The 72,089-nt window shown below is 39.0% G+C and overlaps 1 protein-coding gene and 4 long non-coding RNA genes across 8 annotated transcripts; 4 read left to right on the top strand and 1 right to left on the bottom strand.

Annotated features, from left to right (window-relative positions):
- The first annotated feature begins 574 nt into the window (after positions 1-574).
- Positions 575-17,070, top strand: LOC134296034 (nucleolin-like). The gene is made up of 4 exons (XM_062969817.1): positions 575-690; positions 14,865-14,961; positions 15,893-15,981; positions 16,633-17,070. Exons 2-4 carry the CDS (start codon positions 14,904-14,906, stop codon positions 16,921-16,923), a joined length of 438 nt encoding a protein of 145 aa, XP_062825887.1. The 5' UTR covers positions 575-690; positions 14,865-14,903; the 3' UTR covers positions 16,924-17,070.
- A 7,688-nt stretch (positions 17,071-24,758) lies between these two features.
- On the top strand, positions 24,759-36,604 carry LOC134296020 (uncharacterized). The gene is made up of 4 exons (XR_010002579.1): positions 24,759-24,901; positions 29,332-29,444; positions 32,398-32,527; positions 36,483-36,604. It is a non-coding gene; the product is annotated as an uncharacterized LOC134296020 (long non-coding RNA).
- Positions 33,150-61,793, bottom strand: LOC134296030 (uncharacterized). 2 transcript variants are annotated; one of them, XR_010002593.1, is made up of 3 exons: positions 61,698-61,790; positions 54,138-54,352; positions 33,150-33,413 (listed from the first exon to the last, which is right to left on the bottom strand). It is a non-coding gene; the product is annotated as an uncharacterized LOC134296030 (long non-coding RNA). The 2 variants fall into 2 exon arrangements; XR_010002589.1 differs by lacking the exon at positions 33,150-33,413 and having other exon boundaries at positions 53,893-54,352; positions 61,698-61,793.
- LOC134296026 (uncharacterized) lies at positions 43,305-55,925 on the top strand. Of its 2 annotated transcripts, none has more exons than XR_010002585.1 (6): positions 43,305-43,486; positions 45,139-45,215; positions 51,436-51,534; positions 52,198-52,271; positions 54,064-54,142; positions 55,729-55,925. It is a non-coding gene; the product is annotated as an uncharacterized LOC134296026 (long non-coding RNA). The 2 variants fall into 2 exon arrangements; XR_010002582.1 differs by having other exon boundaries at positions 45,139-45,219.
- On the top strand, positions 59,527-71,721 carry LOC100562103 (uncharacterized). Of its 2 annotated transcripts, none has more exons than XR_507154.2 (4): positions 59,527-59,687; positions 62,549-62,643; positions 66,779-66,935; positions 71,399-71,721. It is a non-coding gene; the product is annotated as an uncharacterized LOC100562103 (long non-coding RNA). The 2 variants fall into 2 exon arrangements; XR_010002572.1 differs by lacking the exon at positions 59,527-59,687 and adding an exon at positions 61,820-61,969.
- The last annotated feature ends 368 nt before the right edge of the window (positions 71,722-72,089 follow it).

Genomic DNA, 72,089 nt, shown 5'->3' with positions numbered 1-72,089 from the left:
CAACGTGAGGTAATGTCTTTTAACGTATATGATGAATGGTAATGACTTTCCCTCAGGCTTAGAGTGAGGCAAGGAGACTGATCTTTATGAACAACAAAATTCAAAGTTTATTTGTACATAAGCGTGTGGTTGCAATAAATAAACGGTTCAGGATCTTAAGTTACAGCGCAGTCTTGTTTGAATGGATATTTCTTAAATAACTTCTCTTCAAAGAACAGTAAATAAAACTCCCGGTCAACTTATATTCTCAGCCTTTCCCCTGAGTGACCATAAGCTGCTGTCTGCATGTGTGTCCAAGCCTCTAATTCCTAACTACCTAAAACTGTCCAAGAGCAGCGTCTCTTTTGCTGATTCCCCACAGCTCCTAACTTCCTCAGAAGTCTAACAGCAACTGTTTTTTCAAAAGGCACAGGCTTCAACTGCCAACTAAGCCACGCCCCCTTCTCCTCCAGAGAGAGAGGTTACGTTGCCATGGCAACCTGTTGAATATTGTTGGCTTCCATGTGAGGCTTGCCTTTGCTAATATAATTCCTTCTTTTTCCTATAACAAACAAATAAAATCATATCAATAATTTGTGTCAACTCATAACATCCTTACACACAGTTAAAGAAGGATATTGGCAAGCTGGAACATGTTTGGAGAAGGGCGTCCATACCAATAAAAAGTTTGATAGCCAAGCCCCATGTAGAGTGAGTATGACAAAATAGCCATTTGCAAATTTTGAAGAGATGTCCTAGTGAAGATGGAGCCTGCATGTTGTCTGCTGCTCCAAGGATTTAAACTACTGGAAAAAAATTCCACCTAAGCTTTAGGAAAATCTTCCTAATCGTAAGAGTTTTTCGATAGTGGAATTTGCTGCTTCCCGAGAGTGTGTGGTGGAGTCTCCTTCTCTGGAGGTTTATAAACAGAGACTGTTGGGAGTTCTTGGATTGTTTCTTCTGTATGGCAGAATGCAAGTGGACCAGATGGCCCTTGTTCTCTCTTTCAACTCTATGATTCAATGAATCTCTCTCAGTAATAAACTGAATTACTTCTGGCCTGTAGTCTGTACTTGGAAGGAATTATCCAAGATGCTGAGCTGATTTCATTAGGGTCATATAGAGTAGAGTCTCGCTTATCCAACGTAAACGGGCTGACAGAATGTTGGATAAGCGAATGTGTTGGATAATAAGGAGAGATTAAGGAAAAGCCTACTTAACATCAAATTAGATTATGATTTTACAAATTAAGCACCAAAACATCATGTTATACAACAAATTTTACAGAAAAAGTAGTTCAATATGCAGTAATGCTATGTAGTAATTACTGTATTTACGAATTTAGCACCAAAATATCATGATGTATTGAAAACATTGACTAAAAAAATGTGTTGAATAATCCAGAACGTTGGATAAGCGAGTGTTGGATAAGCGAGACTCTACTGTAGTTCCTTTATAAAAGGTAAAGGTTTTCCCCTGACATTAATTCTAGTCATGTCTGACTCTGGGGTTTGGTGCTCATCTCCATTTCTAAGTCAGAGAGCCAACATAGTCCATATAATAATAATAATAATAATAATAATAATAATAATAATAATAATAATAATAATAAAACTTTATTTATACCCCGCCACCATCTCCCCAACGGGGACTCGGGGCGGCTAACATGGGGCCATGCCCAGAGAAATACAATATAATAAAATATAAAAACAACATATCATAGCACCATTCAAAATACAATAAATAATAATATACATATTATTATGTATATATACACCTCCAAGGTCATGTTGCCACTGGCATGACTGCACTGGAGCAGTACCTATTGATCTACTCACATTTGCATGTTTTTGAACTGCTAGGTTGGCAGAAGCTGAGGCTAACGGTGGGAGCTCACCCTGATCCCAGAATTAGAACTGGCGACCTTTCACTCAGCAAGCTTAACCTGTTGCACCACCAGGAGCTCCCAGTTCCTTTATAGTTCATTCTAAAACATAAAGTAGGTTTGCAAGTTGTACAAACAACTGAAATTATCAGTAACCTTTCCTGTGGCCTTCTGCCATCACTGGCACCTTTTCATTTTCATGACAAAAATTGACAATACCCAACTGCAGTCACTTCATTGGGGCACATGTTTTGCTATCCCATAATCTGTCTGTTCCCCATACATTGATGATATTCTAGCTTCTCTAGGGGAATCCTTCCTTCATTCCCTACCTACATTGTTGAACATATCTACTGGGTGATATGTACTCATGATCCTTCACATGTGGACCATTGAGTGAAAGCATAGCAGCAGCCCTTCCGGCTTCATCCTACATCCATTGTGTTCTTCTTCTGCCCATCTCCACTCCTCTCTTTCACTTTACCTCCATTCCCCAAGTGCCCTCACTTTCCCTCATAAATATTTCTGAACTCGACATGATGGATCTCTGCTTCTTCTAAATAGGTAAGCTGATAAATTGGGTTACTGTATGTTTTTCGGGCTGTATGGCCATGTTCCAGAAGTAATCTTTCCTGACGTTTCGCCCACATCTATGGCAGGCATCCTCAGAAGTTGTGAGGTATGGAGAAAACTAAGCAAAGAGGTTAATATATACCTGTGAAAAGTCCAGGGAGAGAGAGGCCAGTGTTAATGTTGTTAATCACCTTAATTAGCATTGAAAAGCTTATCTGCTGTCTTCTTCCTGCCTCCAGGACATCCTTTGTTTAGAGTTCTTCACTGCCCTTGGTTGATTCATGTATGGAAATCCTCTGTTTTCAGAGTGTTGCTCTTTATTTACTGTTCTGATTTTTGAGTTTTTTAATACTGTTAGCCAGATTTTGTTCATTTTCATGGTTTCCTCCTTTCTGTTGGGAGTTGTCCACATGCTTGTGAATTTCAATGGCTTCTCTATGTAGTCTGACATGATAGTTGTTGGAGTGGTCCAGCATTTCTGTGTTCTCAAATAATATACTGTGTCCAGGTTGGTTCATCAAGTGCCCTGCTATGGCTGATTTCTCTGGTTGAGTTAGTCTGCAGTGCCTTTCATGTTCTTTGACTCGTGTTTGGGCAATGCTGCGTTTGGTGGTCCCTATGTAGACTTGTCCACAGTTGCATGGTATCCGGTAGACTCCTGCAGAGGGGAGAGGATCCCTCTTGTCTTTCGCAGACCATAGCATTTGTTGAATTTTATTTGTGGGTCTTTTCACAGATATATATTAACCTGTTTGCTTAGTTTTCTCCATACCTCACAACCTCTGAGGATGCCTGCCACAGATGTGGGTGAAACGTCAGGAGAGATTACTTCTGGAACATGGCCATACAGGCCAAAAAACATACAACAACCCTGTGATCCCGGCCATGAAAACCTTCGACAACACAGCTGATAAATTGTATGTGAGATTATTTGGCCTGGTGGGAGTATTTTCACTTTCCCCTGAATAGAAAGGACAGAGAAGGACGTGAGAACTGCAAATAAGGGAGGATGCATGTCCACTTATCATCTTTTTCCATGTAAGAAACAGAAATGAATAAGATGAAGAAAACCATCGTTTCCCTATCCTCTCACTGGGAGAAAGTGCACCCTGTGTATGCAAGAACTCAACGTATCAATACATTTAGGAAGAAATTATTTTTTAAATCATAAACTTGCCTCCAACTAATAAGGCATCATAGCTGATGATGGTGATTTTCTTTATTTATACACTACTTTTTTCTCTTACAGATTCAAAGTGGTAACAATGCTAAAAACAATACAATTTTAAACCTAAATTCTATAAAATATTAAAATAGAATTAAGCTTAGAATTGGAGCCCATGGTGGTGCAGCAAATTAAACCACTGAGCTGCTAAACTTGCTGACCAAAAGGTTGGGGAGTGGGGTGAGCTCCCGCTGTTAGTTCCAGCTTCTGCCAACCCAGCAGTTTGAAAACATGCAAATGGGAGTAGATCAATAGGTACTGCTCCAGCAGGAAAGTAATGGCACTTCATGCAGTCATGCCAGTCACATGACCTTGGAGGTGTCTATGGACAAAGCCAGCTCTTCTGCTTAGACATGGAGATGAGTACCAACCCCCAGAGTCGGACATACTAGACTTAACGTCAGAGGAAAACCTTTATCTTTACTAAACCTAGGATTATCTAGAAATGAATAACCAATTTAAAATACAACACCCCTAACTTGGTCTTAAAAGCTCTTTTCTTTATTTCTGCCTGAATAAAAAGGAAAGGAAGAAAGTAGAGAAGGGGCAATTCTGGATGCTTGGATGCCATGATCTGCTAATGGAGCAATGCCATGTATGGCACATTCACAGGATTCTTTGTCCTTTGCCCTTTACTTTGTTGAAAGATCTGAAACAATTGAGAAATCAGGACAAAGATCACATGTCAAATGAACAAAGAGAACACTTCCAATAATGGAGGAGTACCACAGTCTATTATGAATCACATATTGCTTATAAAGAAATAGAACACTTGCAGTCGAGAGAAACAAATGTATCTGTGGGTGGATTCTCTTAGTGTTCCATTAAGGTGAATGCTTTGGAACATTTGTATGCTTTAGCCCTTGTGCGGGGAGATATCAAAGAAATGAGGGGGGAATTCTTTAAAGACTGAAGAATTTGAATGGGAAAGAAATTGACAGAAGCAAAGAAGGAGGCTGAAGATGGAGAGTAAGACAAATAAAGCAACCAGTATATTCAGATGGGATAGATTAAGAAAAGGGGAGAAATAGAAGAGAAGGGTGGAGAAGCTGGCTACCAGAGAAGACTAGTGTTATGAAACTGGGAGTGTTAATGTCAGTGTTCCTCTCTGTGCTAATATTACCGTATATACTCGAGTATAAGCCAACCCGAATATAAGCCGAGGTACCTAATTTTATCACCCAAAAACTGGGAAAACATTGACTCCAGTATAAGCTGAGGGTGGTAAATTTCAGAAATCAAAATAGATACCAATAAAATCACATTAATTGAGGAATCAGTAGGTTAAATGTTTTTGAATATTTACATAAAGCTCAAATTTAAGATAAGACTGTCCAACTCTGATCAAATCATTATTCTCATCTTCTTCAATGTAAATGTGCTTATGTATCCTTTTAATAATAATAGAGTAAAATAATACATGTAATAATAATAATAATAATAATAATAATAATAATAATAATAACAGGAAAATAATCCAGTAGAGCCTCGCTTATCCAACGTAAACGGGCCGACAGAACGTTGGATAAGCAAATATGTTGGATAATAAGGAAACCCATGAAACCATTGATCATATCCTCAGCTGCTGTAAGAAAATTGCACAGACAGACTACAAACAGAGGCACAACTATGTGGCCCAAATGATTCATTGGAACCTATGCCTCAAGTACCACCTGCCAGCAGCAAAGAACTGGTGGGATCACAAACCTGCAAAAGTATTGGAAAATGAGCATGCAAAGATACTGTGGGACTTCCGAATCCAGACTGACAAAGTTCTGGAACACAATACACCAGACATCACAGTTGTGGACAAGAACAAGGTTTGGATCATTGATGTTGCCATCCTAGGTGACAGTCGCATTGACGAAAAACAACAGGAAAAACTCAGCCGTTATCAGGACCTCAAGATTGAACTGCAAAGACTCTGACAGAAACCAGTGCAGGTGGTCCCGGTGGTGATGGGCACACTGGGTGCCGTGCCGAAAGATCTCAGCCGGCATTTGGAAACAATAGACATTGACAAAATCACAATCTCCCAACTGCAAAAGGCCACCCTGCTGGGATCTGCGCGCATCATCCGAAAATACATCACACAATCCTAGACACTTGGGAAGTGTTCGACTTGTGATTTTGTGAAACGAAACCCAGCATATCTATCTTGTTTGCTGTGTCATACAACGTCGTTGTGTCAATAATAATAATAATAATAATAATAATAATAATAATAATAATAATAATAATAATTGAATAGGAGTGTTTTTCTCCTCATAAAGTTTTTTCCTGCCCACCCTATATTGTTCCAGCGGATCTGCCAATTGGCATACTGTAGTAAATTGGACTTCCTAGCTAATGGTGGAGGAGATATGAGTTTGTGCAGCCTGATGACATGGACAGGATCCTCGGAGTGGTGAGAGCGACCATGTGCGCTCTGGATCCTTGCCCTTCCTGGCTAATTAAATTAGCCAGTGGAGGACTTGGAGATTGGTTTGCGAAGATAATAAACTTATTGTTGGTACAGGGGACATTTCCATCTAGCCTTAAATAGGTGATAGTGAAGCCAATACTGAAAATGGAGTCCATGGATCCCTCAATATTAAACAACTACAGACCGATCTCCAACCTCCCCTTCTTGGGCAAGGTCGAGTGGTTGCATCCCAGCTCCAGGGATTCCTGCATGACACCAATTCTCTAGACCAATCACAGTCCAGTTTCAGGCCTGGGTTCAGTACCAAGACAGCTTTGGTCACCTTGGTCGATGACCTCCACAGAGAGCTAGACAGGGAGAGTGTGACCCTGCTGGTTCTCTTGGATATCTCAGCGGCTTTTGATACCATCGACCATGGTATCCTTCTGGGTCGGATTTCCAAGTTGGGTCTTGGGGTCATGGCATTGATGTGGCTCCGGTCCTTCCTGGAGGACTGTTCCCTGTCAGTGAAGCAGGGAGACACCTGCTCGGACCCCTGGCCATTTACCTGTGGGGTCCCATAAGGTTCCATTCTGTCCCCCATGCTATTCAATATCTACATGAAACTGCTGGGAGAGGTCATCCTGTGTTTTGGAGTTCAGTGCTACCGCTATGCAGATGGCACTCAACTCTACTACTCTTTTCCACCAAACTCCAAGGAAGCCTCCCGGATACTGGACTGGTGCCTGGCTGCTGTGATGTGCTGGATGAGAGCGAACAAACTGAAGTTTACTTCTGACAAGACAGAGGTCCTCCAGGTCAGTTGCATGTCAGATCTTGATATAGAGTGGAAACCTGCACTCCCCCTGAAGACACAGGTCCGCAGTCTGGGGGTCCTTCTGGATTCAGCGCTAACACTTGATGCTCAGGTGTCGGCAGTGGCCAGGAGAGCCTTTGCGCAATTAAAACTTGTGCGCCAGCTGCGACTGTATATCATGAAGTCTGACTTGTCCAGGGTGGTCCACCCCTGGACTTGTCCACCCCTTAGTTACCTCCAGATTGGACTATTGCAACGCGCTCTATGTGGAGCTGCCCTTGAAGATGGCCCGGAAACTACAACTGGTCCAACAATCGGCTGCCAGGCGACTAACTGGAAGAAATTACAGAGAGCGGTCAACCCTCCTGTTTAAGGAACTCTATTGGCTACCGATCATTTTCCGGTCCCAATTCAAAGTGCAGGTTATCTATCACCTACAAATCCCTGAATGGTTTGGGACCCACCTACCTTCGTGATCACGTTTCTCCCTATGAACCCACGTGATCTCTTCAATGGTTGGGGAGGCCCTCCTCTCGCTCCCACCCCCATCACAAGCGTGGCTTGTGGGGACGAGGGAGAAGGCCTTCTCCGTGGTGGCCCCTTGGCTCTGGAACTCCCTCCCTAGGGAGATCAGGTAGGCACCCACCCTGACAGCTTTTAAGAAAGATTTAAAAACCTGGCTCTTCCAGTGTACCTTCAATAACCGATTACAAGTATTGATTATTACAGTATTGATTATTACCGGGCCTGATGTATTATTTTTCTTGACCTTATTTGGTAATTATTCTCCTTGGTTACCCCACCTGAATTCTCCTTTTATACTACAGCACTTTTATCTACCGCATCAGACTTTAATTATGCACTCCTTGCACCACTGCCCAGCCTTTTACTATTTTAATCACTTATTTGGCGGTTTTATTTACCATTACATTATTGTTTAAAATGGTGGTTTAATCTGTCTAATTTTAAATGTCGATGATGTTTGATTTGTTGTGAATGTATTTTATCTTGTTTATTGTGGAAATTTGGGCGTGGCCCCATGTTAGCCGCCCCAAGTTCCTGCAGGGAGATGGAGTCAGGGTACAAAAATAAAGTTGTAGTTGTTGTTATTATTATTATAAAATCATAGAATCATGGAGTTGGAAGTGTCACGATGCCAGGGCTCTGCCGGTACACAGGCAGAGGTGAACCAAAACCAACGCCCAGCTTGTGTCAAACAGTTTAATTAAAGCAGCACTTTCTGTCTGACTGTTGTCATAGTCCAAATATAAAACAAAGATAACACTCAGCCACAAAATATAAAACAAAGACTGATAGCAAATGCCGGTGCAGGTTCAGATGAACACCATAGTCAAATGTCCAGTCTAGTAGTCAAACTCCGAGAGTTCAGCGATTAAAGTCCAAGGATCAAGAGTCTATACTATAGTCAATAGCCAGTACATTATTATTACTCTTTATTACTATCATTATTACTTATCTCTGACACCTAAATAGAACTTTCATTTTCAGAGGCAGTATATCTTTGAATACTGGATAAAAGGAATGAAGAACATGGAGGTGGACTAATGTTTTCATGCCCTACTTTTGTGCATTCCAAATACATCTGATTGGCTACTACTACCCTAAAATGATATTTTATCTCCACATTCTTCAGGTCTCCTGCCACCTCCCACTACTTCTGCACCAATTGCAGATGGAACTGAACTATGTCTTCTTGTCAAAGTAAAAAAAATAACATTAAAAAGGTGAAGGGAGAGGGCAGAGATGGGTGAGAGTCCAAACCGAGTCAGAATTGCTTTTGGCTGAGGAATTTGGGGGAGCTGCAGTCTAAAAAGTAATGTCCCTTGCATGATGTTTACACTAAAACTGCTGAAGTTGCTTACCTAAATTTGAAATTAGCATCAAGGTAACAAAAATGTACAAAATATTACAGGTCTTTGTTACTATAAGTTGATCCTCCCCTTCCTTCAAGAAAATACAAGTATACTATCAAGAGATGGCATTCCAAATTTATGTGCACTGTCTGTTTAAGCACTAGGATACGTACATTCTGCTAACAATGTTATCTCTTCAAGCCCCAGAAATGCACATTTGGTTATAAAATGTATTCTTAAAAAAAACCCAACACCTGGGCAATATGCCATGTATTGTTTAGAAGAAGCTTGTGTTCACTTTAATAGGAACAGCTTGGCACACACGAAGTTCACTATGAACTAGCATGGTGGGACAGTTTTTGGATTGAAGAACGAAAGTGAAAAGGAAGCAACAAGAAAAAGGCATGGTGCAAAATGAAATGGGGCGTTAGTTTGGTTCTCATTGTCATTCTAGTCTTTGCATCTTAATTATATACAGTGTTCCCTCGCTACTTCGCGGTTCGCTTTTCGCGGTTCGCTTTTCGCGGTTCGCTTTTCGCGGACTCGCTGTTTTGCGGGAAAACTGAGGTATATTTAAACATTATTTTAATTGTGGGTAGGGCTCCCCTTTTAAGGCTGGGTGCAGGCAGCCTATTTGTTCCTCGTAGTCTAAAGATGCTGTCCCACCTTAATTGGGTCACTTTCCCCCCTCTTTTGTGGGAGGGGGTTGTCTACCCTACACTGTCAAAAAATGGAGAATTAACTCAGAGGTGGATTTAAATAAGTTGTCAGCAGAAAGCTGGACTGGAAATCTTTCCTGTTGTGAGCCTATGGTACCATGTTTTGGCAAAGGCTAGGAATAAGAAACTCGACCTGTGAGCTTGGACAGCAGAAGTGGGGGAGAATGGGAATGGCCTTGGAGCTGCAGGGGATTTCTGTCTCCAATGAAACTTCACAGTTTGGGCATGGAATACTTTATGCAGCTTCCCTAAAGGTTTGCCCTGAAAAATCCTGGTGGGCATTCAGGGGAATCAGGTATTTCACCCAAACTGGCTGAGAAGATGATTGGAGAGGGCCATTGTCTCAGCCTATCCCTTAATAAATAAAGTTGTCCATAGTTATCCCATAATGTTGTGTTGTCTTGTTATTGCATTGATGAGTGAGCAACTGATGTTATTCCAGTTGGAACGGAAGTCCAGAAAGTGCTGTGTTGGTCCATTTCTTACTCAGGGCAACTGTAAAGCCCCTATCACTGAGTTTCCTTGGCAGGATTTGTTCAGAAGAAGGTTGCTCATACTCTGAGGCTGAGAAAGTGGATTTTGCCCAAAGACACACAGTAGATTTTCATGACCCTGAAAAATTCAAACCCTAGTTCCCCGGTGTTGTAGTTCAGCACTCCAACAACCACATTACAATGATACTTTAAATTAATTAAATGTACTCATATGTTGATGTCATTGTGGTAGTAGTGTACTTTCACACCATTTCTGATTTATGGTGTCCCTAATACAAACTCATCACTGGGTTTTCAGGGATTCATGGTGTGTGACTTGCTCTAGGTCACTCAGTGGAGTTTCCATGTCTAACTGGAATCTAACCCTGGGATGCATCCAAATCAGGCATGGGCAAACTAAGGCGGATTGGATACAGCCCTCTGATCACTTATGCCAAGCCCTCCAAATTTTCCCCATCCTAAGGGCATAAGGATGTGGTAGTTCACCACGTTCTGATGCCGAAAGTATGAGAGAGGAAGGCATGCAGTGTCTGGGAGCCCTCTGGAGTACTCTCAGCCCGCTTTGTACCTTCTTCGAGCCCACCTCCCACCATTAGGATGCCCTGATGCTGGGAGAAGCACAGCCCGGAAACGGAGGCAGGCAGGGGCCAAGGAAGCTCCAAAGCCCCCTCCCCCCCACCTGCCTCTGCTTTTTCCCCAGCATCAGGAGAAGCATGGCCCCATCTTGATGCCAGGAGAAACCTGGCCCGGGGGGAGGAGGCTGGTGGGGATCAAGGGAGCTCCAAAGCCCCCTCATCCACCGCCTGCCTCTACCTTCTCCCACAATATGCTTCTACCACAGTCAACAGAATATAACTAGTGTGTCTTAATAGCATGACTTATGCATGCATGTATTAGGACGTCAGCCTAATGTGAACATCTTGTACCTTTGAGTCAAAGAAGATGTACAAAAAGTTGTATTATACAGAAGATTAAATTTCCCTGTACTGGAATCCCCAAATGAAATTTTATCTCATTTGTCCACACATTTTTAGACAAAATAGAGGTGTCTGCCAATATGGGTTCTAACTGAGAGATGGAGGTGTGCCAATCAGTTCTGGATGGGGCACTTCCAGACAGCACAAAATCGTTGGTTTTCCATGAGGGGCAAAAAACCCTGGACCTGAGAGCAGGTCCACATACAGACCCGTTGGTCCCGGGATTTCTGCCTGTGGCAACCAGACTTCCTGCTTTGTTACAGGATTTCAAATGTATTTGAAATGTATTTCAAAGTATTTGTCGTGCAATGCTTTTGACACGAAATAAATAACGGGATTTCAAAACTGGTACTATTCTGTTTCACCCTATATGTTGGAGAGAAATATTTTCATATTTCAAGCAAGTCGCATTCTGTTGAATTCTAACCATCTGGAAGTCACATGTCCCTGGAAGGAAGTGGAATGAGACCAAGGAAAGCTCCAAGAGAAGCTAAGTCTAGATATGAGACAAGCTTACCTCAACCCCTAGATAGTCATGAGTAAGCACTAAGCAGTCAAACACATGTCAAACCATTCTGAACAGATGGTCATAAGGCCTCTGCTTAAAAACTTTGAGTTTTTTGCTCTTACTTAAAAATAAAAGTCCATCCAAGTAGTACTATTTAAATTTAATAATGACAACAGAATGACCGAATGGAAGAAATTCAGTTTAACGTGCTTGGAAGAAACAGAAAACATCCCACAATACCAGTTGCGTAGAATAGTCTTCTTTCCCTTGATTGAGGGGGTATTACAAACAACAAAAACACATCGTGTTGCTGTGGGTCTTTCAGGCTGTATGGTCATGTTCCAGAAACATTCTCTCCTGACATTTTGCCCACATCTATGGTAGGGATGCCTACCATAGATGTGGGATGCCTGCCATAGATGTGGGCAAAACGTCAGGAGAGAAAGCTTCTGAAACATGGCCATACAGCCCGAAAGATCCACAGCAACCCAGTGATTCCAGCTATGAAAGCCTTCGACAATACATCAACTTGATTTTGCTCTCAGGTGATTTAAATGAAAACGGAATTATGATGGGCACATTATTCTAAAACAAGAAGTACAGTACATAGAAAATGAATGACCCAGGTTACACAATTCATTAAAAGTAAGTCAGCATTGTGCTCAGCTGTTCTGCTCTATTAGAATGATTTCCACACTAGTTAACACAAAAAGCCATTCCATGAAGACCTTTTGGCATGAGACTACTATAGAGTAGTTTGGAGGACAAAGAAAATGCCAGAAGATGACATATTTCATCAGGCATGGATAATTAAAAGTGGGGATATTGGTCCTACAGGTACTGTATCCTAGAAACCACCCTGAGTCCCCATGGGGAGATAGGGCAGGATAGAAATAAAGTATTATTATTGACACAACGACGTTGTATGACACAGCAAACAAGATAGATATACTGGATTTCGTATCACAAAATCACAAGTCGAACGCTTCCAAAGTGTTTAGGACTGTGTGATGTATTTTCGGATGATGCGTACAGATCCCAGTAGGGTGGCCTTTTACAGCTAGCAGATTGTAATTTTGTCAATGTCTATTATTTCCAAATGCCAGCTGAGATCTTTTTGCATGGCACCCAGTGTGCCGATCACCACTGGGACCACCTGTACTGGTTTCTGCCAGAATCTTTGAAGTTCAATCATGAGATCCTGATAGCAGCTGAGTTTTTCCTGTTGTTTTTCGTCAATGCGACTGTCACCTGGGAGGGCAACATCAATGATCCAAACCTTTCTCTTTTCCACAACTGTGATGTCTGGTGTGTTGTGTTCCAGAACTTTGTCAGTCTGGATTCGGAAGTCCCACAGTATCTTTGCGTGCTCATTTTCCAATTCTTTTGCAGGTTTCTGATCCCACCAGTTCTTTACTGCTGGGAGGTGGTACTTGAGGCATAAGTTCCAATGAATCATTTGGGCCACATAGTTGTGCCTCTGTTTGTAATCTGTCTGTGTGATTTTCTTACAGCAATTAAGGATATGGTCAATGGTTTCATCAGCTTCCTTGCACAGTCTGCATTTTGGGTCATCAGCTGATTTTTCAATCTTGGCCTTGATTGCCTTTGTTCTGATGGCTTGCTCCTGGTCTGCAAGGATCAGGCTTTCTGTCTCCTTCTTCAGTGTCCCATTTGTGAGCCATAGCCAGGTCTTCTCCTTGTCAGCTTTTCCTTCAATTTTGTCAAGGAATTTTCCATGCAATGTTTTGTTGTGCCAGCTGTCAGCTCTAGTTTGTAGTGTGGTTTTCTTGTACTGATTTTTTGTCTGCTGTGCTTTGAGGAGTTTCTGATTTTTGATTTCAATCAAAGCAGGTTCTTCATTTTGCTTTACATATTCTGCCAGGGCATGTTCTTCTTCTTTGACTGCTTGTTTTACTTGTAAGAGTCCTCTGCTTCCTGATCTTCTAGGCAGATATAGCCGGTCAACATCACTGCAGGGGTGCAGGGAATGATGAATGGTCATGAGTTTTCTTGTTTTTCTGTCCAAATTGTCCAGCTCAGCCTGTGTCCAATTTATAATGCCAGCAGTATATCTTATGACAGGTATGGCCCAGGTATTTATGGCCTTGATGGTGTTGCCTCCATTGAGCTTGCTTTTGAGAATTTTTCTGACCCTTTGTGTGTATTCTTTGCTGACCACAGTTTTCATATGTTCATGCTTGATGTTGTCCAGCTGTAATATGCCCAGATATTTATAGACCTCTAGATGAAGGACGATACTTTGAGAAGAGATTATCTTTCAGAATGCTTGGGATATATCCATATAAAGCTTTAGAGATTATACCCAACTGTTTGGCTTAATGGGCTGATTGTAACAACTAATATCCTATAACGGCCAAATGACTCAATCTACATCAAAGATTATTGGACAGAGTGAAAACCATGGCAGCAGGAAATGCCACGAGTTGCTTATAAAGAGAACCCATCTAAGATTTCACTGTAACTTGAGAACAGCTAAGCTGATTCCCTCAGCTTGAGCCAAAGAGGTGAGTATTAACATACATTAGTTGTATGTGTTGAATCACCATTCAACACTTCATTAGATTTGGTCTACTGTATTTGGAATATGGAACGAGGATTCTGTATGTCTAAGGTTTAAAGGTCTAGAAAGCATGCCCTGTGAGGAGTCATTTTAAAAGCTGTGTATGTTAAGCCTGCAGAAGAGAAGGTTGAGATGAGACATTGATGGGAAAAAAACCATCCATGAATCCAACATCATTGGACCCCATCACTCACCCTGGTGCCGCAATGTCCTTCCACTGCAGTCTTAATATTGCAAAGTGGAGGAAGGTCTCACAAGAACACAGAAAATATGCAACTGCAAAATCAGGGAAGAAAAGGAAATAGGACAATTTATTTATTATTTATTTTACCAAATTAATATCCCGCCTTCCTCTACCCCGAGGGGACTCAGGGTGGCTTACAAACGGCACTTGTGCAGTGCCTTGGACATAAACAAACCCAGCAAGTTTAGGCTGCGTAGGGGGAAAACATGTATGAAGCAAGACTGTGTAGATGTCTAAATCTGGGAATGTGCACCTTCCAAGTGCTAAGGTTCTATCATTTTATAATCACACTAGAGCTTAAAGCGTAGGCAAAGAGTATGCATCCCATCTGAAATCCTGAGACTGCCTCCTGCAGAGTTATGGTGGTTGTAGCTTAGTTGAAGGGCTTTCCTTTGGATCTCACAAAAATTAAAGATCCAAAATTCTGCAAAAGGCAACCACAGGATTTCAGATGGATTCAAAGGATTACATACTCTCCGCCTATTCTTCAAATTCTAGTGAAATAGCTGTGGGGCAGACATAAGTGCAAAGGACATCAGATATACAGTTTCCTCTATTACTTTTGCTTTTTATCATCTTAGGAGTACGGAAATCCCTCTCAAATATTTAAACACACAACAATGAAGACTTGTTACCTTCTTGTTCTTCTATCTGCTTTGACTCTTCTTCCTGAGGAAGGTAAGTACATGCCCAGGTGAAACAAAAATGACAATTGTCTGCTTCTACATAAAATCGTGCATGGCACTATTTTCCCTCTTCCGTTCTCAAGTCTGGAGTGGAATGCACATATATAAGCAAAAAAATTCCTAGATAGCTGTCCATTGCTCTAAACTTCATGTCATTCCTATAAATGCCATGAATTCTTTTTGAACCTTAAAAAGGTTCTTTAATCGATTCTCAGTGGGACAGAGGGCATCAGGCACTTTCAGAGAAGGAAGTAAACACACAGACTCCAGGTACTGGTTTTAGAATATCTACAGTGTATTGGTTACACAGACCAAAGGGGAAACATAACATGTTTCCAGGATTCATCCAGCATTCGTACTCAGCATCCCTCCTCCATTCAGGCGTGCTGCTGGGAGAAAAGAGGTAGAATCATAGAATCCTAGAGTTGGAAGAGACCTGGTGGGCCATCCAGTCCAACCCCATTCTGCCAAGAAGCAGGAAAATCGCATTCAAAGAACCCCTGACAGATGTCCATCCAGCCTCTGTTTAAAAACCTCCAAAGAAGGAGACTCCACCACACTCCAGGCAGAGAGTGGATGAACAGAGCTTCATCCTTGCAGATCTTGCAAACATTTGAGAATGAAGGCAGTCTTTTATGCAGAAATATTGTTATCCATTATTTAGTAGTTTAGATAACTTCTGTCATTCAGCCCAGACCTGCTGGAGTCTCATCAATTCCAGAACAGATGGGTTCTTTAACTTCAAGACTATGTAAACATGGGTTGTTTGCACCCAAAATCCTCAGGTCGTTTCACTAGTTTTCTCTTATGCATTTTTCCTGCAAGAACTTTGACTTATTGTCCCAAATGGTAATACCAGTGTATAAAGTTCTGTTTTTTTGGCCAGTTTCAGTTAATGGGATCTCTTATATTTCCTCTTCTAGCAATGAGTGACGGTCCATGTATTAGCTTGGGTATACCTCTCTTCAATCTTGATTTAAACTTTGGAAACTCAAACTGTGGACGTGGAAGGGTAATGTATCAAAATTCTAGATTTATACTGGTGGAATCAACATGCTTTGCTGGCCCATATTAATCTGTTACTATGCCTCTCTTTAGGAGTTTAAGCACATATCCTTCCTGTTGTCATTGGAGTCTCATTTTTACTGACCTGACCTTACCTTTTCCTCTTACTTGGTTCTCCATGAATTTTTGGAGCCATTAATTTAGTTTGGCAATTCTATAAGTACTGAAAATGTTAGATTATAGTGGGTTTGAGGTTTTTAATGGTGTTTTGTGCAATCTCATCTCATATTACCATTTTTTCACAAAATGTAAAATGCAAAAAATGTTAGCGCTGTAGACATCAACTGGCCTACTATGGGTGAAAAAATGGAGCATTAGCACGAACCACTGGAGTATCCAAATAATATCCTATGGTTGTTTGGAAAAAAAAAACATTCCTGTCATTGCAGTGCATTTTTATGTTCCTTAGTGCAATAGAATTTCAATTGGATAAGTGAATATCCTGAAAATTACTCAGTACAGATGCTTTTTATCTGCCTTGATGAAGTTCTATATTGTTATCTACAATCTTAACCTCTACATAAGATTGTTGCACTAGAACTGTTATCATTCAATTTGTAATTAATTAAATGCTATTCTTCTTCCTTCACAAATGTAGAACATGAAATATGATGATGATGATGATGATGATGATGATGATGAAGATGAAAAGGAAGACGAAGACGAAGATGAAAACGAAGACGAAGATGAAGAGGAAGAGAACAAGAACAGGAACAGGAACAGGAACAGCAACAAGAACAAGAACAAGAACAAGAACAAGAACAAGGGCAAGAAAAAGGGCAAGAAAAAGGGCAAGAAAAAGGAAGAGGCAGCTGAAGATGAAGTGGAATATGAAAAGGAAGATGAAAAGAAAAAGGGAGATGAAAAGGAAGAGAACGAGGATGAGTAGATTCAAAATGAAACTGAAAGTGAGTCCATAGAATAGAACAGCTTTCAGAAGAACCCATGATACACAGATAAACATGTGCCTCTGCTACTCAAAAATATAAATAAAATAAGAGAATGTAAGGCAATAAAATATTGTTATTGTTTTATACATATTTGTTATTATCTCTTCTAAAATTGGGAATCAAGGCAGTTCACAATTGAAAACCTTTTAAAAAAATGAACATTAAAATAGTGTAAAACTATTGTAGTTGTGGTATTAAAACAGTTCAATTCTACACTTCAAAGAGTAAAATACAAGTTAAAAAACAGAAAGCTATTAAAAACAGTTGAGTTTAAAACAACCCAGTACTTTTCTTTGAAGACATTCTTTGAAAACATTCTGTATGATCAATCTGTTGAAATATAAAGTGTTTGTCTGCTGAAGGAAAGACAATGAAGGGTGAGACATTCGGACTTCCTTTTGAAAGGAATTTCACAGTCCAGCGGTAGCCACTGAAAAGGCCGTCTCTCATGGTATCACCAACTGTAGTCATGATTATGATGGGACTGAAACAAGGGCCGCTCCTGATGATTTAAGTGCCCAGACCAGCTCATATGGAAAGATGAAGTCTGCCAGATAGCCTGGATACCTAAAAACACACCATCATAAAAACATTCACCAAAATACATATATTAAGATATACTTCTAGGTAAAGGTAAAGGTTTCTCCTGATGTTAAGTCCAGTCATGTCTGACTCTGGGGGTTGGTGCTCATCTCCATTTCTAAGCCGAAGAGCTGGCGTTGTCCCTAGACACCTCCAAGGTCATGTGGCTGGCATGACTCCATGGAACGGCGTTACCTTCCCGCTGGAGCGGTACCTATTGATCTACTCACATTTGCATGTTTTCAAACTGCTAGGTTGGCAGAAGCTGGAGCTAACAGCGGGTGCTCACTCCGCTCCCTGGGTTTGAACCTGGGACCTTTCGGTCTGCAAGTTCAGCAGCTCAGCGCTTTAACACATTGAGCCACCGGAGGCTCCTAAGATGTACTTCTATAAGTATAAAAATACACAGAACAAACATTAAAATACCATAGACACAGGACATCAATTTAGAATTCATAGTTCAGAATTGACTGTGTAGGTCTGCCATAAGAGATCAGTCTCCAGTTCTGACAGCTGATGTAGTGACAAATTTCTTCCCGAGCATCATTTCATAGTCATGAAAATGAAAACAACCTTTGAGTGACATTGCCAATTGAGTTCTGGGTGGCTGGAGTAGGCACACCCAGAGGACCTAATTGTCGGGGTAGATTGTATGGGAGAAGGTGATCCTGTATATGACCTGGACTCAAACCATTTAGGATTTTAAAGTTCAAAGCCAACATTGGTTTTACAAGCCTGAGAGAAACTGGAATTAAGAGAAGAAAAGAAGTTCAAAAAGTAAGAGCAATGTGGTACTTGCTTTAAGCCACACACAGAGTCTGTTTTGGAAGCAGTTCTGGGGAGCTGTAATGTGCAGACAGAATGATTCCTGAAAGATTGTTGGACTTTGAGAAACATAATAAGTTAGTACATTTCTCTGACCAACATTTGAGATTCTGGTTGTGACAAAGAGTGATTGTAGTACAGCAGAGTAAAGCTGAGATTATGGAATGATTTCAGAAGATCAGGACCTAGACTAGTTCTGTGGTTTTTAGTAGGTGACCTCCAGAAGGAGGAGGTTACTAGCTTACTTTCCTCAATCAAGAACAGCCCACTCATCCCAAACCTTTCATTCTGGATTTTTAAAGCACCTCTAGAAAGGAGAGTGACATAATACTTGCTCTAAGCCTTCCAGACAGAAATTCTGATTTGGAAGGTGTTCTGGGAAATTACTTCCTGAAAAATAGATTGAAGAGGTGTTGGATGTTACTCCACTTGGTCCTGTTGGACCGAGGCCCCATCTACACTACCATCTAATGCAATTTCAGAATTCAGATTAACTGCATTGAAGTGTATTGTATGGCAGTGTAGACTCATATAATCAAACTCAGTGCAGTCTTATTGTTGTGACTCAGCAGCAGCAGAGCCAGACTGAAGATGAGGAAGGGGATTCTGGGTTTCAGATGCAGGAGTCAGATGATGGGATGCAGGATGAATTTCAGGATGATGGCATGGGGATGGGAATTATACAGGCTGGTTCAGAAAAGCAAGAAACACAGCTTGTGGATGAACTCTTGAACCAGCCTGTCATAGATAACAACCAGGGAGACATTCCCATGGGAACTAATGAGCTGGATTCATCTCAGGCCCCTGTTCAGGTTCAAGATAATGATTTACTTGGCCTTGAGGAAGTGCCATTGCTATCTAGAGCAGATAGTTTGCAATGGAAAAGATTGCCTCAGCCTCGCTGCAGCCTGAGATTAGCAGGAAAGTGGGAGGCCTCTGAAGGAAAGAGAAATGCATTTTTGGGTTGCTTTTAAAACTGTGTTTGCCAAAGCAAATTCTCGCTTCATCAGAGTGGATGTCTATGTTTTCCTGCCTTAGAGATTTTCCTGTTCCTGGATCTTTGTAACCTATGGACCTTTGTTCTTTTGGGAAATGACTCTTGTTCTGCCTATGGACTATTGGATTTACTGACTCTTTTTACAGCTACTTTGGGAACTTATTTCTGCCTGCTTTGATATATATTTGCTTTCGCTCAATAAAATTACAAAAGACTATCTTCTGTGTGTGATTTGGTGTCAACAGCAAGGTGAATTATTCTGAGATGCGACACTTATCTGTGTTGTATGAGTCTATGCTGGCCATTATAATGCAGTTCAAACCATATTATATGGCAGTGTGGATTAAGCCGAAACGGTGCGTTGTCAAAGAGGACAAGTTAACTAAGGTTCTGAGGCTCTCCGGGATGGGGCTCGGGGGCACGGTTCTGCTGTGGCTCCAGTCCTTCCTGGAGGGTCGTTCCCAGATGGTGAAGCTGGGGGACACCGGCTCAGACCCCTGGCCATTGACCTGTGGGGTTCCGCAGGGGTCTATTTTATTCCCCATGCTATTTAACATCTACATGAAACCGCTGGGAGAGGTCATCCGGAGTTTTGGAGGGCGTTGCCATCTCTACGCAGATGACACGCAAATCCACTACTCCTTTCCATCTGACTCCAAGGAAGCCCCTCGGGTGCTGAACCAGTGCCTGGCTGCTGTGGCAGACTGGATGAGGAGGAACAAGCTGAGGATCAATCCTGACAAGACAGAGGCCCTCCTGGTTAATCGTGCGTCGGATCGGGGTATTGGGTGGCAACCTGTGCTGGACGGGGTTGCACTCCCCCTGAAATCACAGGTCCGCAGTTTGGGGGTCCTCCTGGATTCAGCGTTGACTCTTGAAGCACAGGTGTCGGCGGTGGCCGGAAGGGCCTTTGTACAACTCAAGCTTGTGCGCCAACTGCGACCATACCTCGTGAAGTCTGATTTGACCACGGTGGTCCATGCCTTAGTTGCCTCTAGACTGGACTACTGTAATGCGCTCTACGTGGGGCTTCCCTTGAAGACGGCCCGAAAATTACAATTGGTCCAACGCTCGGCTGCCAGATTAATAACGGGGGCAAGTTGCAGGGAGAGATCCACTCCCCTGTTTAAGGAGCTCCACTGGCTGCCGTTCATCTTCCGGTCCCAATTCAAGGTGCAGACTATCATCTATAAAGCCCTAAACGGTTTGGGACCCACCTACCTCCGTGACCGTATCTCCTTCCATAAACCTACCCGATCTTTACGATCATCCGGGGAGGCCATTTAATCACCACTGTCTTTATCCCAGGCCCGCCTTGTGAGTACAAGGGAGAGGGCCTTTTCTGCTGTGGCCCCCCGATTGTGGAACTCACTACCTACTGAAATTAGGCAAGCTCCCACGCTGTTAGCTTTTAGGAAAGACTTGAAAACATGGCTCTTCCGCTGTGCCTTTGGTGAGTAATTTCTGCTATTTCTGTGTTACTCCCACCCCGAACATCTATCCTCTAGATTACCCCACTTCCATATGTCCCTGCCCGCAGTGGAGTACCCCTATGTCCCTCTCACTCCAGGTTTTATCTTTGTGTTCACGTGGCCTGCCCTTGTTTTACTGTTTTTTGATTTTTTGATGTAATGCCTATTATCATTTATTGTATTTTTAATGGTGCTATGATATGTTGTTTTATATTTTGTTATATTGTATTGCTCTGGGCATGGCCCCATGTTAGCCGCCCCGAGTCCCCGTTGGGGAGATGGTGGCAGGGTATAAATAAAGTTTTATTATTATTATTATTATTATTATTATTATTATTATTATTATTATTATTATTTGTAAGGTATAGGCAAGACTTTTGAAGGCATAATGAATTATTGTTTTTCTGGGTTCTGGTTGTGACAAAGAGTGACTGCAATGCAACAGAGTGAAGTGGAGATTATGCAGTGATTTTAGATGGTGAGAACCTGGTTTAGTTATGAGATTTTCAATAAGTGGCCTCCAGAAGGAGGAGGTAAGTAGTAACTTATACTCCTCATTCAATTATAGCCCATCTAACCCAAACCTTTCCATCTGGATTTCTTTTTGAAGTATCTGGAAAGGAAGTTGACATAAACAAGGTCCCTAAAACAAAAGGATTTCTCTTTAGATGGCAACTGTTTTATTGTTGTAACCATGGAAGAACTAGAAAGGCTCCACGAGTAAACATTTTGGAATTGTGGCATAATCATCTTACCCTCAATAGCGGGGGCATTACAAACAAAGAAAAAAACCCCACAGGCTTGATTTTGCTCTCTTGAATGATTTCAAGGGAAATTGACTTTTAAAGAGCACATTGTTCTATAATAAAAAGTACATTGTATAAAACCCAATGAACCTGTTGACGTGCTTCATGAAGTGTAAGACAGTAATGTGTTCTGCTGTTCTGCTCTATTAGAATGTTCTTCACACTATTGAACACAAAAAACCATTCCATTATTGTATCCAAAAACCAGTTGGTAATATAATCCAAGCGGGAACTCTCAGTTTTGGGATGTCTCATGTCTAACACTGTACATATCATGACATTTGCTTTAAATTGTTACGAAGAACTTAAGAAATGTTGACACTGGTATATTATGACTCTTGGAGTCTCTTATTTTAGGAATACAGAGATACCTGTTGAACATGTTCAAACTTGCCTTTGCCAAATTCCCCACCCAAAGTTCCAAAGGTGAAGTCTGAAACAAGCGAGGGAATTTGCACCCTCACTTGAATAGAGACAGTATGAGCTAATAGAGAAAGGTTGCCTTGAAGCCTCTTTCCTTTGTCACGTGACAAGGGGCAGCAATGCTCTATATAAGCATTGCTGTTCCCTGTGCTTGCCTCTTTCTGTTTGTGAAAGAGGCCTTTTGTGGACCTCCATAAGCCTCATTTAGTCCTTGCTTTAAAAAAGTAGCAGACCAAGCTTTAATCCTTTGCCCCAATATACTTGCCTCCATTTGGTTTCAGGTCACATGATCAGACTTTAAGCCTTCACCAACATATTTAGAGGGCTTCCCTTTGGTTTCAGGCCTCATGATCAGGCTTTAAGCTCATGCTTGGATTTTTGAGGGCAGTGACGCCAGAAATTTGTAGTTTTTCAAGGACCTGCAGATATTGAGGGATGCCTGGCAAGCTTTGCTAACTGCAAATGTTTCGAGTCAGGAATCAGGAATCTCATCAAGTTGAAGGCAAACAACAGAAGCATTTTTTGAATCTGCACAGAAGCAACACTTGTACAGCAAAGGGTGCTCAAAGGGTACAAGTGCAAAAAATAAGCAAAAGGCACACATCTTTATACATAAGAGTTTTTATGCATTAACATTGCTATGGTTCAAAATTCCCTCCCATCTCTCTGAATGGCCAGTGCCAAGAAGCTGGCCTGCATTAATTCATGAAATTGAATTGAATAGGCCACATTCGCTCTGGTTTCTTCGAAATAATAATAATAATAATAATAATAATAATAATAATAATAATAATAACAACAACAACAACAACAACAACAACAACAACCTTTTTTTGGTAGCCACGCTTCAGAGGTTCTATTTGTAATAGCATTTCATAACTGTGCGGTTTTCTGTCATTGTATATTTCTGCCGCTTCTGTGTCTGTTCATTTGTATTTTGATTCTGTAGCCCACTTGTCAATGGATGTCCAGAATCACTAGCATCCACCGCAGTTCTTTTTATTCTGGGTGACAACCGAGCCAGTATAGACTTCATTTTGGTTTGTTTCTCCATAATGCAAATGGGTTGAGTGTTCTTAGTTCCACTCCTCATCTGAGACCTCTCTGGCTTGGTGGGACTTTCCGGTAGTTACACTACCACCAGCACAGCTCTCAGCATACTTGGAGCAGTTAAACCCCCCTACCACAACAAGGGGACACCCATTGAGGGGCTAAAACAAGCAAAACAAGTAAAACAAGCAGTCAAAGAAGAAGAACACGCCCTGGCAGAATATGTAAAGTAAAGTGAAGAACCTGCTTTGATTGAAATCAAAAATCAGAAACTCCTCAAAGCACAGCAGACAAAAAACCAGTACAAGAAAACCGCACTACAAACTAGAGCTGACAGCTAGCACAACATTGCATGGAATGTTCCTTGACAAAAATGAAGGAAAAGTTGATAAGGAGAAGACCTGGCTATGGTTCACCAATGGAAGAAGGAGACAGAAGGCCTGATTCTTGCAGCCCAGGAGCAAGCCATCAGAACAAATGCAATCAAAGCCAAGATCGAAAAATCAGTCAGTGACCCAAAATGCAGACTGTGCAAGGAAGCTGACGAAACTATTGATCATATCCTCAGCTTCTGTAAGAAAATCGCACAGACAGACTACAAACAGAGGCACAACTATGTGGCCCAAATGATTCATTGGAATTTATGTCACAAGTACTACCTCCCAGCAGCAAAGTCCTGGTGAGATCACAAACCTGCAAAGGTAGTGGAAAATGAGCATGCAAATATACTTTGGGACTTCCGAATCCAGACTGACAAAGTTTTGGAACACAACACACAACACACAGAAACCAGTACGGGTGGTCCCGGTGGTAATTGGTGGAAATCAGCACACTGGGTACCGTGCCAAAAGATCTCAGCCAGCATTTGGAAACAATACACATTGACAAAATCACAACTGAAAAAGGCCACCTTACTGGGATCTGCACGCATCATCTGAAAATACATCACACAGTCCTAAACACTTGGGAATTGTTCGACTTGTGATTTTGTGATATGAAATCCAGCATATAAATCTCGCTTGCTGTGTTTTACTCTGTCTTTGTGTCAGTAATAATAATAACTTTATTCTTTTAACCTCGAACTCGGGAGGCTTACATGGGGACCAGGCCCAGCATAAACATAGCATTCAAAGTACAAAATTAAAACACATAACAAAAAACAATATAATTAAAATATTTAAAACCAAGAGAATAAAAGCATCATAAAATATATCAGTCCATATGATAAAACCAAAATGTGAACATTTGCGAGGGAAGGGCAAGGCATGTGCAAACTGCAGAACAATAGAACAACGGCTGGGAATATAGTGCTGGGAAACTGGATTGTTTCCAAACTAGGGTTGGGCAGGGATGGTTGCAAACTAATGTGAAGGTTATAGATATGGTTATCATGGTTTTCCATGGGTCAAATATACACAGTAACAGAATTAACAGCTGAGGCACCAAAATGTGTGTTGGCCAGCATTATCTTTCTTAATATAGGTTTTCAGGTTGTGAATTGCACTCTGGAGGAAAATCTGAATTTTAGTAAAGCAGTCTAAATTTAGCATATTACTTCCAGGTCTTGTGCTGACGCAGTAATCAAATTTTCCTGAAAGATGGTTGGGTGGAACTAAAATATTCAAAGAGGGATGGAACTAATATGAAATGTTTATAAATAGCAAGTGTATGTACAATGGTTATTTGGCCGTATATAGAAAAAAAAATCTTTGTCCATTCACTGAAACCAGACAAGAACCAATTTATCTTCTCTACAAAACTGGTGAGTAAACTGAATTCCAAAAATTGTGCCCTCTCTGTTTTTTTTCTAAATGCTTCACATTAATACTTTCACCAAAGAGCAATATTATGGTTTAACTATGTTAATCCAGTTTTCAGCTGCTTGTACTTTTCACTGATGGTATGGTGAAGCAAAGATTCAAAGATCAAAAAATAAAAATCTCTTTATGGAAAGTTTAATGTAAATGGACACGGTTTTTATGAGAATATGGATTACAGTTTTATGAGAATATACATTTACATTGTTTCTATACGTTTATGTGCATAACCCAGGCTGAGAATTTTTTATACTGAGAGTAAAAATACTCAAAAATTAAAAAAATTGTCCCCATAGTTAGTTGACATAGTGACACTTTTGCTTTCTGGTAGATTAATGTACATAGACTTTGTTGTATGCACAAATATATTAAAATACAGTATATTAAATTACCTTCAGGATAAGTGTATAAGGTACACATGCTTCAAGTGACTTACACTATTTTGGATTTTTTAAGATTTTGGAATACCTACATTAGCATTTATATCCATAAAGAGCAGGCTTGAGCATAATTTTGGATTACATCAGAACTCGGATCTGATTTGTTAAATTTTGGCATAAGAAAGTGGGTTATGAGGCATGCAGGAAATGTGTGTGGGGTTTTAGAATTTGGAAAACATACCCATTTTTTCGGAAATGTTCTGTAACATTTGGATGTCTTCCAAGTTTGATTTTCACTATAACCATTAAGCAACTTTAGTAAAGCCAAGGGAACTGAAAGTGCTTTTAAAATCTCATTCTTTTGGCCTCCTTTTTGCTGGCATCGTCAGATGAGAGACGGTAGTCATGGTTAATCACATCTACCTTAACTGTAGTTTGGAAAGGCCAGGCCCCCAATGGTAGAGATTGCAAAAGGCCCAGCTGTAAACTACATTTCCCAGAATGCAAACCTGCTCAGTAGCCTAATGATGGCTGAAGGACCCAAATCACTGGCTGTAGAAGTCGTAATTTATAGTTAGTTTAAATATAAAATAAATAATCTGATTGAATCTTCAAAGAGGTCTAAAGTAAGCAAGCATTAAGCAAATTTTGCAAGCCAAGAGAACATAAACTGTGTGAAAAAAACAGTACCTTTACTTTGGCCCGATTGCCATGAGGAAGGCATTTTGGGAACCAGCTTTTTTTTTGGGGGGGGGGGGGATAATTGATTGATTTCCTCTATGCCAATCTCTGTGCTGGGCTATAAAAAAAGGAATGATTAGGCATGTGTGATCCAGGAAAAAAATGGCTCTAAACTCTGTTCGAAAGTAGAAGGAGCTGGTGCTTCATTTCTAAAGTCATTTCCGAATTTTGAAGCAAAAAATTTGAAACTTTCCGAAACTTCCAAATATTTGTAATTAATTCATTAATGGCGGACACACATGTGCAATAGCAAAAAACAGCACGGGGGGGGGGACATTTGGGGGACTCTCCCACCCTCAATTTTGAGGTATCTTGATATAACTTGCTACACTGGTAGAACACATTTACTACTGCTAATTCATCAAATTTCAGAACATTTCCCTTATCCCCTGATTTTTGGCGTATTTTCATTTTTATATAAAACATTTTTAATAATTGCAGAAAACTGTTCCTGGTTTGAAAGTCTTATTTCCTGTTTCATTCGGTTGTCTTTCCTTTGAAAGTCATTGTTCTACTTCAGAAACTTTGTTTTTGTGGCTGAAACTCTGTTAAATTGGTGGACACCCAGCAAACCATTTTTTTTTCCGTGTCAGGAGCAACTGGAGTTGCCCAGCAAACCATAATGTGCTATCATAACACAATGTCCCTTGCGCAAAGACAAAGTTCTGGCAGTGTAATAAAGTTCCGAAACTTTGATCCCAAAAATTTGGAAAGAACTTTAGAAACAAAGAGGCAACACCACCTACTTTTGAACACAGTTTATAAGCATTTTAATGGCCCACACATACCTAATTAAGAGATATTTTGGAGATGGAGCTCAAATCTACAAAACATGGAATTCATTTATATTTAATGTATACTTTAAATCCCTGGTTCCCAGAGTTGGGCACATGCCCCAAAGGGGTCAATTTGATTTTTAATACCTCATTTGGACTCATGCTTGACATGCTTTAGATAAATTAAAATTATGTTTTGATTATTGTTATTATATTTATTTGCATGCCATATCCCAAAACTGGAACTTATGATAGAGAAGGACAGTACATCTATTTTATTGTTTTTACTTGATAGGATTAATTGTATCTGTAATCCATTATGAGGCTTTTTTGCTGATTGGTATAATAAAAATATCTAAACAAATAATAAAAGTTCAAATAAAAAAATTAAAAAAACAAGTCATGCTTTTGGATGCTCTGACTTAAAGAATAGTTTATCCAAATTGTATTTTTTTTAAAAAATGGACATAGAATGATGGAATGGAAGAAACCAATCTGTCCTACCTGGAAGATGTAGAAGACACCCATCTGTAACAGTTTTGCTATTATGGGATAGTCTTCTTCCCTTGATTATGGAGGTTTTAAAAACAAAGAAAAATCACAAACTTAATTTTGCTGTCTTGAGTGATTTCAGTGGAAATGAAATTAAGATGGGCACAATATTGTTGGGGCTTTGTGAGTTCCTACTCCCTAGTATCTTTTCTTACACACTAGAGACACAAGATTCAAACTATAGCTTTATTACTGCGGCACAAAATTGAGGGTGACCAGCAAAGAAAAATTAGTGCCACGAGACTGAGACAGAACTTATTGAGCATTTGAACTTTTTCTTTCTTTTTGTTCTCTCTTATCAGCAGGCACAAGGGTTTATTAGCAACTTGTATTCATTTTCAGTAACTCACATTCCCTCCCCCTCTCCCCCTTCCTGCTGAGCTCTCAGTTTCCAGCTGGTATTTTTCCCTTCAAGACGCTCATCCTTGCAAGTCATCAAGCCCTCCTCTTGAACCTTTTCCTCACTTTCATCTCCGCAATTGCCTTTCCAAAACTCATACTGTGCTCTGTTTTGGCTAGCAGACTGGCAGAGTGAACTTAAAATCTTCTTTCAAATCCTCCAATGTTCCCCCTCACTACTGTCTCAATCTTCCTTTTTCAAATTTCTTAAAACTTCATTCTTATAAAATTCACTCTTATAAACTGTCATTCTCTTCAGTATTCTAAAACAAGAAGTTTACATGCTCAGTAAGAGTAAGCCAGTAGTGTTCTCTGCTGTTCTTCACACTGTTTAACACAAAAAGCCCATTATTATGTCCAAAGACCAGCTGGTATTAGGCATTTCAGGTGAATCGCTATCCATTTCTGCTTGCCGGAAACTGGAAGCCCCTCATATCCTTTTTTCCATTGCCTCCTGAAAACGTGCATGCTGCCAAATGGGCATTTTTGTTCCACATCTGAAGAAGGTGGCTCTTTTCTCCCCATTGGTGACAATGGGGAACTTACGAGACTCTACTTTCCCCTGGGAGCCTTTCTTTTCTTCCCTTCAAAGGAACCTGGGTATCAGGAAGGTTAAGAAAGCACCCTATATATCAAGCTTATTATTGGGGGGGGGGGGGGGAAGACTTCCCACAGACTCCCTTTCCATATCCTTCATTAAGACCTGGATTTAAAAAAGCATCAGAGTTACCACTCTTAAGTTTTTGGTATGGGTTTAATGTTTCTTAAAGCTATTCTATTCTAGAGAAGAGACAGGAGCACACACTTTCTTCCCTCCCAACACCAGCAGCATGCTACCCAGCTTTCCAAGGAATTTTAAGGAGGTCCGGGGAAGGAAGAGCAAACTGTGGAGCTATCCTCCCTAGACTACCTTAAAAATCCCTTCTCTTGCCTGCAAGGCTGCAATCTCCTCTCTGCTTGGGGTTTTGCTTCCATGAAGCTGTTTCTACTTTCTACTCTGTTTGCTGGGGTTACTATTATTAATAATTATTATTATCTTTTTGAAGTGTTTTCTGAAGGAGAGGAAGAGGAGGAGAAAAAGAAGCTAAAAGAGTGAAAGCCCCCAAACACGTGTGTCCACACCCTACCCACCATCCCTCAGGTCCCCAACTCCCAATCAGAATCAGGAAAATAAAGGAAAATCAAAAAGATTCAACTGTGATGCTGAATAGGGGAGGAGGAGCTGAGACAGGTTCCCACTTGCTTTTGTGTTGGGTGGGTTTTCATACCGGGAGGGCCCTTACCGTTACAGGTTCCCAGGGGCACTGAACGTACCAAGAGTACCAGAAGTATGGAAGAAAATGGAATCCACACACGACTGTAGCTGGTATGCCCCAAGAAGAGATGGAACACTCTTTTTGGGGGGATAATCGTGTCCAACACTTTACAATCCATGACCTTTGCTTCAGATTAAACAACAGTTGGTTACAAACAACATAGAAAATATTGGCACCTCTATAGTATCACTCTTGATGTCTCTCATTTTAGGAATAAGGAAGTACCAGTTGAACATATTTAAAGGAGTCTTTTCCTACTTGTAATGATGAAGATTTTCTGTCTGCTACTCCTTATGTTTGCTGCAGTTCTTTTTTCTAATGCAGGTATGTTGTTCATATCAAATACATTTCCAGATTTCAGGTGAATAGGAAAAATTATGGATAATAATCTTATTAATGGATCTGTATGTATTGTTTTGTTTTTATGATTGCATTTTTGGGCATTAAATTTTGCCAATTTTTGTAAGCCGCCGTGAGTTCCCTCGGATGAGAAGGGCGGGATATAAATTTTGTAAATAAATAAATAATAGAAAACCCTATTGACATGTAGGACTTCTATCACAAGATTACCCTAGAGTTACACTAGAAGACGAAGAAAATGCCTAGGGTTGACATATTTAAGGCATGGATAAATAAAAACAGGATATTGATCCAATGGGCACTGTGTCCTAGAAATGTTGGTTGCTAGGGTAAATGTGTGGCTGTAATCCCTCTTCCCATTTTTCTTTCATTCTCATCACCTCAGAGTATTATTCTACACTGACCACTCCAGACAAATCTCAGTGTAGAGCCATTCACAGTCTTCAGAGTAACGTATCTCCCAACTGTTCTTCTTTGGAAGAGATAGTTCAGATTATTCTTCCTGTTTGCTCACTGATTCAGCTGCCTTTAGCTTCTATCTCTTCCCTCATTCCCCCTCCCCATCCCTTGTTTGTTTCATTTGGTGTATTCTATTAATGGAGAAGGAAGGACAAACTCAGGCAAAAGCTTGAAGGATCTCCCAACTTGTGTGCTCTTCCCTTTATTGCCATTTGTCCTCTTTTTTCTCTTTATTATCTTGACATCCTTTATTTTAACTACTAACGTTATTGAAAAATTAATGTTTTTTTCTGTATAAAGGAGGAATCTTGTTGTTCTTCTTAGACATCCTTTTTAGTTTTACCTGTTGGGTTACTTCTTTTTGTTACTGAACCAGTCTTAGGAAAATATTTTCTAAATCTGTTTGTTAGTACATTAGTGTTATATATACTTAATCAATCAAAAATCTATTATATCTACTATATATCTTTATCCTTCTACTACCCAGTTTCTTTTCTATGATGGGTTTGAACCACATTAACCACCTTAACCACATATTTAACATATATGTGTATCTATTTTCAAATTCTTTGTCATCAGTTTTAAGATAACATTCTGAATCTGTTTAACACACACACACACACACACACACACACACACACACACACACACCTGTTTTCAAATTTTTTGTCACCAATTTTACCAAAAATCTATTATATCTACTATACATCTTTATCTTTTTTCTACCCAGTCTCTCTTCTATGAGGGGTTTGACCACAATAACCATCTGAAAGGGAAAAATGCCAGGGGAGATAAGCTATTTGGCCATTTAAATTTTTTTTTAAAAAGAATGCTAAATGTTATAAAGAAAACTGTGTTAAACTTGGTGAACATAATTTTGAAAACAGATTATATATATATATATATATATATATATATATATATATATATATCCATACATACGTACATACACAGTAGAGTCTCACTTATCCAAGCTTCGCTTATCCAAGTTCTTGGATTATCCAAGCCATTTTTGGGCCTGGGCTGTGGCGCAGGCTGGAGCGCAAGCCATGAATCACTGCAATGAATCACTCTGACCAGGAGGTCATGAGTTCGAGGCCCGCTCGGAGCCTATGTTTGTCATGTCTTTGTTCTATGTTAAAAGGCATTGAATGTTTGCCTATATGTGTAATGTGATCCGCCCTGAGTCCCCTTCGGGGTGAGAAGGGCGGAATATAAATGCTTTAAATAATAAATAATAATAATTTGTGTAGTCAATGTTTTCAATATATCATGATATTTTGGTGCTAAATTCGTAAATACAGTAATTACTACATAGCATTACTGCGTATTAAACTGCTTTTTCGGTCAAATTTGTTGTATAACATGATGTTTTGGTGCTTAATTTGTAAAATCATAACCTAATTTGATGTTTAATAGGCTTTTCTTTAATCCCTCCTTATTATCCAAGATATTCGCTTATCCAAGCTTCTGCTGGCCCGTTTAGCTTGGATAAGTGAGACTCTACTGTATATATAGACAGTCATACAGAATCATAATTTTATCTTAAACCTGATGACTAAGAATTTGAAAATTGATACACATATATGTTAAATAAGTGGTTAAGGTGGTCATTGTTGCACTATGGCCCTGAAGCCTCTTTTCATCACAAACCACACACTGTCCAGATGATCTAATGTAAAAGTTTATTAAAATAAGATTTTAATAAAAGCTGGTTATATGAAATGAAAGCAAGAATAAAAAATGAATCAAAGTCTAAAAATCCATACAGAGAAAGTGTCTAAAACAATTCTATTGAGATATTCCAAGATAAGGCAAATAAATCTAAGGCAGGCAAAACTATATCTTACAAGACCAGAACACAGAAACAGCTTGAAGACTTGATTACATGAATTGTAAGGCCCATGACACTGAGAGTTCTTGACCTGATTGCAGCATTGCTCTCATAAAGAGCATGCCAGCATGAAACACTTTTAAGAAGCCAAAATCCCTCCCATGAGATCATTTCTTTTGCACCTGGATTCCCATTCTTTATTCATAATTTTCTTGCAGGCCCTGTTCTTTATTTCTAATTGCAGGCCCTGTTGTCTTAGCTGCAATCTCTCTGACCCCAAGAAATATTTGTCTCCCACAGTCTGCACTTCTGGCAGGTTCCCATGGGACTGGAACTTGCCTTCACCATTATCTTGGGAACTGCCAGGAGGTTCCAAAACATTTTTCTCAAGACCCTCTCAATCTCTCCCAGCATCCCCTTCCTCATATTCTGATCACTCAGAATCTGATCAGGCTACAGCAGTCATTTGTCCCCTTGACCACACTCTTACGTTGCTTGAACACATGCATTCCAGATTTCATCTGTGAAATGTTGTAGAGTATACTGCAATCCAGAATGAGAGTTAGAGTTTAGGGAGTCATATATCATATATTATGATGCCATATTGGGTATGTTTTTTTGCAGAACTAAATATTGATGAACTAAGAGCTGAAGCAGCATGTAAATTTTTTGATGGCCTTTGTCAACCGCAGCAATGTGATTCAAACTATGTGGAGATTGGATCCTGTCGGCTAGATGTTGCTTGCTGCGTAAGGTGAGAATAATATTTCCCCAAAAAACAATGATCTCATGAATGTATATTTGTTGGAATGATGCAATGAGCACATATTTTGTAACAAACCATCTCTAAGTATTCCTTGCCTAAGAAAATACTATGATATTTGTGAAGATAGCTGTAAATTGACAAGTGACACAAAGGCAGATGTAAACACAAAATCATGTACCTAGGTAAGGCTGTGCAAAGCTTTTTTCATTTGGAGATGTGTATTGTACTGGTAATGACTGTAATAAAGATTTTGATCTGATTTGAGGTGTACATTTTTGTTAGTCCTTGTAATTCAGACAATTTTGTTAAATTTGTACTTACGAGGTAATATCCAATATGTGGGCATGGCCCATGCCAAAAATTTAAGAATTGAAACTTACTCCATACTTTTTCATTTTAGTTTTGTAAATCCCGGAAGTCAGTTTCATATTCAGTGCAAGGAAGCAACGCTGAAAGGAAAGCCAAAGGCTGTCTTAGTGCCTTGCCTTTCCTCTGTAAATTAATGAAGTCTTGGCATTAGGAGCAGGGAAAAGAGGGAGCAATGTTTTCTGGGAACAGCACAGAACTCTGGCAAATGTAGTTTGGGAAGGGAGGAGCCCTATTCCAGAGAATTCACTACTTTTAAAGTAAGGACTACACCATTAAACAGGAAATAATACTTTCAAACTAGGAACATATTGTATTTTCTTTGCTTTTTTAGCATAGGTCCACTAACTTTATTAGATTTAAGTTAAGCAATACCATTGGTACACAAACCTGATTATACAGCACAGATGTTTACATGACCCAGGTAAAGTACAATAGTTTCTGGCCAGTGGACATGCTGTAGAGCCAAGATCTTCACCTTCACCGGTAATACAGCATGCATTAGCAACTGCCAATAAAAGGAACATATTTTCTTTATTATTAAAAATGTTGTTTATAAAAACTTTGAAATAAAAACTTTGGATATGAAAGTTCCAAAATTTTGTGTGCTAAGAGTGGTAAATATGTTCTACCATTGTAGTGAGTTTCACCCCAATAGTTGTAAAAATGACAGAGAAAGGAGCCCCTGAAATTTCCCCAATTATAGTAATTATGTGCAATTACTGTAACAAAATTTCATTACGCTTGTTATAGTAATGAATTTTTCACTTACTATACTTTAGAAATACTTTAGAAACAAAACACCATGCCTCCCAGTTTTGTAATGACTTTTGAACCATTTTTAATAGATCACACATCCCTAATGTGTATGATTCGTTAATACTTATATCTAAATTACTAATTGGATAGGGATCCCCCCAAAGCATTATGAATCAAAACATAAGCCTCTGAAACATTTCAGAGAGATTGGTAAAGATTTGTTGTTTCGCAGAGTTCCAAGCAGCGTTTTTTCAATGTAACATACTCCAAGTTGTTATTGTATGGGGTGGGAGGGGCTGAGCGGGATGAGATGATTGACAAGGGCAGCTACATGCTGTTTTTTCCTTGTCAGCCAGTCAGAAAAAAACCCAAGAGGAAAGCCAATCATGTGGCTTTCTGCAAAGCTGAAAAGAGTGTTTCTCTCTAATTCTTTGTAACATTAGAGAGACAAAGTCATTCTGTGCTCATTCTGTAGTTTGGAGCTTTTCGAAAATTCTCTCAGATCTGCAAGATCCTACTTACTTGCCTGCTTCCTCTGACAGGGCCAACATTTCATTTTAAATTATGCTAATTGCTTATAACATCCTTATCAAACTGGGGCTGTAACGTGGGCAGTCCCTTTCTTCAAGCATGAGCAGAATTTCGAGACATGTAATTGGGGAAGGTGAGGATCTCTGTCACAAAGTATTTAAAAGGCTCTGCCCTAACTACATTTTCCAGAAATCTGCTTATGCCAGAAGAATGGGGTTGCCCTTGTTAAAGCCACAGTGTGATAAGGAGTTAAGTCTGATTGATATAAAAGGGATTTAGGTTAATGACATGTCCTTAAATTGAAAAAAGTCTTTAAAATCGGAGGATAAACTGGTTTTTCTGAAATTTGGCAGGCTTGCTTCCCTACCCATGTTTTCCTACAGTGCCACAATTTGAGGGGATATCTCTTGTAGTTTTTAAAAATATTTATTTGTAAAAACTTTGGAAATTTTCTAAAAATCAGTTGCTAACCTAAATGCTCTGAAATTTGGCATGCTGAAGGTTGTAAATGTTGCCTACAAGTGTGCCAAGTTTCATCCAGATAGCCATAAAAATGAAAGAGGAACAAGACTTGAAATTGTCCCCATTGCCATCAGTGGAACAAATCTTAACAAAACATTGTGTTTTCGAAGGCTTTCATGGCCGGGATCACAGTGTTGTTGTGTGTTTTCTGGGCTATATGGCCATGTTTCAGAAGTATTCTCTCCTGACATTTCACCCACATCTATGGGAGGCCTCCTCAGAGGTTGTGAGGTAACCTCACAACCTCTGAGGATGCCTGCCATAGATGTGGGCGAATCGTCAGGAGAGAATACTTCTGGAACATGGCCATACAGCCTGGAAAACACACAACAACCCTTAACAAAACAATTACAAAGCTAAGGAGATTCAGTTTACTAAACAGAACAGGACCCCTCAGAATCTTTAGGGGGGGCATCCAAATCTCCAAAACAAATTACTAATCTGATTTCATCCACTTCTCACACTTCTATACTTAGGCTGTGAAGTATAAAACCTGTTGAATGTAATATTCTGCCTTTGAATGGAATTGTAGTGTCGACTAATCAAATTTAAAACCGAGAGCACAAGCAAAAGTCTCCCATATTTATCTCATAGATTTCATCACCGCTGATAGTTTTTCCATAATAAATAGATCTGCATCAGATGAAAATGTGCATTCACTTGTGCACATCCATAGCTTGGTTTTCACAAACTGAATGCAGATTCTGTACACAGTACGAAAGCATTCAGTTGCATCTGTGTAGGAAATTAACACATCCCTAAGTCATCAACAGAATTCTAGGTACAGAAAAATAATTGTCTTACTTATATCCTTGCTGCTTATAGGTGAGAAAAGCAACTCTATGAAAACATAGGAACTCAGGAACCGCCTTGAGTCCCTCTGGGGAGAGAAGGTGGGGTAAAAATACAGATGATGATGATGATTATTATTATTATTATTTCTGAATGTGCCTTTTGTTTGTGTCACAACATGAATGAGTAAATCAAATGTAGCACAGTCATGTGTCTTTTGTCTGTGTTGTATATGTTAGTTTCTTTTATCCCACCATCGCCGGAAAGAACTGAAACTTCAGAAGTCTTTTAAAGCACACCAAATGAGTTTGGTAATGGATCAGCGTTGTATAAACATTTGTTGTTCTGTTCTTACATATAACCTTGTTGCTGCTACAAGTCACCGTTTCAATGCACAAATGCAGAGATACGTGTTACAGTATGATGTATTACAAGTTCCTAATAAGTTTACTCAGTCAATTTGAGGTTGGGTGCCATTGTAACACATAATGACTCTCAGCTGTAGCTGAGGAGTTGTGCTCTTTCGCATCTTTTTTTGTTACTAGAACATTTCAACTTTATTTCTCAAATAATAGTGTTATAACGTAATAAAATGGTTGTATTTAATATTGGTAGTAGTGATATAATAATAATAATAATTCTATTCTTATACCCCGCCCCATCTCCCCGAAGGGACTCGGGGCGGCTTACATGGGGCCAAGCCCAAACAGAACAATAAAAACAAGACAAGAAAACCAATAAAAGCAATAATCAAACCATAAAAACAAGTCATAAAAAGCACATACAAGATAAAATGTTAAAATCATGGATTAGGTTCAAAGAATCTAGGCCAAAGTGCTAAGAGTGCAAATAATCATATCATCAAGGGGAGGAAGTTAGTAGTGGTGGTGGTGAGAGGAAAATCATTGTTATTATTAATATCATCAAAACTTTAATGAACAAAAATGTATCTTTATTCTCTTCTCCAACTTAGGAAAGGATGACCAGCGCACAAGACTGCACCAATATTGAATAGGATGGAGATGCTTGGAGAAATATTTTTCCTAGGCTGTCCATAACTCTGAAAAAAATAAAATTCTGGGGCAGTGAATGTGAGCTAAGGTTTGATTTCTTTTGATGTTTCCATGGACCACATTTTCTGCTACTATTCCAGTTTCTCCCATGCATTCCCTCTTGGCAATTCAATTGAAACAGACATCATTTGCAATTATAAATTTCATGTTACTGGACATCAACTATATTTCTGGTTCCTCTGAAATTCTTATGGCAATGTTTGTATTCAGATAGATAGTGTGTGAAAAGCAAGTTTCCCATAGAAAAGAGATACTTTCATAGAATCATAGAATCATAGAATCGTAGAGTTGGAAGAGACCTCATGGGCCATCCAGTCCAACCCCCTGCAAGAAGCAGGAAAATCTCATTCAAAGCACCCCCGACAGATGGCCATTCAGCCTCTGCTTAAAAGCCTCCAAAGAAGGAGCCTCCATCATTGAGAGATTCCATGAATGCCAATGTTGAATTCTCCATCAAACAAGTGATGTATAATTCAGCATTAAATATACTTTGTTGCCTTGCATGAGGATACCAGAGGGTTTTTTTATTTTTGTTGTTGCTAAAATTGCATTTTTGCACCCAAAATGGGGTAATGGAGGCATATTTCCCTTGAGAGATTTGCAAAGCTTTATGGAGGAAAAGTAAGGAGATCCAGTCCACCAAGGTCCCCTGGGGAACTAATGTGGTTACTAGGCTTGATCGATCCACGAAAAATTTGATTCTAAACTCGTTTCAAAACTAGAGGGGGGCAGCTTTTCGTTTCTGATGGTATTTCCAAATTTGGCCCCCCAAAAAATTCGAAATTAACGAAAATTCGTTATTTTCTAAATTAATTCGTTAATGGCGGACGCGCATGCGCAATTCCCAAAAACAGCACAGAGGGAGAGGACTTTACAGGACTCTCCCACCCTCATTTTTTGAGTGATCTTCTTCCAACTTGGTACAGTGGTAGAACACATTTAACACTGATAGCTCACCAAAATTTGGAACGTTTCCCTTATCCTCTGATTTTTGGCGAATTTTCATAGCTTTTATAATAAACCATTTTTTAATAATTGCAGAAAACTGTTCCTGGTTTGAAAGTCTTATTTCCTGTTAAATTGGGTTGTCTTTACTGTGAAAGTGTGTGTGTGTGTGTGTGTGTATATAGGTAAAGGTAAAGGTATCCCTTGACGTTAAGTTCAGTCATGTCTGACTCTGGGGGTTGGTGCTCATCTCCATTTCTAAGCCCAAGAGCCAGTGTTGTCCATAGACACCTCCAAGGTCATGTGGCCGGCATGACTACATGGAGTGCCATTACCTTCCCGCCAGAGCGGTACCTATTGATCTACTCACATTGGCATGTTTTCAAGCTGCTAGGTTGGCAGAAGCTGGAGCTAACAGCAGGCACTCACTCTGCTCCCGGGATTTGAACCTGGGACCTTTCGGTCTGCAAGTTCAGCAGCTCAGTGCTTTAACACACTTCGCCATCGGGGCTCATGTATATATAATATACATACACATACACACAATGTGGAGAATATGTGGAAAGGTAGATAGATAAGTTGGGAGCCACAGCGAAGGCACCTTCCTGGGAGCAAGGTCTAATAATAATAATACTAATAATAATAATAATAATAATAATAATAATAATAATAATAATAATAAATCCCTTAAAATATCCAAGATGGCTCACTGCTACAGAATCTTGGGAGGTTTAGTTTGATATGGTACCATTATTGGCAGAGAAAGCTAAGCTGTAGGAGTTGAAATCCAATCATTTATCCTCCCTATAGAATCAATTTTATATGCATTTTTAGCTACAGAAAAGCTAAAATCAGGACAGTAAAAGAATAACACCCAGAAAATGGGAATTCCAGACAGGAAACAATCAGGGCCAGCTAATACCTCCCAACAAAGGATTCCCCCAGGTAGGAAGCAGCCAGGCTTTGAAGCTGCAAGGCTATTCAATGCTAATCAAGGTGACCAATTGCAACATTCACACTTGCCTCCCACAGACAAGAGTTCTTTCTCCCACCCTGGACCTTCCACAGATATATAAACCCCACTTGCCTAGCTTCGCACAGACGTCAAAACCTCACCGCCGGGCCCCTCTCTGTCTCTCTCGGTCTCTCCATTCCCGGCTCCATCCGCCGCCTTCCCGCCTCACAGAGAGACACCAGGCCTGAGCTGAGGCGAGGCGGCGGCGGCCATTTCCCCCCTCCGTCTTCCTCCTCCTCCTCGGCCTCCTTCCCCCTCGCCCCCTCCCATTGGCTGAGCCCGTGACGCCCCTTTTGCTGAGGGGCAAAAGGAAAGGGCCTGAATGGTGGGAGTTTGGGTGATTTGCAAAAGCTGTTTTTTCCTAACGAAAAAAACGACGACATAACGAAAAACGGCCTCTCGCGATTCGAAACCGCGATATCCAGACGTGTGGACAACCAATGCTTCAAAATTGCTTCAAAACAAACGAAAATAACGAATTAATAACGGTTAACGGGGAAAACGAATTATTTGAGCAAGCCTAGTGGTTACCTAGCCTTTCACAGTTGTCAATCCCTGCTTTATATTAGCTAGCTCTACCTTCCTATTAATTCTTCCCTTATTTGAGTTGTGGTTGCACTCTGTTTTAGCAGTCTCAAGCTTTGTCTACTTATAAGACATTGGAGCAGGAAGGAATTTTAAAACATCAGGGTGGACAACAGTAACTAGAGGATCACATTAACTCCTAGGAGACAACTTGCAAAAAATGTTTCATCCCAGGTGACCCCAAAACATGCCTTATGGGGAATGGATGAAATTTTGCCTTCTTTTTGGAATCGCTTGGGCAATTTTAGTCCCAAGGGAGGTTTTTTTTTTTAAGCAGGAATTTGAATTAGAAGGAGCATGTTCATTTCCTAATTCCAAAAATGTGGCTCACCTGCATATAAATTAGAGGGTGGCCAGAAATTTGGTAACAAGTTTGATTAAGAGAAAGGAAAGTGGGTTAAGAAAAAGGCAACAAAGATGATAAGAGGTATGGAGAGAAAAATATATGAGGAAAGACAGGGTTGTTGCATGTTTTCCGGACTGTATGGCCATGTTCCAGAAGTATTCTCTCCTGACGTTTCGCCCACATCTATGGCAGGCATCCTCAGAGGTTGTGAGGTTGTTTTCTCCATACCTCACAACCTCTGAGGATGCCTGCCATAGATGTGGGCGAAACGTCAGGAGAGAATACTTCTGGAACATGGCCATACAGCCCGAAAAACATGCAACAACCCTGTGATCCTGGCCATGAAAGTCTTCGACAATATATATGAGGAAAGGTTGAAGGACTGGGGTTTTATTGAGAAATCAGCCCCCCAAATTATGAATTACATAAAGCGTTTGAATTGTGAGAAGACACTCCTTTGGGGCATACAGCGAGCGAATGTACCTTTATCCTATAGTAACCCTTTTCATTAATCCCCTTTGCAATGTTGCCTATCACCCCCATATCCCAAGAAACAATTCTTAAAATTTCCATAATCCTCTTACAATGAACTGGGAAATGTGAGGGGAACACACAATGAATTTGTGTCAGAACTGCTGTGTCCTCTTCCTGTTTCTCCTTGATATGATTGGAGCATACTTCTGGAACATGGCCATACAGCCCGGAAAACTTACAACAACCCTGTGATCCCGGCCATGAAAGCCTTCGACATCACATTGAACATCTCTACAGGGAGAAATTGTTCCAAGACACACGGAGATTGGAAAAACTAAGGACCAGGAAAGCACGTCTGCTGTCCTCCCTGACCTTCTTTCTATGTTGCAGAGACACAGATACCATCCCACAATTTCTCGCAGCCAAAAGGACTTTCAAAACACCACAGGCTCATCCTATTTACATAATACCTCTGGAACACGGCCATACAGCCCGGAAAACATACAACAACCCTATGATTGGAGCTATTTGTAGGAATTATCTGTCTCTTATGCCCCAAGCTAGTCTCACCCTTTCAGCACCCATTGAAATGGCCATCACCTTCAATTGCCTATTGTGTACTTTGGACTAACCCCATTGTGTCCATTAGAGGAAAACCATGAAGCCCATCATAAACCCATTGGCAATTGACACGTCACTTTCCTTCCTGGTTATGCCTCTCTTCTATGCAAATCAAAGAAGTGGATGGACACTTCAAATATTCCAATGATAACTTTATTAAATTTTCCACCTCCTCAAAGAGCTAACCAGTGATGACATGGGATGGAGTCCTGGGCCACTCAGGTCACAGATTATAGCTAGACACTTTCTAAACCAATCAGGAACTGGCACAAATTTCTTGAATAGCTGTAAAAATGAAATAAAAATGCTCTGTGTTCACTACTGCAGCATGTCAGCTTTTTGGAGTGCTTTCTTCAATGGTCAAAGAGGATGTCTTTTTTAAAAATGTTTTTATTGTAAACACAGGTAGAATAATATCAAAATCCATCACCATTTCAACATACATGTCAAATGATATATTTTAGTAACATTATCCTTGCTAATTCCACCTTTATCTCCCACTTGTGTCTATCGGTTTTTCACCCCTCCTCCCGCCCTCTGGGAATAGTACTTTCTTTCATTCAGATATTATTTTAATTGATCAATTGTAAAAAGAGAATGGTTCAGTTCTTCGTATTTTCTTTTTCCTTTGACTTTATCTATCAATCTTCCCCATTTTAGATCCCAGTTCTTTTTTATTTGGCCTGATGTATATTTTGTAATCCTGGAGCATAAAATCAGCTAGGTATCCATACCATTTTTTTTAACTTCCCACGTTCTTTGCTCTTTCCAACCAAAGGCAACAGTTGCTTGAGCGGCAACTATAATGTAATTTCCCCCCAATTTTTGTACTTTGTCACATTCCCACCACATATGCATATATGAGCCAATTTTTCCACATCCGTGGCAACACAATTTTGTAGTTGATTTAGTTATATTAGCAAAATGAATTGGGTTTCCATACCATTTAGTCAGTATTTTCCTTTGTGTTTCTCTAATCCTTATGTGCTTGATTTTTTTGATAGAATTGATCCAGTATTCATCATCTGAGTCATTGATATTCAAGTCCTCTTTCCATATCTCAGCCAATGTTTGTTTCAATTTATATTGTTTTTCAACTAATTTCTTGTATATAAAACCCATCAGGCCTTTCTCCTTTTCTAATTTCCACTTTAAAATTTGGTCAAAATCTGTTTCTGGACCATCCTTTTTCTTCCAATTCATAATCCTTTGTTTCAATCTGTTCCAAAGAAGCCAGTTACATTGACCACAATTGTCTTTTATCATTTTCCACTCCTTAATTGTCCCATCTGGATTTAGGAGGTTTTTTTATCAATTCTATTCTATTTTGTTTGAAATTTGTTATCACTTTACCAAATACCTGTTCCTTTTTATTGTCTAAAAACCCTATTGGGGGTATATCTACTTTATTTATTGGTAATTTACCTTGCCATTTTTTCCAGCACTCCATGGAAGAAATCATTGGTCCCCCTTTGATTTCTTTTAGAGTTTTATCATCCATCCATCCCTTTAAACACAGGCAACTATGCCATCCGTTTATTGTTTTTTCAATTCTGACCCATCTTCTTGAGTCATCAAAATCTAATTCTAACAATCTTGTTAATTGGCAGGCTTCAAAATAGTCTTGTAGATTAGGTGCCCCCCATCCTCCATTTTGTTCTGGGGAATAAAATACTGAATTGGCAATTCTATTTTTATTTCCTCCTGTCCCATTTCTTAATTATTTTGCTGTCAATAGTGTCAATCTGTCCATAACTCAACAAAGAATAACCTGACACAAGTTTAAAATTCATGATTAAAACTGGCTGGGTCTAATCCTGGATCTCTTTCTTTGCCAGACATAAATAGAAGGGTCTTTTTGCCACTGTTTGAATGCAATGTCATTCATTAAGACTGGTAAAGTTTGAAATGAAACAGCATCTTAGGTAATACATTTATCTTTATAACTGAGATTCTGCTCATAAGAAATAACTGTAGACCCTTCCCTTTATACAAATCTTTTTTATCTCCTTCCATATTTTTTCATAATAATCTTTGATTACGTTTTTAGCAGAAGTATTTACTCCCAAAAATGGATCTGGGTACCAATGAAATTTGGATACTAAAAATGGATCACCCTCCAGCCAAATTGCACAAGCCTAATAGCTGAGGCTTAGAGTCAAGAAAATCAAGAGCATTTAAAGTAGTTCAATATTAATCTATTCATGTCAATGGGGTTATAATCCAAACTGTATATGGTTAAACAGATTTATCTCAGCCTTCTGCATATCTGAGTGTTGTTTTGGTATGTAAATGAGTCTTTGTTTAAAACAAATATGTTTGCATAAAATAGTATTTTGTGTGATGCAGTTTGCATGTTCTAGCTTTTGCAAAACCCATCTTTGGTTATGGACAAAAGAAACCCTTCACAAAATGTTCACTTCAAGTCCTGAAATGGATTCATCCAATTTTTAAAGTCTTTCCCAAATTTAAGTTTTACCCTCTTCACATCTGAATAAAACAAATAATTATTTCCACTCCTATTTTAGAGGGACACCCCAAGTTTCTTAGGTTCTACTTGCATAAAAACCATACTCTTCTTATATCATTGGCTCATTGATATTCAAGTCCTCTTTGGCTCAACCCTCTGCAGGTAAAGTTGGAGCACAACAGGTGTCTTGCCTGAAGGGTCATCAAATTCTTTGTACAATTAGGGAAATATCCAACTATGTGTTTACTGCTGTTAGGAAACTCTGAAAAGAACAGTCTCCACCCCCATGGAGATAGAAGAGTACGTTCCACACGAGTGGAGAAGGAAGAGCTGTGCCTGATAAAGGAGAAACATTTCCTCATCCCGAGTGATCAAAGTATTCATGTCAAGATCTTCCTTGAACATATCAGTTCTGATCTTCTCCAGTCTGAGATCTTTAGTCAAAGTGGTGAGTGAATCGAATGTGAGGGGTTTTTTTTTTGTTTTTGTCCTGCATATGCATTCCAGTTGTCAGTCAATTTACAGTGAGCCCATAAAAAGGTTTCCCTAAGCAATTAATATTTAGAGGTGGTTTTGCCAGTTTCTTCCTCTTAAATATAGCTGACAGCACCTGTTATCCATTAGAGGTCTTCCATCCAAGTACTAATCAGGGTTGAACCTGCCTAACTTCCAAGATTCCACATCTCTATTTCAATTTTATTAATCAAAGTTTGAAAGAGTCCATGTGGTATAGAGGTTTCAATGTTTGACCACACTTTAATTGTCATAGCTCATAAATATGGAATTTTGGGACAACAACCCTGGGATAAGTAGTTGAAGCACTCCTGGACAGAGAAGGCTAAAGACCTTGTAAGACTACAATCCCCATGATTCATACCAATGGCCCATGACAGTTGCAGTAGTGTCAAATTGCATTAATTTTACAGTATAGATGCACCCAAGAATCCTGGAAAACCAAGGTTCAAGTCCCACTTGTTTGTGGACACCCAGTGGGTGACATAATGAGTGACCACAAAGGAGGACAATAGCTTTTGCCAATAATACCCTACCATAGGATCACCTTAGGGTCAGTATAAGTCAATATAAGTGTTGAAAGCATACAACTACAATAAATGTACAGTAGAGTCTCACTTATCCAACGTTCTGGATTATCCAATGCATTTTTGTAGTCAATGTTTTCAATATATCATGATATTTTGGTACTAAATTCATAAATACAGTAATTACTAAATAGCATTAACGTGTAATGAAGTACTTTTTCTGTCAAATTTGTTGTATAACATGATATTTTGGTGCTTAATTTGTAAAATCATAACCTATTTTGATGTTTAATAGGCTTTTTCTGAATCTCTCCTTATTATCCAACATATTCACTTATCCAACGTTCTGCAGGCCCGTTTATGTTGGATAAGTGAGACTCTACTGTATTTATAATTTCTGAATGGGAAAATGTGCATATTGCAGGAGTGGGACAAATGTGATGATGATGATGATGATGATGATGATGATGATGATGATGATGATGATGATAAGAATACATTTCATTTATTACTCGCCTCTCCTGATGGCTCGAGGCAGACTACAACAAATTCAAAAACAAATGAACATCAAAATACAATAAAATACCAAAATACAATAAAATTATAGCTGTGTATATCAAACACAGCTATAAAATTGGCATATAGTAGTAATAGAATGCAAATCAAAACTCATGACTGAAAGTTGACTGAGAATCTTCTGGTGTGAACTTTTATGGTGCGAAGAAGAGGAAAAACTCTCTTTCTTCGGTTTCTCCATTGAGATCAAAATGTATCTATATATGGTGTAGTGGCTTGAGTGCTGAATTAGAACTCTGGAAGCAATGTTCAAATTCCCATTAGCCATGGAAACTCACTGGTGAGTTCGAAGAAATCACACTCTCTCAGTCAAAGAAAGAGACAATAAGCAAACCCTCTCTGAACAAATTTTATCAAGCAAACCCTACAATAGGTTGGTTCTAGGGTTCACATAAATCAAAGGCTACTTGAAGGGTAGTTTGTGTGTGAGAGTTGAATTTGTTTTTTTATTTTTTCTTGTTCTTCCCATTTCCTCTTCTATTAGGCTAAAGCTTAATTAATCTCGGATGGAACAGGAGGCTTGGTAGTTCATCCTGATCCTCATTGTTCACATATTTCAGGGTTGGTGAGTTTTGAGTACTGAATTCATTATTTTCAGAATATCATGTTCATTGCAATTCCTTTGAACTCATTGTTTTGCTCCCTGACTCACTAAACACAGGGGAAAATGAACTGTTCACATTACACCTGCCTGCAATGCAGACTACTTTTTTTTTTACTTTAACTGCTGATCTACTAAGTACATAAGAAAATTAAGACTCTTAGAACAAGTAGATCTTAGCCCACATGCTATCTTATCAAAGGAGCTAAACTGATGAAACTGATAAGCCTAAAAGCACAGCACGGCTTGAAACTTCCCAAATGACACACATAGATGTATGCAGAAATAGTCACAAGTTTGTTTCCTTGCAGGTTATACTTCCGCAGCTACTATGCAAGGAATGTTTTTAATTCACAGTTGCATAAGCAGTGTTTCAGAAATCTAAGGATTTTGTATGCAGTTGTGAATTTGTGAATGGTGCAAGTGCCTTTAATTTATCTCTTTGATTTACTGGGAGTTCATCTACAACAGTGAAAATATTAGGCTTGTGAAAGGTTTCGAAGTGGTCAGTTCCCTTCGGCCAATTCGGCTTTTTTGACTTGGGTGTATGGCTGTAATGGTAAGGGCTCAGCCATCACATTTTTTGTCCATTACAAGACCACGTGGCAGCCAATCACAGCTCTTCCTCCCTTATTTGCCATCATGCGGTGCACAAAGAAGCTGCTCAGTGCTGCTCGCACAGGGTGTCCCTATGAGCCCTGCCTGTTGGATCAATCTGAATATAAGAAGGCTGTGACGTATCTTACACACTGCTTTCTTAACCCCTTTGCTCAAAACCAGACTTCCAGAAAGAAAGAAAGAAAGAAAGAAAGAAAGAAAGAAAGAAAGAAAGAAAGAAAGAAAGAAAAAGAAAAGGGTCCCAGGAAGGGTGCTTTCTTAACCTCCTAGCTGAAACCCAGAGTCCCATAAAGACAAGAAAGGAAATAGTCCCAGGAAGGGTACTCTCTTAACCCCGTTGCTCAAACTCAGACTCCCTTGAAAGGAAGAAAGGAAAGGATCCCAGGAACAGAAAGGGGAACTTAGTAAATTCCCCATTGCCACCAATTGACCAGATCTTCCTGGATCTTGTGGCTGCCTAGCCAAAAAGAGATAATAATAATAATAATAATAATAATAATAATAATAATAATAATAATAATGTCAAAAAAACAACAGGAAAAACTCAGCCGCTATCAGGACCTCAAGATTGAACTTCAAAGACTTTGGCAGAAACCAGTACAAATGGTCCCGGTGGTGATCGGCACATTGGGTGCTGTGCCAAAAGATCTCAGCCAGCATTTGGAAACAATAGACATTGACAAAATTACGATCTGTCAACTGCAAAAGGCCACCCTACTGGGATCTGCACGCATCATCCAAAAATATATCACACAGTCCTAGACACTTGAGAAGTGTTCGACTTGTGATTTTGTGAAACAAAATCCAGCATATCTATCTTGTTTGCTGTGTCATACAATAAAATAATAATAATAATAATAATAATAATAATAATAATAATAATAATAATAATAATGCCAGAATTGAAAAGTCAAGTACGGATTCCAGGTGTAGACTCTGCAAGGAAGCAGCTGAAACAATGGATCACATACTCAGCTGCTGCAAGAACATCATACAGACAGACTACAAGCAAAGACATAATATTGTTGCTCCAATGAACCATTGGCACTTGTGCCACAAATACAATCTGCCAGTGACAAAGAACTGGCAGGATCACAAGCCTGAAAATGTTACAGAAAATGAACACGTAAAACTACTCTGGGACTTCCGAATTCAGATTGACAGAGTTTTGGAGCACAATACTCCTGACCCCATGATTGTTGGGGAAAAAATGTACAGATCATCAATGTTGTAGTCCCAAGCGACAGCAGAACTGATGAGAAGCAACTGACATGATACGAGGATTTAAAGATCGATCTGCAAAGACTTTGGCACAAGCCAGTAAAGGTGGTCCCAGTGGTGATCGGCACACTGGGTGCAGTTCCTAAAAATCTTGGCCAGAACTTTAAAAAAAAATCAGCACTATTACCATCTGTCAGCTGCAAAGGCCACCCTTTTTGGATCCGCATGTATTATTCACCAATGCATCACATATTCCTAGACACTTGGGAAGTGTCCGACATGCAATCCAATACAACAGCCAGCATAGTGATATTGTTTGCTGTGTACTAATTTTATTGTATGTCAAATAATAATAATAATAATAATAATAATAATAATAATAATAATAATAATAATAATAATCTTTATTTTTAATCTGCCCTCACTCCTTGAAGGGTCTAAGGGCAACTTCCAAAAACAAAAAGGCAAACATTCAATGCTATGTACAATAATAAATTAAACATTTACAAATACAGTTAAAACAGATTAAACAACTTTGGCTAAAAAGATGTAAATTGATCAGTCAATCATTATAGATGGTACAATTAAATATAGTAGAGTCTCACTTATCCAAGCCTTGCTTATCCAAGCCTCTGGATTATCCAAGCCATTTTTGTAGTCAATGTTTTCAATATATCGTGTTATTTTGGTGCTAAATTCGTAACTACAGTAATTACAACATAACATTACTGCGTATTGAACTACTTTTTCTGTCAAATTTGTTGTATAGCATGATGTTTTGGTGCTTCATTTGTAAAATCATAACCTAATTTGATGTTTAATAGGCTTTTCCTTAATCCCTCCTTATTATCCAAGATATTCGCTTATCCAAGCTTCTGCCGGCCCGTTTAGCTTGGACAAGTGAGACTCTACTGTAGTTAGAATCCGTATAAAATATAAAATATATAGTTCTTCGATAAGTTACATGATCATTGTGAACTGTCCACCAGGATGGAATCAGTGATATTATTTATTTCTCCATAAGACAGTGAACAGAATCGGTTTTTAATTCTTTCTTAATGGAGAGGAGTGAGGGGGCTGTTCTAAATTTTTTAGGGATGGAGTTCCAGAGGGAGTTCCATATTTCCATCCATGCTGAGATCGCCCTGTCGGGAGCAACTCAGGACTTCATGGCCGCCATGACAACTATGGGTCTGACCCAAATGGTTTCTGGCCCCACCCATTGTGCTGGACACACTCTAGATCTGGTCTTCTGTTCAGGGTGGGATGATGGTGACGTTATTGTGGAGGAACTATCCACAGTTCCTTTTGTCATGGACTGATCACTATCTGGTCAGGTTTAGACTCACTGTGACTCGAAACCTCTGCAGGGATGGAGGACTGATTAAGAAGGTCCACCCCAGGAGGCTTATGGATCCAGATGGATTCCTAGTGTCTCTTGGGGATATTCCTGCCTCTTTGGTAGGCGATTCTGTTGAAGCTCTGGCAGACTTATGGAACACAGAGGTACCCAGGGTAGTTGTGCCTCTGGGGAGATAAGGCAGACTATAAATAAAATATTTAGTTAATTATTATTATTATTATTATTATTATTATTATTATTATTATTATTATTATTATTATACTTTCCAATCATTGCCTATTTTCTTATCCATTTGGTATCTTTCTTGTAGTTGTCTATAGTAAAACGTTTAATATTGTATGTCCTCTTGTAGTTGGCTTGAAGTTTTTAGATGAGCTTCATTTTGTTGTCCAAATAATACTTGTTTATAGATGGGCCATTACTCTCTCCCACATCTCTGACCAATGAAAGACTTCTTCGATATATGTTCACAAAGATATTTTTAAGTAGGTACTTTTTCCATGCTCTGTATAGTGTATTTCTTAGCAAGTGGCTCTTAAAATAAACCCATTAATGTTTTTTTCTATATATTATTTATTATTATTATTATTTACAGTATTTATATTCCGCCCTTCTCACCCCGAAGGGGACTCAGGGCGGATTACAATGAACACATATATAGCAAACATTCAATGCCAACAGACAAACAACATTCAGTTTTAGACAGACACAGAGGCATTTTTAACATCTTTCCAGCTTCACAATTTCCGGCCACAGGGGGAGCTGTTGCTTCACCGTCCATTGGTGGCTGTTCTTCCTCTTCTTTTCCTCGTGAGCAGTTTTATGGTGTTGTAGATTAGTTAAATTAGCCTCCCGCATAAAGCGTACCTAAATTTTCCCTACTTGACAGATGCAACTGTCTTTCGGGGCTGCTAGGTCAACAGCAAGCCGGGGCTATTTTTTTTTTATGGTCGGAGGCTTAACCCGACCCGGGCTTCGAACTCATGACCACTCGGTCAGTAGTGATTTATAGCAGCTGGTTACTAGCCAGCTGCGCAACAGCCCGGCCCCATCCATATCTTAAATCACGCCCTTCTAATATCAATAAACCTTTACTACATGAGTTATCCATTTTTTCGTCCAAACTAGAGTTGTCCCATTTTTGCCAATCTCACTAGCCAAAAACAGACAGAGGTTGGGAAAGCTAGAAAGCAAGGATTTATTAGAAAACTGTGTGCAAAATGAGGTAAAGGTAAAGTTTTCCCCTGACGTTAAGTCCAGTCATGTCTGACTCTGGTGCCCATCTCTATTTCCAAGTCGAAGAGCCGGCGCTGTCCGTAAACACCTCCAAGGTTCTGTGGCCAGCATGACTGCATGGAGCGCCATTATCTTCCTGCCAGAGCGGTACCTATTGATCTACTAACATTGGCATGTTTTCGAACTGCTAGGTTGGCAGAAGCTGGAACTAATAGCAGGTGCTCACTCCGCTCCTGGATTTGAACCTGGGACCTTTTGGTCTGCAAGTTCAGCAGCTCAGTGCTTTAACACACTTCGCCACCGGGGCTTCGCAAAATGGGGACATGTAGTATAATCAATCAATTCAAAAGTCCTGATGAATAAAGAATTCATATTCTTATATATTTATTTCCCAATTTCCAGGGGCTGGCATTTTTCAAAAAGATATTTCCTTTTTGGGTCCTGTCCCCACCCACTCATTCACTCTCCAGCCAGTGAACAATACATACCTTCTCAGTTTTCTTGCATGTGACTCCTAGCTTAACTAAAATTTCTTTTCTTCCAAGGCCTTTACTGGGAATTGTAGTTTGACGAAACCCTTAGTCTTTTCTGCCTAAAGGTACAAAGTACAACTGCAAGGATTCTATAGCATTCAGCCATAGCAGTTCAGGTGTTAAACGTTTTACAGGGTAAATGCACTGAAAGTCTGAACACAGTTTTTGGAACTGGGAGCATGAATGCACAGGCTTCGGGGAGCACATGTTTAATATATTTTCTATATAATGAATATTTACTGGTATTTATTTACTTAGTCTGTATCCTGCCTTTTTCCCAATATGGGACCCATGGTAATACACAACACCATGAAAACACAATAATTTTTAGAAAGATCCCTCTGAAGACAAAAGTTAAAATAAAATCAAACTATTTTTATTTTCAAGCACTAGTTAAAACAGCATTAAAAGACATTCCAAAATAATAAAATAAAAGCAGTGCAGTAGAGTCTCACTTATCCAACACTTGCTTATCCAACATTCTGGATTATCCAACGCATTTTTGTAGTCAATGTTTTCAATATATCGTGATATTTTGGTGCTAAATTCATAAATAAGTAATTACTACATGGCATTACTACGTATTGAACTACTTTTTCTGTCAAATTTGTTGTATAACATGTAATTAATTTGTAAAATCATAAACTAATTTGATGTTTAATAGCCTTTTCCTTAATGCCTCCTTATTATCCAACATATTCGCTTATCCAACGTTATGCCGGCCCGTTTATGTTGGATAAGTGAGACTCTACTGTACCTCCATTCTCAGGCAGGTCTTTCTGAGTATATGAGGAGCGCCTGGAGAAGAGAAGGTCAAGATGGAGCATGATAGTCATTTTTAAATACTTGAAAGGATGTCACATTGACGAGTGGACAAGATTGTTTTTGGCTTCTCTAGAGAGTTGGACATGCAGCAATAGAATCAAATTACAGGAAAAGAGCTCGCACCTAAACACTAGAAAAACCTTCCTGATGGTAAGAGCTGTTCAGCAGTGGAATATTCTGCCTCAAAGTGTGATGGAAAATCCATCTTGGAAAGTTTTTCAGCAGATGGTGTATGGTCATTGTCAAGGGAGCATTAATTGTATATTCCTATGTGGCAGGGGTTGGACTGGCTGGCTTTATGATCTCTTACAGTTCTATGATTCTATGAATCTATGATGTGAGTATCTTCACACCCTTAATGAGCATCCTATGCCTTTTCTCTAGGAATACAAAATCTACAGCCAACCATCTATGCCTGCAATACTATGATGAACAGATATTTTCTCTCACTATTCCTTCTCCTGGTGCTCCTTCCTAATGCAGGTAAGATCCAATGCCAGGTTGGGAACGGTTAGCAGTAGAGAAAGAATTGGAAAAATAATCAACCCATTTCTTTCATGTCAGGGGTGACCTGAAAAACTGCAAGTCACTTCTGCCATGAGAGAATTGGCCGTCTGCAAGGATATTGCCCAGAGGACACCTGGATGTTTTGATATTTTTACCATGCTTATGGGAGGCTTCTCTCATGTTCCTGCATGGAGCTGGAGCTGCAACCCAATCTTCAGCAATCCAACCTCATTTGTGGTGGCATTAAAATATAAAAATCAACCTGGCACCAATTAGCCAAATCTAAAGGACATAGGTCACAACAATTTTACCTTCTCATACATTCCATGTAGCACGAATATAGTTTAACACAACAGGTGTAATTTTGTTTTCTAATTTAAAGTTGCTATTGTATACTACATTCAATCAAGTTGTAGTAACTAAAAAGTAAGAAAAATGACTGAACAAATATATTAAAAGTTAGTCCATTCTGTTACAGTAATTCCTTAAAGACTTCCCATTCCTCAGCACCTCCCTCTCAAAAACACACGATACCAATTGTAATGGGACGTGAACGGTTTGGCCTTCAAAATGTATTTGTACTGTTTTCTCTATTTTACGTCACTACGTGCCTTTTTTTTTTTTTATTCTTTTGAACAGGACTTTTCCGTGTTGTAAATGTTATGCGGTGTCATCGTGCTGGAGGCAGTTGTTACTACTTGACTTGCCCTACGGTATGGAAGAAAAGAAATTGCACTTGTGCAAAGCTGCATTGTTTTGTGTCTTCCTCCCTACACATTGATTGGGAATACACATCCTGGGTCTTTGGGATGGCTCCTTTAAGGTGCACCTACACTGTAGCATTAATGCAGTTTGACATCACTATTAATGCTATGGAAGCATAAGAGTTGTAATTTTATCATTCGCAAAAATATAAATCCCAAGATTCTAAAGGATGGAGCCATGACAGCTAAAGTGGTGTCAAACCCGCAGTAATTCTACAGTGTAAATGCATCACTGGTGATCCTTACATGGCATTCTGAGCATTAAATCAAGCACCAAGCCTTCCTAAAAAGGCAAATTCTAACCTCTGCATGATAGAAGAAGATACAATGGAAGCATGTTTTAATCCATAGTTCAGTAAACAATGCAAGATGGAAAATTGGAAAGCTACAATCAAAATACTGCTATCAGTCTTAACTAGAGGAAAACAATTTATTTGACAAGCAAGATCTACCAATATGTTGACTCACCATTCAACAATTAAATCCATGGCTCTCATCTACCTGCATTAACCTAAGTGAGTTCCAAGCTCGAAAAGGGTTTACAACTCCTCTACAAATGATTCTACTTCCTCCTCCTTTCCCCAGGTACATTATCTGCCACCATATTGCCTTGTCAATATGTCCTGGTAAATGGAGGAATAACTGATGAGCACCCTTTGGGTTTGGTTGCTTAATCAGTTACAAATCCACCTATTGGTAGTATTGTCTAGCCTACATTTTACTACTTTGTTTGCAAGAAGATAATGGAGTACCATCAAGATATGCTACATTCACAGCATTCCCAATATCAACCATGCTTGTAACGCTATAAAAAGTCTGTCATGATTCGTTTTTGGAAAATCCACGTTGACTTTTAATGATCACAACATTTTTTTCTAAGTGAATACAGATTGTGTCCTTAATGACATGGAGCAATGGATTCAAATAGCAGGGGAAAGATTCCATCTAAACATTAGGGAGAATTTCTTGATAGTAAGAGCTGTTTGAGAGTGAAGACACTGCTTCAGAGTTTAATGGAGACTTCTTCTTTGGAGGTTTTTAAACAGGCTGGATATACATTTGTTGGGAGTGCCCTTGTGGTTTCTATCAACTATATGGATTCTAAAATTCTATGACATCTTAGAGATTCAGGACAATGTCTGCATCTTAATGTATTTATTTGCAGGATCACAACTGCATGTTGTTTATATACCCCTTCCCCAGCCATTGATGTAAAACAGACATAACTAGCAATTCTGTACATGTCACACAATTTTGACCTATGCTAAAGAAACCAAGCATGTGTCAAAATGAGGAAAGCAGAAACTTGTGGACTAGTGGAAGCCAGACTCAAATCCCTGCTTGGCCATGCAAGCATATTATGTGATCTTTGGACAAGAAGCCCTAGCCACAAAAGAAAGTGACGAGTAAACCCTTCTGAACAAGTTCTGCCAAGCAAACGCCAGGATAGGTTCACCTAAGCCATAAGTCAGAAAGTCTTGAAAGTGCACAGTGCATTCCAGAATGAAAAAAGAAAAAGAAAATGTCTGAACTCTGTAAGTGGTCCCAATAAGAACAGACCAATAGAACCAACTGTTGATCAGTGTGCCAGCATCACTGCTTTAATGGATCTCCACTAGTTGGTATTAGTAGGGTTTAGTCCAAGTTCTCACAACCTCATGAAAATGGAGAAAGAGAGGAAAATTCAGGTGAGAACCTGGAATGATCAAGAATAAGAAGTTTACAAAATCATTTCCCTTAGGGTACGACTGCCTTTCGAAGATGTTCACCATTTCGGCCATGCTGCAAATAATGAAATCAGGATAAGAATAATACCTCTGGTAAGAATGCTGGCATCTTCTCCTTCTCCTTCTTCTTCCTCTCTTCTCCATCTCTGTCTCCGTCTCCGTCACCGTCTCCTCTTTCTCCATCTCCTTCTCCTTATGCTTTGGTTTTGGTTTTGGCTTCAGCTTCTCCTTCAGCTTCTGCTTCCACTTTCACTTCTGCTTCTTCTTCTATATACTCATGTAGAAGCTGACCTCAGGTGTAATCTAAAGGAAGGTTTTGTGGGCTAATAATTATGTATTTTGATTTGATCCATGTATAAGTCAAGCGTGATTTCATGGAATGAAAAGAGAACCACAGAAGTTTAAAGCACGATATGGAGCCATAGCCAACATATTTTCCCATTCCAAAAGGCCAGAAGTTTTGACATGGCAATGAAAGTATGGGGTGGAGGAGTGTTTCTTTTAGGTTCTTGACACTCAGAAAAGATGCTTCTCTTTTTGATAAGAGTTAAAGACAGTACCCACATTCACTTAAGGATAATTTTTAATGATCTTTATTAAAGATTTTTTCCTTTATTACATTATATAAAATCAGAGGGAGGGCGGAAGTGGGAAGAGATTGTGCTGGAAGGGTAGGGAGGGGTAGGGAGAATTGTGGGTAAAAAGGGAGGGGCGTAGAGCAGGGAGGGGTAGTGGGGATGGGGTTGTTCAAAGGGAAAGTTAAAAATTGGGTGGTTTGACTTCCACTTCAGTTCCGGAGAGGAAAGTTTCCCACAGTCCTTTTCTTCATCCTCTATCTTCATCCGCTTCTTCAGATTTCTTGTTCTTTCTTCTTATCGCAGATAAGACATGCTGGGGTCTCCATTCTTAAGATTTTACTCTGTTCTTCTTTTTATTTAGTAATCTTTCTAGTATTTAAATATCTCTCTACTTGTTGCCAATTCGTTTCCTTCCTTGGTTTTCCCTGATTCTTTGCTATTAGATCGGTTAGTCTATCCATATTTTTTATTTCTAGTATTTTGATTAGGCATTCTTCCTTGGTAGGGATTTCTTTTTGCCTTCAGTATCTAGCGTAGGTAATCCTGGCCGCTGTTATTAAGTAGGTCATTAATTTTTCTTCATTTAGATTTAGGTGGGGTTTAAAAATTCCCAGTAAGTAGAGGTTTTTTTAAATAAACTTAATATCTATAATTGTCTGAACACATTCATGAATTATTGACCAAAATTCTTTTGCTTTTTTGCATCCCCACCATATGTGGTGGTAGGTGCCCTCTTCTTCTCCACATTTCCAACATTTATAATTATTTCTTTTGTTTATAATTGCTAATTTTTTAGGGGTGATGTGCCACCTATAAAACATTTTCATCCAATTTTCTTTTAGTTGATTAGCATATTTAAATTTAAGTTTCTTGCCCCAGCAGGCTTCCCATTCCTCCATTAGAATTGGTCTGCCTATATCATTAGACCATTTGATCATGCAATTTTTAACCAACTCAATTTCCGTATTCCATTCTAACAACATTTTATATATGCTTGAAATGGTTCTTTCTTCTGTAAATAATATTCTATCCCATACATTATTTTTGTCCATAAATCCCACCTAAGGATAATTCTTGATGCTTTATATTTCTTTCTGCTAGATGAGGGGAAATTGAACTTCTCTGTTATATAGGAGGACATCCTGCCTCATTCTGAAGAACAGCCCTCCCTGCTTTTCTGACTGCAAGTCTGCTGTGATGTTACTGTTTTTCAAGCCCGAAAAACACGCCAAAGCATCTTGAAGTTTGACTGCTGAAACATCTTCCTTCAATAACAATAAATGCCAGCATACAATAGAGCAACAGTTTCTGTCTCTTTGTTTAAAAATTTAACAGGATGCACATTCTCATCATCACCAGTAGTCAGTCACTCATTCAGTTTCTTTGACAAAGAGATATGATACCATATTGTCACTAATAATATATTTTTGTCAAAGGAATCGAAGATCCCAATATTGTTGAGGGAGGAGACTGATGGAAGCAGTTGGGTGTCTGCTGTTTAGAGGCTTCAAGTTATTCTAACAGAACAGAAACAAGAATAATTTTTTTTTCCATCGAGGAAATGCACATTCAAAACAATGGAGCCTATGAAATGATCTATGGGAAAACGGATTTGGAAATGGAGAGGGAAGATATCCAAAGGGAAATAAGTAATATAGTAAAGGGAAAAAAAAACGTACTAAGGGAAGTAAGAAGGAAAATGCTACAAAGGATGTTCAGGACTCGTGCATAACTTACATATTTTTTTTTTTACCGGGGTAAAGGACAGGTGTTGGCATGATTGTACACAAAGAGGTGTCTTTAATCACATTTTATGGGAATGTGAAAGAGTACAGGCACTGGAGAATGATTGATGGAGAAATTAATAGAATGTTAAATCTTCAAATAATAATGGCCAATAGAAATGTATTACATGCAAGGATACCAGGAGTGTATAATGGGCAGAAGGAAAGAGTAGTTGACAAATTAATAGCGTGTGCGCAAATTGTTTTACTGAGAAGTTACAAATGTAAAACAAAGTGGACTTTGACAAATTATATAGTTAATATGTTAAATGTGGAAATAACAAATTGTAAATTGAAGAATATAGATAAAATAGAAAATGTTATAATAATGAAGAGTATGTGGGATCCAATTAGGAATTACTTAGAGAATATATTAAGAGTGGAAAAATTGAGATTAAGACTAATATTTCAAATGTAATTTCTTTAGTTTATTGTATAAACTGTACAATGGGAGGATGGGAATGGGGTAAAACAAAATAAATACCAATAAATAAATAATTTAATAATAATAATAATAATAATAATAATAATAATAATAATAATAATAATAAGCTGTTTTGGAGTTAAGTTATGCTGTAGGTGGCTAAACAGTGGAAAGCATCAACGTTCTTTACATGATGGGATCAAATTATCAAATTCTCTCTCTTAGTAAACATTAGATTCTACCAACACATCCTATATATGTTGTGCTTTGTCCTGAGTCACCTTTGGAGTGAAAAGGGAGGAATATAAATGTTTAAAATAAATAAATAATAAATACATTTTCCTTATCTTTCAATCTGTTTTTTTTTTTTTTGGATCTTAAGGATAGTTTCGTTCAATTCCTTATATTTTCTGTTGCCCTTTGCCTTGGCTATCAGTTTTTCCCATTTTCTTTCCCATTTCCCGTTGGGGTATCCATTGGTATATTTATTTTTCCTGTCATGATGTAATCTTGAAGCATAAATATAAATATTCTTGCTGTTTTTGCACATCCAATTTTTTAATGTTCATTCCATCCAAGGAATGGATCTCCCTGTCTGCCTCCTTGTCAATTTTCTTAAGGGTTTTATTAATGAATCTTTTTTTGCTTCTGATTTGGAGATTAAAGGCAATTATTTAGATTTTAACATTATTAACCTTTCCTCATATCATTAGGAACCTACCCTCTGCATCCCTTATTATTTTCCCTATTTCCAAATTTAGTTCCTTTTTTAAATAAGGATAGCCACTCCTCAAGATTTGTTTGAGCCCCTGCATTTTATCTGAGTTTTCCACTTCTTAAAATGAAGCAATATAGTAATATTCTTCCTTTTATGTGTTTCCTGAAGAAGAGATATGTGGATTTGTTATTGATTTAGCAGTTTTTCTAGTTTTTCTTTCTTCCATAAAAAACCAAGACCATGGGGCTGGGCTGTGGTGCAGGCTGGTGAGCAGCCTGCTACACTAAATCACTCTGACCATGAGTCATGAGTTCGAGGCCAGCCCGTGGCGGGGTGAGCAGCCGTCAATTAAAAATAAAAAAATAGCCCCTGCTCGTTGCTGACCTAGCAACCCGAAAGATAGTTGCATCTATCAAGTAAGAAATAAGGTACCACTTATAAAGTGGGGAGGCAAAGTTTAACTAATTTATGAGATTGGGATGAGGAAGTGCCGTCACAGTGGATGATGAAGCAGCTGCTCCCCCCTGTGGCCAGAATCAAACATCCTCTCAGGAGAAGGTTAACTTGCCTCTGCGTCTGTCTCTGTCTCAGTTCTATGTGTATATGGGCATTGCATGTTTGCCCTATATGTATATAATGTGATCCGCCCTGAGTCCCCTTTGTGGTGATAAGGGCAGAATATAAATACTGTAAATAAATAAATAAATAAATTTAGGTTGTTTCTATCTACATGAAGGGGCAAAGATGTAAAAATACTCCTCTTAATCCAAAGTCAAAAGCAGGAGGTCCCCTTCTGTGGCCCCTGGTCTAAAAACACCTCTTCTCGGCTCCATGCTGGGTTTAAAAAAACATACATGAAATGTTTGAATACTAAGCTTTTGTACAATATATGTCTTGTGGCATGCCTTTTGCGTTGGTGGGAGCCCAACAATTTTTTTAGTAATCCCGTCAACAAAGTACTGAGAGAATGCTTGTATCAGGGAGTAATGGTGTGCCTTGATGACATTCTCATTTATTCAAAAAACATGAATTGACTGAGAAGAGTTCTGAAAAATATGTTACACAACAAACTGAATGCTAATATATATAAAGATAAAGGTTGTCCCCTGACATTAAGTGTAGTCATGTCCAAATCTGGGGGTTGGTGCTCATCTCCATTTCTAAGCCAAAGAACCGGCGTTGTCCATAGATGCCTCCATGGAGGGCTCCATTAATATTCCTCTCTCTCTCTCTCTCTCTCTCTCTCTCTATATATATATATATATATATATATATATATATATATACTAAAGAAAAATAGAACTATTTGGGTAAGTGTTTGCCAAATGCCAAATTTAGAATGACAGAAAAATGGTAGGTGTCCAAAAACCTAGTGATTTAGTTCTGAGCCAATTTTAAAACACCGTGACCTTCAGCAACCATTTGTTTTTCAGCTGAATGTGATTAACATTCAGGGAGGGGGAGGTGAAAAGGGTGATTTATGGCTCTATGTTTATCTGCCATGCAAATTTACCATGATGGAATGTAACTGGCTGAAAAAGTAAGCCACAGCTATAAAATTTGCACTAGAAATCTGGAGAAATTTTCTTGAAGGACATGCAAGTTTAAAGTTTACACTGGTCATCATAATTTTGAAGTCCTAATGACCCCAAGAATGCTCAACCCAAAAACAGTTGCAGTAGATAAAGTCTTTTATGAATTTTACTTTGAACTAAAACATTTCCCTAGAAGAAAGAATGTTCTGTCAGATAGCCTATCTAGATTAGCACAACATGAAAGCCAAAGAAGAGGTGGTGGACACTCTGTTCACATCCAAACAACTGGGAGGAAAAATGATTTATAGTGCCAGAAGTCATTCACCAGACATTGCAGCAAAACATCAACACTGACTAGTGGCTCTGGGCTCACAAAATTGCTCACATGCAGAGATGGTGTGTGTCTAAAAGTAGACAGAGTTCATATTTCCACTAAACCAATGGGGAAAAATTAATGCCAATGCCATGGTGCGAAAATGACAGGACATTTTGTTTTCTTAAAAACATGACATCTCATTAGAAGACAGAACTGGTGCCTGGAACTCAAATGCTACATGAATGAATGTATCCTAGCATCTTGTACATATCATGACAAAAAGGTAAGAGGCAAACCCTCAGGGTTATTGCTGCTGCTGGAGGCACCACAGAAACGGGAATTATATAAATATGGACTTTGTTGTAGATCTCAAATCATAGCAGTGAAAAACAATCATTTGTATCCTAACAGACCTATTTCCTAAACAAGCACCTTTTATTATATGCAAGACTGTTCCAGGGTAAAGGTAAAGGTTTTCCCCTGACATTAATTCTAGTTGTATCCGACTCTGGGGGTTGATGCTCATCTTCATTTTTAAGCCAAAGAGCTGGCATTGTGCATAAATACCTCCAAGGTCATGTGGCCGGCATGACTGCCTGGAGCGCCGTTACCTTCCCGCTGGAGTGGTCCCTATTGATCTACTCACATTTGCATGTTTTCGAACTGTTAGGTTGGCAGGAGCTGGGGCTAACAGCAGGTGCTCATTCCGCTCCTGGGATTTGAACCTGGCACCTTTTGGTCCACAAATTCAGCAGCTCAGCGCTTTAATGCACTGTGCCACCAGGGTTGAGAACCACTTTAAATCCAGTTTTTGACTCTTGCAGAATTCTGAGGCTTGTAGTTTAGGGAGGGGCCTTTAAACTGCTCAGGCAGACAGGACCTGGGTCCATGGTCTAGTGTGATGAGGCAGAAAGTAAAGTTGTACCTGTTGTATTTTTCCAGACAATTGCACATTGCACATAGATCAACGCCATGTAGTACACATTCTTCTTTGGAAGTTTTTTAACAGGCTGGTTGGCTCTCTGTTAAGAGTTCTTTAACTGGATGGCAGAATGGAGTTGGACTGCATGACCGTTGTGACCTCTTTCAACTTTTGATGGTTCATGGCTGTACTGGCATATTTGGTTATGTATTTAGTTGTACATTTGGCAGTATTTAAATTACATCATGTTACAGTTTATTGTAAACGTTATTTCACACAATATTTGATTTTCGATTTAGAAGTTAATATGTAGCCACCTCCCTAAGTCACTCCTTATAGAGCTTACTTTCCGGACCAGGTTGTTATCTGGAGCAAATTATAAGGAGAGGACTACTCCTCTATTGAAACAGCTCCACTGGCTGCTGATAAATGTCCGATCCCAATTCAAAGTGCTGGTTATTACCTATAAAGTCCTAAACGGTTCAGGTCCTGCCTATCTTTGTGACCGCATCTCCTATTATGTACCAGCATGAACTTTACGATCCACCGGGGAGGCCCTTCTCTCACTCCCCCTATTGTCTCAAACGCGTTTGGTGGGCATGAAGAAAAGGGCCTTTTCAGTTGTGGCTCCCCGACTCTGGAACTCCCTTCCGAAAGAAATCAGACTAGTGCCCACGTGAACCTCCTTCAGGAAAGATCTGAAAACCTGTTTTTCTCAAACCATTTTTAATTAAGAAGAACATCAAAGTGAGCCCCTACTGCTTTTTATTCCAACACTTTGCACCTTATTGCTATACCATTCCACTAGAAGTTATAATGCATTGCACCTTGTTAACCTTATTCAGAAGATTGAAGTACCAACTATAGCGCTTCAGGGCATTGAACATGTTTTAATTGTTTTTTAATTGTTGTTGTTGTATGCTTTTTTTGATGTATTTATTGCTGTGTTTGAATTTGTTTTTACTGTTGTATTTTTATATTGTTTGGGCATGGTCCCTTTTGTAAGCCACCCCGAGTCCCCTTGGGGATATGGGGCAGGATATAAGAATAAATTGTTGTTGTTGTTGTTGTTGTTGTTGTTGTTGTTGTTGTTGTTGTTGTTATATTTTATGACACAGCAAACAAGATAGATATGCTGGATTTCGTATCACAAAATCACAAGTCGAACACTTTCCAAGTGTCTAGGACTGTGTGATGTATTTTCGGATGATGTGCACAGATCCCAGTAGGGTGGCCTTTTTTAGTTGGCAGATCGTAATTTTGTCAATGTCTGTAATTTTGTCAATGCCGGCTGAGATCTTTTGGCACAACACCCAATATTATTATTATTATTATTATTATTATTATTATTATTATTATTATTATTATTACCATTTTGTTCCTGCTCCTCTGTATGTGTTGCATCTTGTCAATATTCTTCTTGAACTGTGATCTTAAACTTTAGCCCTTGTACATTAAAGCAATTGTGCAAACTGACATAACAGGGCAACCATGAGCTGAGGTCATAATAGGGCAGCAATGAATACAACAAGAAGGAGGCAATTGTGATACAAGGCTAAGGGGATGGGCAAGGAGGCCTGATGTAGTCTCAGCCCAGATGAAGTGCCTGGACATCAACAAAGCATCACAGGAGATTCAACCTGGTACGTGTGGCCACTATTATAGTAGATATGGGTTCAGCCCACAACATAATGCTTAGTGACCAAACTAGACCCGAATTATTTGGTTACCTATGTCCTTCTTCATCCATTAATTGTTCCATACTCATGACCTCTATGGTCGTGGGACTATTGCTGTGTAGCTTACCTCAACCTACTTTATTCTATGGTGAGAAAGCAATCGATTTTTCTGGCAATCGAAGCAGGGGTGAATGTCATATTTGGGAAGAGTCATTGGTTCCCATTCCATGGCTACTTTCCAAGAAAATAGGCAAATATGTCACAAATGTGTTACTAATTCTTGGTACACTGAGAAGCAAATGTACCAAGATCAAATAACTACATCAGATAACTTAAGAAACACTGCTTTCCATATTCCATGATCTAATCAGTTTTGTTCTTCCATGCAAGACCTGATCAGACCTGATCAAAATATTGGTGGAATTCTTTGTACTCTGATGTTCATGTTATGAGGAACACCTCATTATTATATAAAAAGCTTCTGAGGAATAGAAAAGTCACAGTTATACTGTCTCTACCCACTCACTCTGTTTTTTCTTGCAGGGACAGAACAAATGCTACTATTTCCCATTCTGGTGCTATGAAGCCCTGCTATGTATTTGCCATCATTCTAATTTTGGGACTTAATTTTACTTCAGGTAAGTAATTGCTGGTATCCTAGATGGAGCATTACCTATAAAGTCAATTTCAGGCATCACAATTGTAACAGTGAAGTTGCATATATGGTGTCATCTCCCATAGATGGTTGATGGCACATTATGGACAGAGTCGAGGGCTGTAGACAAGGAGGAGGGGTTAGGGGTTCAACCCCCCCCCCCAAATAATAATATTTCAGGGGTTTTTTTTAAAGAAATTTACTCATAAATCTTAACTGGTTAGCCAAATCCTCACGAGTGTCCACTGAAGTTTATCTGTCTTGAGTGTCCATTGAAGTGTTTTGATGGAGCCTGATTTCTAAATTATTTTGTGTTTATTTATTTATTTACAGTATTTAGATTCCGCCCTTCTCACCCCGAAGGGGACTCAGGGCGGATCACATTATGTACATATAGGGCAAACATTCAATGCCCATAAACACATCGAGACAGAGACAACAGACAGACAGACGCAGAGGCAATTTAACCTTCTCCCGAGGGGAAGTTCGATTCTGGCCACAGGGGGGAGCAGCTGCTTCATCATCCACTCTGATGGCACTTCCTCACTTCCTCATTCCAACATTGTAAATTAGTTAAACTTGCCTCCCCACTTTTTTTATAAGTGGTACCTTATTTCCTACTTGATAGATGCAACTATCATTCGGGTTGCTAGATCAGCAATGAGCAGGGGCTATATTTTATTTTTAATTGATGGGTGCTCACCCTGCCACGGGCTGGCCTCGAACTCATGACCTCATGGTCAGAGTGATTTATTGCCGCAGCTGTTTACCAGCCTGCGCCACAGCCTGGTGTTATGGAACTACTCTTCATAATTCGCTAAAAAAAAAGGTTTCAACCCATCCCCAAAATTTTTTTCCTGGCTATAGCCCTGTCAGAATCCCACTAGTGTTTTACACAACACATCACCTACCAATGTGCTTCCAGAGAATAGTCATTCCCTCTCCTTTGAGACTTTCTGGAAGTCAATAGAAGCAAAGGAACATTTGCAATAAAAAAGGAAGGTTTTTTTAAATATATAGTCAGCCTTTTACGGATAATTCCCAGGGTACATCTGCTATATTTATACTTTGTAACTTTTCCTTATCATTTCAAAATAAAGGAGAAATACACACTTCACCCCGGTGGCGAAATGTGTTAAAGCACTGAGCTGCTGAACTTGCAGACCAAAAGGTCCCAGGTTCAAACCCCAGGAGCGGAGTGAGCGCCTGCTGTTAGCTCCAGCTTCTGCCAACCTAGCAGTTTGAAAAAAATGCCAATGTGAGTAGATCAATAGGTACTGCTCCAGCAGGAAGGTAATGGCACTCCATGCAGTCATGCTGGCCACATGACCTTGGAGGTGTCTACGGACAATGCCGGCTCTTCGGCTTAGAAATGGAAATGATCACCAACCCCCAGAGTCAGACATGACTGGACTTAATGTCAGACATGACTGGACCTTTACCTTTTACTGTATACATTCATGTATATGTTGACCTCAGGTATAAGTCAAGGGTAGGTTCTGTAGCAAAAATTATGGATTTTGATATGATATGTAGATAAGCTTAGGATCATTCCAGATAACAGGGAAAGCAGTACAGTTGCCCCGGGGGGCTCCTAATAGCCTCCACCAGCTGCTACGACATTCATTTTACTGCCAGATATTCAAAAAGGTCAGAAGCTATCATGCAGTAGAAAGAGTGGAGGGTACTTCTTCTGGGTTCTCCTTGAACAGACTAAGCTCTCTTCTTTCATCACACTAATAGAGAAGGAGATGGTTCCTTTTCTGATAACATTTGAGATATAGTACTTACATTGATTCATGGGTAGGTTGCTCCAGATTTCTTGGGCTGAGTTTTAACTTAAATTTCTAGGCATATACCTGATTATATATTGTAATGTAAGGACTGTGTGTTGTCAAAGGCTTTCATGGCTGGGATCACAGGGTTGTTGTATGTTTTCCAGGCTGTATGGCCATGTTCCAGAAGTATTCTCTCCTGGCGTTTCGCCCACATCTATGGCAGGCATCCTCAGAGGTTGTGAGGTACAACCTCTGAGGATGCCTGCCATAGATGTGGTCAAAACGACAGGAGAGAATACCTCTGGAACATGGCCATACAGCCTGGAAAACATACAACAACCCAATGTAAAGACCCTTCAAGACAGGTTCTATATCCCAGGATCTGATCCCAGGTTTTCTGCTTTGAACTGGATTATATGAGTCAGCACTGCCAGGTCATCTGGGATAAACAAAAAACCTGGGATCAGATCCTGGGATAGGGGGCCTGTCTGGAAGGGCCCACAGTTGTCATAATGAGGGTAAGAATAAGATTTTTTTAAAGAAAGAATGCTAGCATATGGGTATTATAGGACAATCAGGGACTTTTCCTGCCCTCCAAAGCTCTGATTTTTACAAATAGCTACAATTAACCGATTGTTCCCACCAATTATTATAAAGGTAAAGGTTTCCCCTGACGTTAAGTCCAGTCATGTCTGACTCTGGGGGTTGGTGCTCATCTCCATTTCTAAGCCGAAGAGCTGGCGTCGTCCATAGACACCTCCAAGGTCATGTGACCGGCATGACTGCATGGAGCGCCGTTACCTTCCCACCAGAGTGGTACCTATTGATCTACTCACATTGGCATGTTTTTGAACTGCTAGGTTGGCAGGAGCTGGGGCTAACAGTGGGTGCTCATTCCGCACCTGGGATTTGAACCTGGCACCTTTTGGTCCGCAAGTTCAGCGCTTTAACACACTGAGCCACCAGGGGCCCCATTTATGTAGAATAGTCCTAATTATTTCAATATTATTATTGTGATGAAATTAGGATGTGTGTTGAAATCTGAGTATTTACTTAAACACACATTTGCTAAAATGTTCTCTCTAGGTCCTCCAGCATGATTATGATTATGATTATTATTTTATTATGACACAGCAAACAAGATAGATATGCTGGATTTCGTATCACACAATCACAAGTTGAACTATTATTATTATTATTATTATTATTAATTTATTTATTTACAGTATTTCTATTCCGCCCTTCTCACCCCGAAGGGGACTCAGGGCAGATTACAATGAACATATATTTGGCAAACATTCAATGCCATCAGACAAAAAACATACAGTATAGACACACACAGAGGCATTTAATATTCCAGCTTCACGATTCTGGCCACAGCATGACTATATAGTCAACTTGTTTTGCACTGGAGACTCCGAAGGTTAACAGCAAGGAGTTCTCTCAGGATCCTGTGAGAGTCCTGTACCTGTAACCTCTGAAAATATGATTTGTGTGCATCTGTTCAGAAGCAAGCTTTATTGGTTGGACGGATGAAATGCAAACACTGGAGGATCTTAGCTGTGAAAATTGAACCCTGAATTCAATGCACTTTTCCATCTGATTGATTAAATGCCCTTTTGTTTTGGCATTTAAAGAAATACTTTCAAATTGTAAAAGTCTAATATGTTACCGTCAACTTCCAGATCATACATTTATTTATTTATTTATTTACAGTATTTATATTCCGCCCTTCTCACCCCGAAGGGGACTCAGGGCGGATCACATTACACATTTAGGCAAACATTCAATGCCTTTTAACATAGAACAAAGACAAGACAAACATAGGCTCCGAGCGGGCCTCGAACTCATGACCTCCTGGTCAGAGTGATTCATTGCAGCTGGTTTCAGCTGGCTTGCTCTCCAGCCTGCGCCACAGCCCGGGCCTTTTAAAAACAAGGAATTTTCTTAGCCTAAAATGGTATCATTAGGAGATTGAACCATGGCAAAACTAGACTATGGCCCCAACCCCCAGGTGTATTTTGGGCATTTGGGTTGAGTCCCCCACCCCCACCCCGAAACAATAATTCAAAGAAAAGCATTTGAGAAGCCCTGTGGGGGAGAAGAACAGTTCTGTGTCCCTGGGTCACATTGTCTCCACGATCTTTCTACCCAAACCATGCTGCCTCTAAGGGTGTCTCCAATCCCACCAACATATCTCAGCATAGTGGGGGAACATTATTTCCAACTGTAATAGAACCAACAAAATATGCTTTTTAATGGGATATTAATAATATTTCCACCATCTTTAGTTTTGTGTATTTCTCAGTTTGTCTATTTTTGTGGTGCTTTTTATTACAGAAACAGTATTCTATTCCAGAACTCCAGAGGAATGTCTTTTTCTTGGAGGGGTCTGTAAGACTTTATTTTGTCCCCTAGTCTACAATAGATCTGGAAGGTGTTCAAAACACAAACCTTGCTGCACACCAACACTGTCTGCATATTCATATCTGAAACGGTGAGGATGATGTTCCTAATTTTGACGGCCATGGGAGAGCAGTAGCTTCTTGCAGTGGTTAACATTTTAGTTGCTATCTGAGATTTTAACAGGAGAACACCTGGGAAGGAAATTTATTTATTTATTATTATTTATTTACAGTATTTATATTCCGCCCTTCTCACCCCGAAGGGGACTCAGGGCGGATCACATTACACATATAAGGCAAACATTCAGTGCCTTGACATAGAACAAAGACAGAGACAAACGCAGGTTCAGAGCTGGCCTCGAACTCATGACCTCTTGGTCAGAGTGATTTGTTGCAGCTGGCTGCAGCTGGCTGCAGCTGGCTGCTCACCAGCCTGCGCCACAGCCCGGGAAATGGAGTAGTAGGGGAAAGTAGGGGAGTGGAACATTTTTTTCAAAAATTTATTTGCTTTTTATCCTTGGGTATTTTTAGATGAGAGTTTTCTTTTTTTAAAAAAAAAAATGACCTAGCTCAGTGTTTCTCATCTTGTAGGTCCCAGGTGTTCTGGTCTACAACTCCCAGAAATCCCAGTGAATTTACCACCTGTTAGGATTTCTGGGAGTTGAAGGCCAAAACATCTGGGGACCCACGGGTTGAGAATCACTGACCTAGTTGGAAAGGGAATGTTACATATCTACAGGAACATGTAGATTTTGGAATCATAGTTGGAAAGGACCCAAGGGTCATCCAGTCCAATCCCATTCTACCATGCAGGAAAGCCCAATCAAAGCAGTCCTGACAGATGGCCATCCAGTCTGTTTAAAAACATCCAAAGCAGATGCCACTACACTCCAAAGTAACAGATTCCACTATTGAACAGATTTTAATGTTTTAAAATATTTTTATTAAACAACACATAGAAGAAAAAGAGAAGAAAAAGAAAGAAGAGAAAAAAGGAAAGAGGGTATTGTAGGAGGGAGATACAATACTTTTTTCTTTATTTATTTAAAACTGATTATATAAAATATTATTAAATTAATCTAAAAAATGGAATGTGGGGGAACGAAAGGTAAAAAAAGAGGGAAAGACAAATGGGATCTAACAGACAGGGGTAATTGTTGACTTCTAAACTCTTCCTCTTGGGATAAGTCCTTGGTAGTTGTCTTTCTTTCTTAACCTTCTTTATATTTGTCTTTACTCAAATGAACATTTTCCTGTTTTATAAGTTTGTACAGTCTTTAAAACATGTCCAATCCATTTTTTAAAATTGGACTAGCTTGATAATTTTTAAATGATATGTTAAAATGTCCATATTCATAATGTCCGTGATTTTTATAATCCAATCTTCCATACTATGTTTTTCTTTGTTCTTCCATTTTTTTGCATATTCTATTCTTGCTGTGGTAGTGAAATATGTAAATAATTTATCTTGATTTTTATTAAAAGTCAAATCTGTCATATCTAATAAAAAGTATTCTGGTTTCATTGGGAATTTCATTTTTAATTTTTTAAAATTTATTTTCTTCTTTGCATGTCCACCACATATGATAAAAAGTGCCTACATGTTTTTCGCATTTCCAACAATTCAGTTGTACATTTTTATAATATTTTGCAAATTTGTTCAGTGTCATATATTATTGATATTGCATCTTGTACCAATTTTCCTTTAAATCATAGGAGTATGTATACTTTAATTTCTTATTCCAACATTTTTCCCAATCTTCCATTTTTATATTATGTTCGATATTGGCAGCCCATTCAACCATCCAGTCCTTTACTTGCTCCATTTCTGTTGACCATTACAGTAGAGTTTTATATATTTTTGTAATCAATTTTTTGTCAATTCCTTATTATTTTATCCCATATTGAGTCCTTATCTGAGAAATCTAGTTGTTTGTCTTTATTAAAATAGTCTTTTAATTGTATATATTGGAATCAGGCTACATTTTTGTATTTTGATTTTAATTCCTCTTGTGACTTTAGGAAGTAAGTGTCCGATTGCTTTTTTAGGATTTCCTCATAGGTTGGCCAATTGTCCCACTCTAATTCTCTTCTTTGTTGGGCTTCCGTAGGAGATAACCACAATGGTGTTTTTTTAAATTAAATCTTCTTTTATAGTTTTTCCAAATTTTTATTAATGATGATCTTATGAAATGATTTCCATTTTTTCTACTTTTCTCTTATCGTACCATAGATAACCATACCATCCGCTTCTTAAATCAAAACCTTCAAGTATTAATTTTTTTTGTCTAAACCAAATTACACCAATCTATCAGCCAGAGTAATCCTCATGAATCATGATATAATTTCAGATCTGGGAGTCCAAAGCCTCCACTTTTCTTATCATTGGTTAAATTTAAAAACTTTATTCTATTTTTCCCTTTACCAAATGAATTTCTTTATAGCCATATTCCATTTCCTGAAGATTTCTTTATTTCTTATAATAAAATTGTTTGAAAAACAAAGAGCATTTTTGGGAGTACATTCATTTTTAAAATTGATATTATTCCCATCAGAGAGAGCTGCGATTTTTTTTTCATTTTCCAATTCTTTTCCTATTTTTTTTCCATTGTTCTTCATAATTATTTTTAGATGTTGGGAACTTTTGGCTCTAATGATTATTCCCAAATATTTTTTCTTACTGACAACTTGTATTCCTGTTTTTTCTTGTAGTTCTTCTTGTTTCTTTTTGTTATGTTTTTTGTTAAAATCATTGTTTTAATTTTGTTTATTTTTATGCCCGAAACCATTCTGAATTCTTCTATTTTCGTTATCCAATTTTGTATAGTATCCATTGGATTTGATGCCGCTTAGTTCTTTATCTTCTCTTATATTCTTCAGTAATATTTCAAGAGACATTATAAATAGTAATACAACAATTTACTATAAAATCTTTGAAAAAGAATTAATGCCATTTTTAAAGAAGGTTATGAATCAAGCAATGCAGGAACAAAAGATCCCAGAATCCTGGAAAAAAGCAAATATTACAATGATACATAAAGAAGGGTCGGACCCGAGTGATGTTAAAAATTATAGATCAATCTCACTTCTAAATACAGACTATAAGATTTATGCTAATATTTTAGCCGATAGATTGAAGACATTCTTCTTAGATTAGATACAAGAACAAGCAGGGTTCCTCCCACGACGTCACATAAAAGACAACGTAAGAACAATAATTAATGTAATTGAGTACTATGAATGCTATAATCAGAAGAAATGTGCTCTGATAGCATGAGACCCTCAAAAGGCTTTTGACAATGTGAATTGGGTTTTTTTAACTACTTATGCAAGAATTAGATATGGGATATTTCTTTACAAAAGCCATAAAATCAATATACGAACAACAAGAAGCAAAGATTATAATAAATGGATTTGAACTGGAAAATTTCAGAATTAGTGAAGGAACAAGACAAGGTTGCCCATTATCTCCATTACTATTTATAATGTCCCTTGAGATCTTAATGTTCTTAATGGAATTTTTCTATAGTATGAGTCCATTGCTCTGTGTTCTTGTCTATGAAGCACATAGTATTACTTCCTTTCAAATATGTAAACATGTCTATCATGTCACCTAGGAGCCTTCTTTTCTCCAAGCTAAACACACCCAGCTCCCCAAGCTGCTCCATTTGGATTTGGCTTTCATACCTTTGATCATGATTGTCACCAGAACATGTTCCAGTTTGTCAAAATCTTTCTTATATTATGGTGCCCAGAAATGGACAGTGTATTCCAGGTGTGGTCTGGCAAAAGCAGAATATAGTGTACAATTACTTCCCTTAGTCTAGACACTAGACTCCCATTGATGCTGCTTAGAATCTCATTGGCTTTTTTAGCTACTAAGTCATAACACTGCTGATTCATGTTCTGCTTGTGATCTACTAAGATTCCTGGATTCCTTTCACATATATACTAATGGCAAACCATGTTTTGCCCATTCTATATATGCACATTTTTTCCTATAGCACTCTGAATGTCTCTCCACTGAAATTTGCTTTTTTAGTTTTGGCCCAGCTCTCTAATCTGTTATGGTCATTTTGGATTCTTAAATTAACAAAATGTGTTTGATTTCCCCTTGTCCTCATCAGTGGTCTTGCTATAACTAGATATTATGGGTCCTAAAAAGAATCAGAGGGCTCTTAGAGTGTAGCTACACTGTATCCCTTGCCTTTGCCCCAAATGGAACAAAGCTTATTTAATTCATGAAAAACTTGCAATTCTTACCGGAATATGTTGTGCCCCATCTCGAGCCATAAGGAGAGGCGAGAAATAAATAAATAGGAACAACCAGAAGTTAACTTATGGTGAGTCTGGGTTTTCCTGCCTGTATAAACATTGTTCCAGGTCTACATCTATACTGTTGCATTAATGTAGTTTCATACTACTTTATATGCTATAGTTTAATGGTAAAATTATGACTCCTTTGATTTCATAGTAAGCTCCTACTTCTGCAATTGCCTTAGCTAGTAATAAATTAACCCTGAATGACCACATATTGCTTTATTTTTCTTGCCAGTCGTCACCCAAAAGTGATACATGGAATACGCTGAGAGCAGTTCTAATCATTAGAAGAGCTCTTCTTTAGAAGAAATGGAAAATGGCCAAATATTTGTTCTGTAATTTTCAACGTTCCTTGGAAGATGCCAGACCTCTCAATTATAAGGCATTTGGATGAAAGGGCAGCACCTAGTACCACATCTCTCCTTGAAGACCTGGAAGTTCTTGCTTTATTACCAACTCTTCATTGTGGTATTTTCACTAGTAGAAGAATGAGAAATAGATCTTGTGATCTGCCTGAATGAAAATCTAAAAAAGAAAAAAAAATTACCAGTGAACTGATTTTGAATGATGGTCTCCCTATTTATTTAGGTCTACACCATCTTAAAAAAAAACACAACAAGCTGCTTTACACAGAATGATACCATTGCTCCATCTGTTTCATTCTTTCTAGCTCAGCCAAAAAGTTTGCCAAAGTTAGAATCATAGAATTCTAGGACTGGAAGAGATTCCTGGGGGCTATCCATTCCAACCCTCTCCATATACATTGAAGTACTCCTGAAGGATGGTGCTCCAGGACCTCTTCACATGGGGCAAAATAGCCCGTTTTGCTGCTTTTAGTCATGGTTTGGATGGGGCCTGATGGCTGCTATCAAACAATGCATGGCAGGCCCTGCACACATTCCTTCAGAAGTGGAGGCGAAGCACCA

The sequence above is a fragment of the Anolis carolinensis genome, chromosome 1 (assembly GCF_035594765.1).
Source record: "Anolis carolinensis isolate JA03-04 chromosome 1, rAnoCar3.1.pri, whole genome shotgun sequence".
NCBI lineage: Eukaryota > Metazoa > Chordata > Lepidosauria > Squamata > Dactyloidae > Anolis > Anolis carolinensis.
Note: the sequence above shows the minus strand (reverse complement) of the source record. Positions and strands in the feature narration are given on the sequence as shown.

Coding starts and splice junctions, on each gene's coding strand:
- LOC134296034 (XM_062969817.1), top strand. CDS start 14,904: ATGAAGACTTGTTACCTTCTTGTTCTTCTATCTGCTTTGACTCTTCTT. Junction 14,962..15,892: donor GACTCTTCTTCCTGAGGAAG/GTAAGTACATGC, acceptor TTCCTCTTCTAG/CAATGAGTGACGGTCCATGT. Junction 15,982..16,632: donor CAAACTGTGGACGTGGAAGG/GTAATGTATCAA, acceptor TCACAAATGTAG/AACATGAAATATGATGATGA.